A 71463-nucleotide genomic window follows, 5' to 3' on the forward strand; every position below is an offset into this window, starting at 1 on the left:
CAATAAAAGGAAGGAAGAAAGAAGAAAACTGTGCTGCCTATAAGTTGACAGAAATGCATGCTGATAACTGCCACTCCCTGTACAAATGGATTTGCAAGAAGAGTGCAGTCCTTCTGGGTACCTAAGATATTGTAAAGTGCAAGTGAATAGGGTCTTTGAAGGGTCTTTGATGGTTTACACCACTTTACAGAGGATAGGATATCTGATGTAAAATGAAGGGGAAATTGTTGACCTGAATTGTGATGAATCAATGCGTTGTGATTCTATTTGTGATTAAAGTCCAGGAAGATTTCAGGCTCGTGTCTCTCTTCTTTTCAGGGTGAAGGTATAAAATCTATGCGTCTTTGTGCAAGCTGATGCACTGCCCCTTAGAGCTATTAAATAAGCAGTTTACTAATTTTAAGTAGCTTATAGAGTCGAAGAGTTGTGTAAACCACAAGTAAAATAAGGTGGGTTTTTTTACCAGCCTGACAGCTAGATCATACAGCAGGCAATAAGTTGCTGTTGCTACTTACTTCAGGTGAACAGGTGATAATTAGTGCTATGCACTTAAATGAGCCTGCAAATCTCACCACTGGAGGTCCAGTATGGGAAGACATAGTTCTACACAAGAGAAAGTCAAGATCTAGTATTTTTTTTTAAAAAAATCAATTTCATGTACGTCATTCAGTGTTACACAATTTGTCACTTAAAAAACCCATAAATACCTCTTCAATTTAAATGTGAGATTTAGTTGCCTGATATGATGTCTTCATTCTATTAGCATGCTAGAAATGGCAAAATCATATCTATGGGACTACAGGGCTATAATTCTTCCTTTTCTTAGTCCACTTCACAGACACTTTTTACAAGTCAAAAGTGGATGTTGCAACCCTTCTACATCTCAAGGCTACTGATCAGGATGAGGCAACAGATCTCAGAGATGTTTGCTCTTTTCTGTCTGATCTTACCTCGAGATAACTTGTACAGGTCTGAGAGTAATATGCAGTTCTCCATTGTTATGTACAACTATGACATAATTAACATTTGATTTTTATAGCTAAGAGAAACCAGTATAATGATTAAAATGATGACTCCATGATGTAAAGATGAGTTTCAAACTCTTCTGGTTGAGGAAGATCACTCTGAAAGGCACTTCCACTGCATTTTGGGCTGTGGTAGTACTGTGGTTCACTCGGTGATTTGATTGGTATACAGCAACCGCTCCCTTCGTGGCTTCAAGTGTAAGAGTGAGGTGGTCTAGCATTTCTGGCAATTGTTTGAAAATTGTTGAAAATTGATTGGCAATTCCTAAAGACATTGACCCTAACATGTCATACAATTGCAATGACTCCTGTGAGCTGAGTGTTGCTTCTGTAGGTATGATGCAATTAAAAGCACATCCTTCAGCAGATGTTGCTTTACTTACACTTCGACTACCAGATAAATTTTACACAATGAGATAATTAACAATAACTTGTGGGCACTTGATGAACACACAGTTGCAATGGTATTTCACATTTCTAACATTATCTGGGCAGCTCCTTGATAACAAAAGGTCTTTTTCATAAAATTGGTACATGGTTGTATGTCATACTTGTATGTAGTTTTTATATCTCTGTAATTGAGGAAATTCTGGTTTCCACTATGATCTGTTTCCTATCAAGCCCAGAAGCACCCACTTTTACATAGCTGTTTTATACCTCTGCCATCATATATAACACTACACAAACATGAAGTCTTCCCAGTCCCAATGTTGCAAATGTACACATAATAGCATACAGTCTTCTAAAATAAAATTTACCATTGTAACTCTTTCTATATTTAATTGATTAAGCTTTGCTTTTTGTAGCACTTACAGTACTATGTTTTAGAAATACACAACATCGCATCTATGTGTATTTATGTTGTATATAAAAACATCATATATCACTATCATTAGTATATATATCATCATTAGTATATATATCATTATCACTATTATTAATGGGAGGCATGTGAATCGTCATTGAAGGAAATGAGGTTTCCCTTGCTTGGAGATGGGAACACCTTACAATTGGTTGCATTTTGCCCCATGAATGTGATGATCTTGATTTTAACTTCAGCCATGGGAAATGATTGAAAAAACACATCATTTTATCTTTTCCATTTCATATATACCTATAAAACAATAAAAAGAAAACAAAACCAGCTAAACCAAATCGATGCAACTTATAAGCAGTGACACCCTTAGGATTGAAATGGATTATTTGTTCTTCTGTACTACTCTTTTTTATTTTTCCTTGCTTTTCCATGTGCAAGGTCCATACAACTACTAACACCCTGCTTCATGCTTTCCCTCCTTCTCCAGTTCCACTGCTGCAGCCTACTGTTAGCAAATGTTACAGACTGGACTAATTCCAGTGTGTTATTATCCTCTTTTCTCATTTCTCATAATTCTCCTTGCTTGCTGGATCCCTTTTGCTAATTCTATCGAAGCAATAGTTGATCTCACTGCCCAGTCTGATTCACTGTTTGTTGCTCAAGCTAGATACTTATATGTCAATCATGGTGCTTTTCTTTAGTTTAACCACCCCTTCAATGCAAGTATCATCACTTAGGGGCCTTATCATCTCCATTGTTATACTAACCTGTTGAGTCTAATGTGATAATGTGATAGTGATTTGTTCTGTTCTGTTGACCATATCTCTGGCCCTTTATGTTTTTACAATGGCTTCAACAACTAAAGGTTCTCTCAGTTTTTCATCTGGTTCTTTATTGTGGACCTCTTTTTTGCAATGGGGCAGATGGTAGTGGATAACCATACTCTTCCAGACTCTTCCTAGAGCAACTGTTATAATTCATTTTCTTGGATGGATCTCAGTGTTGTCTAAGTTCCCCTTAAGACCCCTTTCCTGCTTTACAGCTGTGTTTAATGTCCTGGGGCTAGGCCATACGCCACAACTGTTCAAATGCAACCTGGTCATAATCTGGGGCTTGTCTGTCTCTATTGTTTAGAAGACTATGGGCAGAGGCTGACAACTTTTTCCATGCCAAATACATTTCTACTGTTACATTTGACTAGTACTAATATATATATTATACAATGTAATATATCCACTTATAATAATCATTTGCTATTGCAAAGATTGAATCTATATCAGTTATTTCATCAGAAGCTGTAGCAGATGCTTGAGAGGAATTCTCTTGATTGGTCATAGTTAAACCAGTATTAGCACCTAACTTTAGAAGCCATGTAATACACAAGCTTTTTGTTTAAAGGATCTGCTTTTGGGGCCATGGCTCTTAATTATTCTGGGATCTGATAAGTAGTAGTCATTATTTCTTTCCTAACAACTCAGGCTGACTCTGGTTATGTATTTCTCATTCTTTCCCTTCTGTTCGTCCATCTTCTGTTTTTACAGTAACTCATGCAGCGATGGGTGATACAGCACCTCAGCATCAGAAGCATGTGGACTTTTAGCCTTATACTTGTCTGTGGAAGGCTCACTATCTCAATCAAACCATTATTCGCTATCTCTAAGTCAGAGGGAGGGGAGAGGGTGCTTTGGAAAGAGCTGTGTCCATGCCTTTGCACATAATGTTGCTCTACAGCTTCAATCCCCTCTAGAGTTTTACTTTCTCAGTGTTTTAACTCAGCAAGCTCCTCTTTCAGCTTTTAATTTCTCGCCTTTTCTTTTGAAGTCTGAATTTCCTGATCTAGCCTATGTGTCACTGACCACATTGCCCATATGCTGTCTCACTTGTTCTCTTTACAGGAAAGTTTTGGTGTTAGCACTTTACAGTTTGCAAACTTCAATCAGTATCTGTGTTATGAAAATTGGGCTCTGAGTGCTCAAGCAATCCCTTTCCCCAGTTCCAACAGTTCTTACAAAATGGAGATGGAGTAAAAACAAGAAGCTTTCCAGGACCACAGGAACACGTTAGCTGCATTCCAGGTCTTCTGTGATCACTGGAAGCTTCCATCCACAGAAAGCTTTTTACAGAGAAGCTGCTAGCAGCCTTTGTTACACTCAGAATCTTATTACAGTCCAAAAGGAAATGCACACCTTATATACAAAGTCAAGAAGTCATTCTTCAGCTAGCTAAAGTTATAACAGTCTAATCAGAACATAACAAACAAATTATTAGTCCAGTTACAATCATACTGCACAGTCCAAATTATCACAAAAAGCATCACTAATAATACATTAAAATTGCTGACATACACGTCCTAGTAGAGTTTTGTTCATCATTGCAATGCCCCACGAGTCCTATGTCCATGGTACCTGTCTTTCACAAGACGAATAGGGAGAGGGCGTGTGTGGAGTCATCGACTGGTGTCCAACAAGTTGTTTCTCAGGAAGGGCATGTTGTTGACAGAGATAAGTTTTTTTCCTCCTCAGTCTTGGGTCGAGCTGGAGTTATATTTTCTTTGGTTGCTAACACAGTTTGCTTAGTTGCTCTGTTTTCACTAGTTCCCAACTAAAGTTTGACTACCTTTGACTGTTTTAGTTAAAGATACACCATAGCCTCTGTAGCCTCAGCCTATGGGGTTAATATTTGTATTAAATAACAGCATAGGTCAGCTACACCTTTACTGCGTGTGGTTTTCACAGAGATAACTAAAACCAAGTTATGCAATAGTTCCCTGGCTGCTAGACAACTCCTATCACAGCTAAAACAAGCTGAAATTGGCTCAGGCCAAGACAAGTGCAGACAAATCCTGCATGGACGGATCAAAGCCTGTCACTATCCCTAGTAATGTGAAATCGTATTTACTGGGCTACGGGGCCGCCTTCTGGTTCTTTTCCATGTTCTCTCACAGCCTTTCTGAAGAACAGTGACTAGGCCTTTCCTGTGGATGTAACCTGAATATTGTATGGGTATCAATAGAAAGTGGTTCATTCAAAGACACGTGGAGAATTGTAACCTGAATGCTTGCTCTTGATATTTCTACATCATGTATCTCAACTTCTTGAATGCCATTCAACTTTTTCTTGTTGTGAAATACAAATTCATCTGTGTTTGTAAGTGTAGTGGCAACTGGCTGATATACTTGCAAAGTGAAAAATTAATTGTATCAGGACATCCACCCAATCCTGGGGAGCTCGTCAGCTTCTTTGCTTTTACTGCTGTGCTAATTTTGCTGGAGCCCAGCAGGCACACAGATGTACAATGAAACACGCTGAATAAATGTGCTGTAGCAAGAAGGAAATATTATGTTCTTGTAGATAACCAAATATTACTGTTAAAGGTGCAAAATAAATAAGGTAAATAACAGATAACTGAAAGATTATCAACTCAGGATATGATTTGTTCCTATTATAGACTTTTGATCACATAATGTACACAGCATTTCCAACAGAACTGCAAGCAGTTTGGCAGTGCCTAGTAAACCAGAAGAATACCAAACAGCTTTTCCATACACGTGGGGTAATTGAGATCCCTCTGACCACTAGATTTTTATGTTGAAACCACAAAGGCAGGATAAGGAGTCCTGATTCTTCAGGACTTTAGCACTGTGAGCTGTCTCTGTGAAACAGCATGTGCTTTCTCCCCAGCCACCAATTTCTAGCTCTAGCAGCCATGCAGTCAGCCTCCTAGTTCACAGTAAACTGTTAGTCTCTCAGCTTGTGAGGTTTGTCCCCCTGCAAAGTTCTACACAGTGTTTTTGTGGGGAGATAACTTTGCGTAGAAAACTAACCAAGATCCAGGCTTTATTGCTGAAACTTCCCCAGGGGCTGAGTTCAGTCTCTGCTCCCTGTCCTGTGCCAGCCCAGTGGTACACTGTCATTCTGCTGACTTTGGCTCCCTGTGACTGCGAGCTGGGCCACTACCTCATACTGGATGTGGTAAGGTCATGTATTATATTCCTCTTCTTCAAGGCATTTTGATCACCATTTATATTGTGGGGTTTAAGGTGTTTCCTTCTGTTACACAAAAATATATTTACTCAAACGTTGTACAGCATATTATGAAAAATGTAAAAGGCACGGTCTTCTTAATGGATTCCTAGCTAGTCCCTATAAAAATTCTATAAAGACAGAAGCACAGTGTCCAGTTCCCACAGAATCACTCAAGTGAAAGCTGAAAACAAATCCCTTAGCGTCATGTAAGCTGGTCCCAGGATGAACAAGCACTGGTGTCCTACAGAGCTGTAACTGAAAGAATTAGCTTTTGAATGTTGAAATCACATGCTCAAGAAAAATTCATTCATGGTTGTGTTTCTGGCTCCTGGGGAAAAATGTAAGGATGTCACATACTTGTAGTTGTAAAGAAATAACGCTAGAGAGCACTGGAAGTTTTGTGGTAGGAAGTACTCATTTTACCCTCATTTCTTCCCTAAATTGGTCTGAAAAACACATAGTAAATAAGGGCTGGAGACCCCTAAAAGGTAGCTCCCGGTCTGATGTTGGCCATATGCCTCTGTGCTCCTTTCAACTACCAGAAAAAAAAAATAATTACAGAATCATAAAACCATCAAAGTAATCGGGGAAGAAATGACCCCTGGAAGTCTCTAGTCCAACCCCCTGCTCAGAGTAGGACTAACTTCAAAATTAGGCAACGTCACTCAGGGCAGCTCTCTTGTCCCTGTGGGTTTTAGCCAAGGACAGCGTTCACATAACCTCTCTGGGCACCTGTTCCAGTGCTGCCCCACTCTCATGAAGGAAGAAATTTTTCCTTCTGCAGCACTGCACCTTGTGCTCATTGTCTATTTTGCACATCTGAGAAGAGTCTGGCTCCAACTTGTGTATGCCCCCCTCCCCATTAAGTGGTGGGTGGTAGCAAACTAGACCGTCTTCTCTTCAATCATCCCTCTCCAGGCTATCTGGAGCCTGATTCTGGCACCCTCTCGCCACCTTAGTGGCTCTCCACTGGGTTTGCACCAGACTGTCAGCATCACTCTTGAAATAATATGCTGAAAAGGAGACGTGGTACTCCAGCTGTGGCTTCATGACTGTGTTGAACAAAGTGAAATAAGCACTTGATAGCTATACTCTTTTTTGTCAGTGCAGCCCTTCCTTATACATTTAGCTTTCCTTGTCATAGGGGCACCCTGCTTATTCATTGCTCAGCATGTTTTACTGCATGGAATATGGTGTTTGTTTTCTGTGTTCAGGTATCTATCACAGGCTTTTTCTGTGTTCTGGTATTTGTTCTAGGCTTAATCCTAATATTTGTTAAACTTGTATATATGTGTTATATATGCATATATACTTCTATACTCTTTCTAAGAGATTTTTAAACACTAATCACCTATTTCCTGGTTTGCTGGTGCAGAACTATCCCTATCACGGTGAGATCTCAGTCAGATCTCATCTCAGTTCCAGATCTCTGCCCTAAGGATTGCAGCATGTCCAGAGATACTTGAAGAGGGGGGAAACACTCACCTGTCCTATCTTTGCATTTGTATTGTAAGCTGATTCTGTCTTTGTAGCTGATAGAGAGAGGGGCAGTTCCAGGGGGCTCCTTATCTCAGACACAAAGTTAGAATGTGGTAAATCTCCTGGGCTGCTGAGCTGCTTTCACTTAACTGCAGGAGGCATTAACACAGTTACTCTAAGCAAGGCTTAACTCAGATCTCTAGACCTGGGTGAGCTGCTCCCATACAGTTGTGCTCATTGCTGCAGTCTGGGGAAGATTAGCATATATACCACTGACATGGTACTTATATTGTGATTTAACAATGCTGTTACTGTTTATAGATACATTTGCCCCTATCGTCTGTGGATAACAGGAATATTAACTTAAATGTAGCTCAGTGGCAAATCTAAAATGTTTGTAAAGCTTCTCAATGCATAATAATCCCAATTATTTGGATTGAAAGAATTGTAAGCTGTGTGTGATCTAGCCACCTTTTGTCCATTCAATCCACACAACTATTATAGATAATCATGATTTTACAACAGCTTTGCTTCCAATTTCATAAGCAGAAAGAAAATTATTGCCAAAATGCACTGTGACAGTAAATAAATACGTTAATGGCCAAAGAATGTCTAACTCTGCATGTGAGTACATTTACAGAAAGAGTTCTGGAATACACGGGAAGAAGAAAACTGATGTATCTGGATTCACATCTTACAGTTTGTAAAGCAATGACCTGCAAATACATGATGCATCAATAATCAGCCTGGCCTACTGAAAAGGGCCCTGTGCTGAGGGACAGGAGCGCTGAGCAGTTTTCCAGCCTCTGCCACTGGCCTGCTGAGTGAGTTCAGGCAAGTCCTTTTATTTTTGTGCTTCCAACTGCATCCTGGGAATGGTGACATGCCCTTCTTGGCGAAGTGCTCTCAGATCCAAAGGTTAAAATGCTACCCAAAAGATAATACTTTATTATACATGAGGGTAAGGGACAGGAGCTCTACCAGACCTGAAGGAAGGCAGGCTATGTCTGTATGGCAGAACAGAACACTCCATGGACGGCCTAAACAAACAGGCTTCAACCTGCAAGTCCACAAGTTGCAGTGCTGCACTGTGCTGTAGGGACTGTGTTAGAACGTATTTGCATCGAACCAGGACGTGTTTGCTCAGCCACAGCACTGTGGTCACACTGGGGTGATCTGCAACTGTACCAGCACCTCTGTTATATCTCACCTTGCAGAGACACCCTCTGTTGTCCAAAGCACTAGATGCTGTTGTGTAGATGTATGATGTGCAGATACATCACTTTTTCCCTGCCAGTCATTCTCCAAGTCACAGATACAGGGTTCCAGAAGACCAGAACATACCTTATAACATCACCAAGAACATGCTACCTGTGGAAGAGGTCCCAGCAGGCTCACTGCTTCGGTTCTTTGAAGGAAAACTAACTCACTATGCAAGGAGAAAAGGCAATATGACAGTGTGCTGGAAGGGGTGTTCACTGGCTCTTTCCTGCCATCACCAAGCTGCTCTGGAGACCGAGCATGTTCTCCCCCTACATATTCACCCCACCACTGCTTAGCATTGAAGAATGCATCAAAGGGAACACATGACACTCAGAATTCTAACAATCTGCACAGCAACGTCTTTGGGAATTAACCTGAAGTTCAAAAGACTTGACATGCCCCCAAAAAACCCAAAACTCTGCATAGAGAAGAAACCCATCTCACAGGCTTCTTCCCACCTACTCCAAGTCCCATCTGCTGCCAGCATGGAAATATTCAGCTTGCAATCCTCAGCCATTGCTGGTTCACTGACCTCTTTTTTTTTTTTTTTTTCCATATCTTGGTAAATTCAAGGGTTTGCTGTGTTTAGATTACATCTTTTTTGCTGCTTGTGGGATAACAATGCACAGACTTTCATTTACGGCAGGAAGCGCCTTTGGTTGTAGCCCTGGCTCTGATCATGTCTTCAGGGTACTGCTCTTGCACCTCGTTCTACATACAGGCTCTGCTGTGACACAGGGTTTAGAATCAAAACCCAAACTGGAGATTCACTCAGTTTAGCTTGGAAGTCTCTGTGATGCAGCTCAGCTTTTGGGAAGTGGAAAGGTCCATTTTGTTGTCAGAGCAGCAGGTCAAGTTCTCCAAAATGTGCACCACGAGGCAGCTGGAGCCCTGGGCTGAGCTGCCTGTTCTGTGGCAGAAGGTGCTGAATTCTGCTTTGCAGCCCACGTCACTGTTTTCGGTCTACTCTTGCCTTCGCACGCAATGAAGGACACACTGTCACACCCACAGAAGTTGTCTCATCTGCAGTCGTTATCACATTTGCTCTGTGCATGACTGGAACCGGTAACTGTGCTAACACCAGAACATTACTAAGTGACGTTACTCAGGCGTGACAGTTAGAAGTGGAGTCTATGTGCAATCAGGAGCTCATGTCAAGATGGGGAAGAACGTGAGCTCGCGTTCATTTGCCTACCTCAACAGAGTCACTGAAGCTCCAGACTGCCAAACTCTAAATGATGTGTGGAGGAATTCTAGACAACAACCCCACCATCTTTCCTTGCAGATGCTGCAAGAAAGTCTGAGCCACCAGATATCTCCATGGTCTGGCAAACAGTCTGAAAACTCAAGGCTAAAAAATCACTCGCCCTGTACCTGACGTGTGGCTGACGGATACACAACAAGCCCTACTGTGTTACTGGCCTCACCAGCGTTCATGTACTGTGAACTAAGCATATTAATCAGGGGACTGGGAGGAAAGAAGAGGGTGAGGCAAGGCTCTGCTTGACAAATCCAAAATATATAAGGTGATGGTGGATCCTGGGAGAAGTTAGGCCACATGGATGCCCAACCCAGATCAAAGTTTGTGAAGAAGCGTTTTGATATTTGGGTGTTTTGCGTTATTTTTTGGTTTGGTTTGTGTTTTTTTTTTTTTTTTCCCCAGGAGTAACAAACCAAAAAACCTGTGATATCTGAATGTGAAAAGATGACAGTGGGGGAATGACTAGGCTGAACCAGGCTCTGCTTCTGAAGCATTTATTCTGCAAAATATACCAGCAGACAGCAGCACGTTGTCACAAGCAAAAGGTGTGTTCAGATTCTGGAGATTTCATATGATAAAAGTGTAGCTGTGAAACTGTCTAAATAAACCAGAAGAACTCTGATTAGCGGAATTTACAAGAAATACCAATAATTTATTTTAAGACACACGGCATGTAGTGAAAGAGGCTTGCTTTATAAAATTTAATGTTAGCCTGTTAGCTTGTCTGCAGTATTCTGCTAGACAACATACAGGAACAGGGTTAAGGAGAAGCCAGAGGCAGTCTCTTCTCAAAAGGGCACAGCAAAAGGACAAGAAGCAATGGGTACAAGCTGCAGCCCGGAGATTGTGACCAGGCAGAAGGAAAAAATTTCTTCCTTCATGAGAGTGGTGCAGCACTGTAACAGGTACCCAGGAAGGCCATGGAGCTCTGTCCATGAAGATATCTAAAACCTGCCCTGAGCAACCAGATCTAGATGTGGAATCAGCCCTGCTTTGAGCAAGAGTTGGAGTAGAGGCCTCCACAGGTCCCTTCCTCCCCAGATGACTCCATGATGCTGTGATATGCAGGCTGGCAGTGCTGCTGAGCCCTGAGGACCTGACTTGTTGATCTGAGTGGAGCTGCCATCCCCAGACACGTGGACAGGAAAGAGGGGGATTTCCATTGTCTTTGTGAGCAGTGGGTTATTTTGCTAACAAATATCTCTTGGTTCTACAGTAGCCTTTTTCTCCAAGGATTTTTTCTTCTGAAAGTGGTATTGGGACTGAGAGATCAGTGGATCAGACTTGGTGAGCCATATCTGGGTATTCATAAATAAAGCTAGAATCTAAAATGAAAGCAAAGAAAATAATGAAAATACTTACAGAGCTAAAATTATTAACACCAAAGAAAATACTTATCAGATAAAAATTCTGTAGCAGTGCAATATCCATTTTAAATGTAAGAAAAAAAATCGGTTTTCCAGTAGGATAGAAGAAATTCAAGAAAAATGCCTTGCAAAGGCTTCTACTCGCCTATTCTTTCTAGAAATTAAAATTCATCTTCCTTTTCATTATCAGTTCTAACAGTGAGCCCAGCATGTAGACTTCAAATCCAAAAAAAGAACTGCTTTGCTCTGGAAGAAAACTGCATGCATTTGTCATTTTTTTCAGGCAAGTGAGAATCTTCTAGATCACAAAGGGTGTAATTGCCTGGTCTGCACTGCACAATTACTGAGATTGCTCTTGTGTCTGAAAATGTGTTTTTCCGAGGAGAGGAGAGGAGAGGAGAGGAGAGGAGAGGAGAGGAGAGGAGAGGAGAGGAGAGGAGAGGAGAGGAGAGGAGAGGAGAGGAGAGGAGAGGAGAGGAGAGGAGAGGAGAGGAGAGGAGAGGAGAGGAGAGGAGAGGAGAGGAGAGGAGAGGAGATGTTCCCTTAAAATAGAAACACTTTTTTTCCACTAGCTCAAAAAGAGCCATGCTTACACCGACTATACACGATTATATCTTGATGGTTTTGAATCATTTAGGAGGGAGTGATGTGAGAATAGACTGCTTAGGTGTATATGTAGTGATGGAAAGAGAGACTGAGAGTTTAAGCAACCTGTTTGGCCTTCTAGTTCTCCTTTAGGGACCATAGTTCAAAAAAAACCCAAATAAGGAAAGTGGGTTTTGGTTTGGGGTTGGTTGGTTTGTTTTTTTGTTTTTTTCCATTTCAGAGCCTAGATATCCTTCTCTAAAGGATGGTGAAAAGTTCAGGGGGAAGCAATGGAAACTGATTCAATCAGAGGACAAAAGTTTTGTTTCATGTTAGGACAAGTCATAGGGTTGGTATGTAGGTTGCCATGAAAACCTTATCAGTATCCAGTTAACAGTATCCACATCTGCATACTGATCATTTTGTGGCTGATGATAGAGCAACAATGATTTAGATATGTTGTATATAAATTGTACCTGAGCGGCACTTCTGAGTAATCTGTTCCATGACTATCAAAGGTTCATTTTTTTTCCCTAAACCTTTTTGTGTCTGCACTTAACACTGTTACCAACGTTGAGAGTAGGAAGGGAAAAGATCAGTAATATAAGATCACAAAACCAAACTTTTTCTCATTTTAATCTAGAGTCCCTTTGAGTGTAACAGAAAAGGTGAATGGGATATATCACAGAATAGAAACATTATTTTCAATTGATCCGTGTAGGTTTGTAGACCCTATCTGTGTCAAACTCTAAAGGAATTTTCTAAGTGGGAATAAAGCACAAAGCCAATAGTGTAGCTCTTAACAGAAAATGTCAGGACTCTGAACGCACAAGACTTTGTGGTTGTATGTTCTGAAATTTATTTTTAGGTTTTAGAAGGGCTTTAAGTTTCAATTCAAATCTGTGGGACTTTTTTTTTTTTTGTTTTTTTCCCCAAATAGAAGACAAAAACACTGTCATCAAAATATCCTGCAACAAACACGCGGGTCATGAACAAGGAGTTAAAGGCAGTTCAGGCTTTCTGCCAGTGGAGTTGTTGGGTCAAGCAGGGGATAGCTCAAGCAACTTAGGAACAGCAGCTCTGGTCCTCGAAACTGCTGTCATAGTATTGAAACATTCTTTTAAAAGACATTGTTCATATTACTCTTAATTTTATTTTGAGTTAAATTAATATAATCTAAATTCAGTTGTTAAACCATTATGGTACTTGGTGGATGGAGCAGGTTAGAATTTGAGTTACATTTTTATAGCTCTAACTGTGGTGCAGTTACATTAGCCCCAAAACATCTTATACTGATATATATCTTGTTTATCTTCTTTTTAGGTGAATAGGCTATGTAAGATCATGCACACAAACACAACACATCCACAACACAAACCGTACTGCTTTAGCTATTCTTGTGAGAACCAGCAAAGCTTTTGTACATGAGTAAGTCCATTTTTGGGTATTCATTAGAAACTTTGCTCTGTCTTGGCCAAAATTTTTTTTTTTATATTAATTAAAAAGTGTTTTAATCTTAATTCTCTCCTGTATTCTGAAGGGCAAGAGATCACACAACAAGAGACAGAATGGAGGCAGAAAATAGGCTTTGAAGCTGTATTGAAAGAAGTAACTTCCTTCCTTTAATCTGTTTCTCAGCCTTCTTCAGAGCCATAGCACGGCGTATGTATACTTTTGGAGGCAGGCAAAGCTAATACAGGATGCAACCCACTGTATTAAGCTGGCTCTTTCCATAACTCAGAGGGACTTGCTCATCAATGGCAGGTGATATCACATACGCGGACGTGGCAATGCTACCGAGGGAGAGACCACACGTTCCTTCTCGGACATCAGTTCCAGGTAAAACATCTGATCAGCTGTTGGGCATACACTGTTTTCTCTTGTGTGGTCTCTCTCTCTCTCTCTCATTCTTAAAATTGTCACTGGATAATACAAGAAGAATGCTATAAAATGCTGCATGCAGAAGTCACAGGAAGGGTGAAAAGTTGCAAATGGTGGAAGACGTCCTCAAGAGACACAAATCAGCAAAGCTACTCCTAGGTCAGTATTATTACAGAGTAGTGTCTCAGTTCTGGCCCCTTGTTTTGAGTAACAGAATGAGAAACAAAAATTGTTCATTTTTGAATAATGAGTGTAATCTTTTTTTTTTTTTTTTATATTAACAACACAATCAAAAACCTGTTAGAATAGGGTCCACCAAAATTCCGCCTAGTCCAAAAATCAGATCAATGATTTTATGATATCTTTATGGAAAAGGAGTAGTAAATTAACTAGTTGCAGTCAAAAGTGCAGTCATGGTCACTGAAGGAAGTACTGAATGACTCCTAAAACCCTTTTGCTCTTCCTATTTAATTTTCCAGTAGTGATTTTCCCAGAACCACATTATCAATGTGTGATCACTTCATATATTTGTAACGAAAGACAAAGGATTAAGTCAATATTTAAGGTAAGGAGATGATTTAAACCAAATTTTTTTAAGAAATAGAATTTCCACTACTTGGAAAAAATGTAATTCATTCATGAAAGCATTTTGTCAAAATTCTGGATCACAGCTAGTATGAATAACCACTTCTCACTATGAACAAATAGGAAATGCTTGTGGTCAGAGTAAGATGATATTTTCATGCTTTCAAGGTTTATTAGTAATTAATATATTTAATTATTTGTCTAAACAACATTGTATAATGAGCATTTTTAGATGTTCTACTTACAATGTAGATTAATAGTGATGGTGGTGCTCTGAATGCATGTACTTAAATGATGGAAAAATGGTGGGGTTTTTATATTTTTACAAGACCTGTATCTAAAAAATAAAAATGAGTTCACTTTATTATATATCTAACAGAAAATACTACCTTAGACTGTATATTCATGCACCCACGGATGTTTGTACTACTGTAACCTGTACAACACAAAGCATGGAGGGTTTGCCTAGAATTTTGCATAGTTTCTCAGGTGATACAATTTATTTGCAAGGGGAGACAGACATCAAATCTTGATTTGAAAACATCCTAAAATGTCCCTTGATCGTGCTGTCTAAAGGAAAAGCTTGAATTTGAATAGGCCAGGCTTTGATTTCCAGTGAAAGTTCTCATTAACATCTAGATGGTTCTTTTAATCCTTTGTCAAATAGATTTTAGCACTCAATATTTTCTCACATGAAGTTAATGGCCACAGTAATCAAGTAATTTCTCAGTGTCCTTTTGCCTTTAAATATTTCACTCTACCTTTCTGAAGAACTCTATTTTTTTGGGTGTTTTTCTGTTCATTCTCCAGTCTTTCCATCTCCTTTAAGAAATATGGGCACCAGAGACGTCCCCAGTATTACTACAAGTCTCAGTTATGCTGTCTCAGTTATACAGAGACAAAAATCTCTTCACTAATCTTTCCTTCACTGTTTATAACTCCCAGTATCTCCTTCTCCCACCCTTATATATGGTTCTACTCAAACACATTTTGTTTGACTGGGCTTGAATTTACAGGGCTGTCATTATGGCTCTCTTTATCTATTGTTTTCTCAACCTTTCTGTTATTTTCAGATTTTACTAGCAATTATTTTTCTACTTACTTTGACACAAGTAGAAAAAGCACCAAATAGTATTAAGCAATATTGGACCTCGTATCAGTATAGAACATGCTAGGAATATCTCCAATGACAAATATCTCCAAAATGACAATTATTTCTCTGTCTTCATCATTAACATGGGTTTTCCTGCTATTAAAATAGACAAGAACTTGAGCCATATTATCATGCTTTAAAAATTCAAATGAACAATTTCAGTTGCTTGTTCCTTCTGTGAAATTTTAATGCTTTGACCAAAATTCACACATACTCATCCGGCTGGTGAGTCTTCTTTTATTACAAGAAATTCTTCAAAAAGAAGAGACACTTTTACCATAGGAATAATGGGAGAAAATGTAAATTTTCCAGGGAATTAGTTCTGTAATTTTTAAAAACTTGGTAGGAAATTCAGGAAAAATGTGACGGGCATGTTGAGCAATGTTCACAAAACAGACTTAAGCTCAGTGTATGTATAGCAATGATTAGTGTTAAGGTTCCCCACTGCATAGTGGACCCTTGCTGAGATGCCCTGCATTTCTTTGCAGCTGATGGAGAAGGATCTGGGATCCTAGCACGGTGAGCTAGGAACTGCCCAAAGCAGCTAATAGGATAGAGCAGCGATGCAAGGTGCTGCCAGGGCAGCTGTTTCTGGGAGTTAGATCCTTCCCTGCAAGCTAGAAGGAGCTCTCTCCTACAGGGACTGGGCTCAAGGCTGCTTCAGGCAGGACGGATTCCACATGCCAAACACGCTTACAGCATATCCCACTCTACATGCAGAGGTTTCAATGCTTCCTCCTGTTTGGAGCAGGAATTCGAAGCTGATTCTCAAAGCGAGGGTCTCAGCTCCAAGGTGACAGGACTCTGGCAAGCATCACAAGCTCTCCTTTTGGCACTATCCTGACTCTGTGACACATTGAAATGTCTGCTGGAGGATGGCTAGTACCCACACCCCTCCCTTTGCCAGGTTTTATGCCAGTCTTGCTCTTGGCCAGGGATGTCTGACTATCTTGCAGAAAAAGAAGCAGCTTCAGGATGGGCATGAGGAAAGTACTGCATGGTTAAAACTCTCACCGCGGAGGAGGGAGAGCTGGGTTTAGTCACCACTGCAAATTCAGCAGATGAAGGCTCCGAGTGCTAGATTCCCAGACTTTAGGCAAGACTTCACATCACTAGGCTATGGGAAAGTGGAACATGCCCACCTCCTCCTGGCCGCATTTTGTGCAAGTTTCAGACCATTAGATGCAATTTACTGGAGCAGATATTAAAAAACACTAGTGGGGGGCATAGCTAATTTGCCCTGCTAAAGTACAGCTGCTGTCAAGATCTGGTGCATGTGAAAGGTAAACATGCAGGGATCTGAACTTCTGCCAAGGTTCTCTAGTAGCTGAGTAGGTGTTTTAAACATGTAAAATTTGGATTTGAGAATGAAAGTCCCTTTCACAGATCCAGTGCCCGCATCTTTTTTTAGCTCTTCCTCATCAGTGAGAAAGAGGTTTGGTCAAATTATGCAGTTTCTTGGAGTTCTCCCAAATACTGTTTTTATCTCAAAGTCTGTTCAATGTATTTTATGAGGATAAAGAAAAAGATATAAAAATCACTCGTGGCACAGTTGCAAAGAATGTATAAGTTTGCAGTCTAATGATAAGGAAAGCTTATTCAAAACTGTTGTGATAAACTTGATAATTGGATAAACTCTGTTAAATAATGTTTAACACAAAGTAGCAATAAAAACAGGTCTGCAGCTGTAAGTTTGGGAAGCTGCACCCAGAAAAGTGACTGAAATGGATTTATTGTGGTCCTGTTCCAACAGGAGACTCCATGCCAGGTTGTTACACAATCAGATGGACTTCAGCTGTCAGTCAGGTGCTCTGAATCACAAGGACAGGGTGATTCTTGTATGCGCTAGCAGAGCACCCTGAGGAGCAGTTAGTAGGTGATACTATCTGTGCACATTCTTTGGTGGGCTGGCAGGTGCTATTGCAGTGCATATACTTCAAAACAGATGTTCAAAAGTAGGAAGGTGTTCCAAAAATACAAGCAAGGGTAAATACAGCCTGGAAATCCATTTTCTAATGAAAGACTCGGACAGTTTTTGCTTCCTAGTCTACTCAAGAATAATTTGAGAGTCACCTGATTGTGGTTCACAAATGATTACATACAAGATCTTTAGCAGAAAAACAAACCAAGAAGAGTGTAACTCCATCATCAAACTAGCCCACAAGTAGTTGTAGGCTGCTATTAGTTCTCCCCTTAGCTCCTTGTTCTCCTGATGCTCTGGAGTGAATGACCCGCCACAAGAACTCCCTATCTGCACACTCATCAATTAGAAGCTTCCAGTAAATAGAGATGACTTTCTGCACTCGACAATTTGCATATAGAAATGAAGTGAAATTTCAGTTTTAGTAAGTGACAGAGATCTCCACCTAGTACCAGGGCTCCTTGTTGCTAAACCAGGTAATGGTGCGTAAGCATCGGCAAAAGTAAGGTTATGTGCTATTTTAAAACCACTTGCTGACTTCTGAGGACTTCACATTCAAATGATCATGAGTCAATACACACTGTAATAGAAGTAATCCTTTTTTTTTTTTTAATATTCAGTTTGCACGGATAGCATGTTTTTTCACACAGAGTGGAGATATTTTTTAAAGGAGTGGATCTTTATTTGAGAGAAAAAACATTTAGTCATAGTAGCAGATTTTCCAAACTACGTATTTTAGAAGAAGTGTCTCCATTTATAAGGCTAGTGCATTTAAAAATTTAAAAGTCCTGGCTGTTCTTCTTTGAAAAATATTTACATTCTAAGAAGAAAATTTTTTATGAGCTTTCTTTTTGAGAACAGTTACTTATCTATACAGTTAAATATAATTTACAATTTTTCTGTAGTTCATTGAACTAATAAACTGTAATAAAGCAAATAGCAAAATGTCAGGTTCTCTAAAACATAAAACATCTTACCTGTAAGAATAAACCTTATTTACCAATCAGGTCCTTAGTATTTTTCTTACTGCAAAACCTCTCCACACTTGAGCAACCCTCATATCAAATGCTACCTCATTTTAGCCTAATGAGACTCTTCTTCTGCCAAGTTTTTCCCTGATCAGTGAGATTTTATACAACACAAATTTCTACTTCTTTTTAAAAGCCCCAGTGATCACAAACTAGGGCTGTAGCACAGAAGCTTATTCTTAATGCAGATTGATAAAATATCATGATTTATGGAAAGATCAGTCTCCTAAAGGTCCAGATATCTTCCCTAAAACTAGCCAGGAGCTCTACAAAATACACAGCTAAAACAAAATTGAAAATGTGTTCAGAAAGAATCCATGTGCATCTAACTCACACCATGCTATTTTAGTGTTTGTTTGGTTTTGTTTTGGCAGCGTGCATCTGGAAAGGGATGTCTTCAGCCATCAGGTCCATCCCTCTGCTATTAGAGGTATCACGTCATATCCTGGCATAAACACATAATATGCTGGCGTAAACATTCACAAGTCAGGAGTGCCCCCCCCCAAATCACCTTGCTGCAGAAGCATTTCTCTGAGTGGCAGCTTTCCCTTTGGGGTGTCCCTGCTGCACGAAGCAGTCATGGCTCTGGTGCCCCTTAAAGCCCTGTGATACCTCCTGAGATGGCTTAGCAACAAATGGGATGTTTGCTATGGATAGTACCCAGGTCTTACCCATCCTTCAGTCTGTCTGTCTGCCTCCTGGTCCAGCCACACAGGACTGAAGTAGTTCAAGCAAAGATTATGGAGGAGGTTTTTAGTTACTTCCTGACAGCAGCAGGAAATGATAAATCATCATATTGCCTCTTGTTTCTTAAAAAAAAAAAGCAAAAAAGCTCAACTAGCAGCTCTGGAAACACATGCCCCTTTTTATACAGACTCCATCTTCCATGTAATTCTTTACTGTTTCTCCACTCAATGGCTTGCACAACCTCAAATGTCAGCATTTCGTTACTCCTTACAGGAAACATGATCACATACGCTGAGCTGCGCATGAAGCCGAAACCCAAAGGGACCAGCAGATCAGAGACTTCCGCTTCTGGTAGTGTGCTATTTTATTTGGTTGTTGGTAACTAATTATAGATTTAGTCTTTCCCATTACCCAACAGTAGGACCTGTTATCAAGAGTCTCTACGTACAATCTCTCAATAAAGAACTGATTTATCATTTCACACATTTTTTTTTTCACTGGGTTATCCAATTGTACAATTTCCTTGTAAAAATGGTATTGAAAGAGATTTTAAAAATAATTTGAAAAAAATGCCTTTGTGCCCTACATTGAAAATTTGGCAAAGGAAAGTAAAATTTCACATTTTTTTAGGAACCCTCCTGTAAGTGTCTCTGCAGGAACAGTCACAGGCACACATTTGGTCTTGGAAATAGCATAATACCCACAGAACTCTGTGAGCTGAAAGGGAACACCAAAAATACAGCTTATGCAGCTGGAAAATGGGGTGGTTGCTCATCTCACACAGGCAAGGCCAGGAAAACAGCAGTTATGAAAGTGCAACTCTGTGGCTTGTGGAAATGGCACCTTGACACCAAATTTCCTCGGGTCCTGCCTCTTCCTGAGTGTTTCACTTTCACGAGTTGAAGAGTGCCAAACAGCTGGAGAGATGCTTGGTCAGATGTACTTCACTGTGCTATGGTGTCAATATAGGATTGTTTGCCTTTTCTGTGCATTCAGGTAAGTTAGCTTTCAGGCACGACAGGCACGTTAACACAGGAGAGAGTGACCAGAGGGGAGGAACGTACCACAGACCATCCCTGATACTTCCCCTGAATTGCTCTGCAGGGTCTTGAAAGGTGTGGGTGGGTAGGTGGGATGAGGCAACGCTTGAAAATATTAACTCAAAGGAGAAAGAGAGAATTCTTAATGGAATGACTGGTTGAAAATCACTTGCGCTATCTGACAAAACGATCTTTCGATTTCACTTCCAGGTATGCAAAATAGATGCAAATTTTTAATAAGTAAAATGTCCCCGCATACTTCAAACAGACTGATTTTAGGCAGATGCATTCTCTGTTGTTTCCACGTAAGAAACTGGCATACATAAAGGCAGTGTTAATTTTAATAGTGCAAAAACCTTAAGCTGCTCTTCCTCCTGCCTCCCTCCAGGCCGCCAACACGGGTGCTCAGCCTGGTTCTACATGACACTGGTCCTGGGAGTCCTTGTGCTCATCCTGCTAGGCGTCATAGCCATACTAGCCAAGCAACGTGAGTAGATCCTACCATCTGCTTCATCTTTTCATTGCAGACATGATTAAGCCTCACAAGCAGAGTCATGCCTAAAGAAAAATTCCCTTAGTGTAGCATTAAAGGTGTCAAGTTATACTACAGGAAAATAAGTGTAACAGTCCAAAGGGAACATTTGCTACCTGTCATTTAACATATATAGTGCAGATGAAGGGGAGTTGTTGCAGTCTACCTTGTCATCAGTGATGCTGAAAGGCTGTAGAGGTAGATTTCAGATTATTATGACAATCAAAACATATGGCCTTCCTGACTTACAAGTTAAAAGTTGCATCCATGATGCTACTTTGAGATCATTTCATTTAATTACTGTGTTGGTTTGAACAAATAAAAATCAGACTTCAGATCATTTCATTTAATCAGACTTCCCTGGTACTAGTAATATCATAATCCATGGCATGCTCCAGTTATACAAGAACTGTTACAGCGAAGATATTAATTTCCTAAGAGAAAAGCCTTGAAAAACTTCAGAAAAAACATATACCTCCCAATCCTCCCTAAAATCTCACCAAAATATTGTGTATCCTTTATATATCCAACTATCAAAAATAAAAAACTTATTTTCTTTTCCTGTACTGTCCATATTATTCAGCAGCTACAACCTTTGCCAGTTTTACTCACTGAGTATGCTCATAACTGAGTGTATGTAAGCCCCAATGTATACACACATGTACATCCCCTCACATTCACACATCATGGGATACAAAGGATACATTTTCTTGACTCTTTTTTTTTTTTTTTTTTTGTTCAAGTTTTGAAGGGCAGAGCAGGAAAATCTGAAAGTTTGTCCCTGTATGATCTAAATAGCACTGGCAATCACATTTCTTCAGAGAAGACCGTCTCAGCGGGGGTCCTGAAATGGCTCATGGAGGAACTGTGTGAAGATGGACAAGGTGAGGCAAGTTAGTCCTTTCACAGCATAGAGGATGTGTTGCGTGCACAGTTTTGTTGTCTCTGTTCCCGTTTCTATGACACCCTGTAGTTTATGGGAACTCACTGGTACTACCCAGGGAGCATGGAGTTTCTTCATAGAAGTGATTACAGGATCTAAACTAACATTTTGATCACAATAGTTTTGCTACTCTTTAGGTATAAATAGTTTCTGGTACTTTACATTTCCTTCTGCCAGGAGCTGCTGTCAGAAATTGCATCTATTGTAGATCCTCCCCTTGTCCTGGAGAACACTTTCCAGACAATAATTGTTCACAAAAAGTGTGAGGGGATTTAGCTTTCCTATCCTGTTGCATGGATGAGGCAGGGGAAGACCTTCCTGGTCTTTTTACTGTGGATCTATTATTTGTTGGCAAACACTAATGCTTTTCTAAGGACTTATTGTAACGATGTTACTTTAAAACATTAGAGGAAGCCAAGACAGAAAATGTGGGGGATGTTCCTCCCAGATGCTCTGCGTGAAATGGGAAGCGGACCTGGGAAAAGCAGTGTTCCCCTTATTTAACACAGTTCCTTCTCCAGCTCCGTGGACATGGTTTGGATATCACTGAAGTGCCTGTGCTTTCCAGTCACATCATGTGTCAAATCCACGTGCTCCACATCACGTCACATCGCACGGTGTCTCCTCACAAAGGCTGCATGTGGGAGGATGAAAAGTGTCTTTGCAGCCCTCCAGGTCCTCCTGGAACTCTCTGCAGGGCAGACCCACGGGGAGGTGGACATCCCCGTGATGTGCAGTGGGAGTGCAGAGTGCAGAGCACCACGGCAAGGGAGTGGGAGGCTGAGGAGTGGCACACTCAGCAAACACATGTCTGGGAGTGGGGACTGGCCACTTTTGGGCCAGCCAGGCACATGAACATAAAACGCTACAAGGCAGCTGGAACAAGTCACGGTACGAGCTAACGGTTCCCTCTCTCCACCCACAGGAACAATATGTGAGTTGTGTCCTCCTGGGTGGCAGCTACACAGGGGGAGATGTTACTACTTTTCCGAGGAGGCTGTAAGCTGGGATGACAGCCAGAGAAACTGTCTGGCCAGGAAATCCCAGCTTCTTGTCATTGAAGATGAAATTGAGATGGTGAGTCTTGCAGCAGCCCTAAAATTGTGTGACAGGCATCTGCCTTAGCCAAACATTGCTGACCATGGCCCAGATGTCAGGTGTACCTGCAGACAAGCCAGACCCATCAATTGCAGAGCATCCTACTCCACAGACAAGAGCTTGTTTCAAGAGTGTCAACAGGGTAGAGCTGAAGAGGAGAAGCGTAAGAGATGCAGGTGTGGAAGCCAGAGTAGTTTTGACCGGGAGGAGGAAATGCTGGGGCCTTCCCACCGACTACCATTACTTGGGTCTGGGAAGGGAGGTCTGATTCAGCCACTAAATGGAAATTCAAACAGACAAACCTCCTTCTCATTTCCTTTGGGAAAACGAATAGCAAGGTATCATCAAATGGCTCTTCTGAGAAACTCATCATTCCCTGAGGAATGGGTCTTTTACCTTAAAGACCAGGCTTTGCAACCTGGCTTATTAGGGTGAGGAGTATCACTCAGGTTTTTTTCTTGACAGCTGTCAGGCAGCTAGTCAGACTGAGCACCAGCCTGAACTGAAACTCTGTGGCTGGTCACACGTGTATGGGCTGTTGCAACAGGCTCCTTTGCCCTGGCTGGATCCCTGCCCTTGTTCTCCATGTGAGGGACTACCTGAAAAGCCGTGCATGAGACAGGACAGTGACCTGAGCACAGCAGGAAGCTCTGCTGTTCAGTAACATGCTTCTACTTGTTCCACAGGAGTTTATAGACAATAAAGAGAAAGATACTAAATATATCTGGATTGGGTTGAAGATTCAAGACATGAAGAAACAATGGAGTTCAGTGGAAGATCCCAGAGTAAAAAAAAACAGGTGATGATTTGTGGGGGGAGGGTGTCTTCAGGAATAGCAAAGGTATGGTGCTCTTCATGGAAATACAATTCTGAATCCAAGCTAATTTCCCAAAGCACAGGTCTAGTCCTCAGGCACCTATTCAGGGTCTACTTCATGGCCAGCTCCAGGTTAACTGGTTCCTGCTGGGCACCTTTGGAAACAGTTTTGTTTTTGGCCTGTAAGACCAACCACAGTCACAGTTCATGTATGTACTAATGCAGAGGGACATTAATATACACTTCTCCCACTAAAATCAGTCAACAAACTCTCACTTTACACACCATGTGTTGACTGCCTCTGTTGAATGTGACACGCGTCACATAGCATGGATGCTGGGATCTGTGCAACTGAAGGGTCCTTCCCCTCCCTCCTACCATTACAGTTCAGCATCATGGCTGCACGTGGAGGTTTTCTCATCCTTCTTACACTAATGTTCCTGAGCATCCATCCCTCAACAGCCAGCATTCTCTCCTGTGGGTGCCCATCCCACCTATGTGTGGCTGTTGAAGAACAGTGGGTTATCGAAGGGGCATCACCCAACCCCACCACTCAGGATATTATCAATATTTTTATCCAGAACTGAATTTAAAGCTGACAACTCATTGAATTCCTTTTGTTCTCTCACCAGGGTAACTATAAATAGAATTGAGACTGACAAGAATTGTGCTGTCTACAGAAGAAAAAACATGATCCAAGCAGATAACTGCCAGACTTTAAAGAAGTGGATCTGTAAGAAGAACGCAACTTTGTTGGTGCTCTGAGCCAAATTGTCAGACAACAGGCAGAGCTTTTTGTCAGGAGACCCATTTTACTGACAAAACAACATGTGATGTAAATAATTTTATGAGACTTGCACAGAAATTTGCATTTCACTGTTCTGCGCTCCCCAAGACTTTGATGCAAGCAGGGAACTTGGAAAATGCCAAGTGTCGGTGTGAAGGTCACGCAACAGGACTGCAAGTCAGCACGTGTGGATTTGGGGCTGCTGAGCCTTCCCACTGACAGATGTTGGCAGCAGCTGCCTCTAGGAAAGGGCAGGAGAGAAGACATGCTCTTGTGAGGATGAGCACTGTGCATGTGAACTGCGTGATGTGCAGGCAAGATGCCATCTGTGGTGGCTGAAGAGTGTGTTGGGGCCCACTGCTGTCACACATATCCCTCAGGCAGCCGCTGCTGAGCTGAGGCACCTTTTATTTGGGTTTCAATATTTTAGTGTTTCATGAAGTTTTTGGGTTTTTGTCCTTACAGTCTAATTGTGACTTGCAGAAGCTACTTGAGGTCTGGGAAAAATGCATTTATTAGACAGTGTCTTATACTTATTCAGAGCTGGTCTGCACAGCTACTGGGTATACAGATCACCAGACCAAGCACGAAGCGGCTCATAACACTTGTGGTTAATAAGCTGTTGGCTCCCATCTTCTTCTGATGCTGAACCTTGGGATCTGAAAGAAAGCTTGTAACTAGGGACCATAAGACAACATTGCAGTGCAAGGAAATGAAGATGGTAGCCTGCCTTTCCACCTATATTTTGTTCCTTTATGTTGCAAATTCTTTAACATGGAACCATAGTTACTGCCTGGAAGGTAGGATGATGAGGTACTAAGGCTAAAGGCTGTTGAAATTAATGCCTGTGGGTGGACTCAGTAAATACGTTACTTGGGCATTCAAGTGTTATGGATACACACCATTTCTGGATCAAAAATGCTAAGAGCAGTCTGACTTAGTGCCTTTCTTAGATTCATATATTTGAAAAAAAATGAACAAATGTCATGAATTGATTTTTAAGAAATCAGGCACGTCATTTGTTTCAGCTTTTAAAAACACCTTAGTCTAATAAAGGTAATAATTCCTCTAGATCTGTAGCTAGCATGTGTCTTTGAAGTCAGAGTGACCAAATGCAAGGCAAATGTTTGCACCATTGCTGAGATATTTCTGGCGACATCTGTTGCAACAGTGAGGAGTTAAGTAATGTGCAAACACGGAAATTAAAAAAATAACATAGGGGACAATGGAAGCATAGATGTAATAATAATTTTGCAAATCGTGTACCTCCTCTTGGGTATTGCCAGGGCCCTGAGTGCTCTAATAGGTCTTAAGGGTCCTCATCAGCCTCTCCTCCTGAGACTCGCGAGGTCTTCAGCCTCTACCTGAGTTCTGTCAAAGATGTACCTGCCTCCAGTCCCGTCCCATCCAGTTGGACAACTCAACTGGTAACTGAACCAACTTTTTCTTTGAATAAAGTATCAAACACTTCTGATGCGAAAGCTAATACTCAGAAAGCTCCAAAGCTAGTCCCCTTTCTAAACTGTGAATCTCTAGTCTCATATTCTCAGACTGTGATGCAAAGCAGCTGAGGCACTCTCATATTTACATACTGCTGACTTGCAAAGGTGTAAAATCTTCTTACAGACAGGGTTGCTTAAGCAAATTTTCATTTTACCCACCATAATTCAATTTCAGGCAGGATCTCTTCAGATGCCCCTGAAGTTAACTCTACTATGTTTTGCTTTCCACAGTAAGAAGCTCAATTCTTACCTCATTTCATAGAATTATGCAATAATTTATAGCAGAAGGGACCTCAAGGCCCTTTTGGGGCCAGTCAGGGGTAGATTCTAAGTTCCCAGAGTTTTACTCTAATTTTATGTACTTTTACACTAGCCATGTGGGGTTAGCTGTGTTTGGAGAAAAACCAAAACAAAACCTAACATTCAAATCCAAGGCGCTACTCTAACAAAAAACTGAAGTCCTTATTAGCAATGAGAGAGAGAAACAAGTCTGACATGGCTTTTGAAATGTAGAACCTTTAGCTCATCTTTGCTATGACACACATAATTAAAGGCAGCTGCAGTCTCCCAGGTACTCTGTTCCATACCTGCACTAGATCTCTAGTGCCCCTGTGGAGGGCTGTGGTTAGCAACTACTGATGAGTAGTCTAGCAACTTGAGATGAGTAACCAGCAGATATTCTTGCACAGGAGCTCTTGGTGTAAGGTACCATGGCTTTAGCACGCACACGACTGCAGCTGTGGAACAAAATGCTCATGGGCAATATGGCAACACCAACAGACTGACACCCCTCCATCTAGAGACACTGATGGGTAACACCTCACTTAATTATGGACAGACAGAGATGCCAGGAAGGTAGTACGTGCGTAAAAGTGAGAGTTGAAAAGGCGTAGAGATCTTCAGTGGAAAAAGACACCAAGCACATGATGCACTCTGCTGCGTTCCACAGGCACAGCACAATGGCACTTCAGAAGGACTTTGGGTCTACAGATTAAAAGCTGAACCATACCTTCAGTGTGGCTGACTTCCTTTCAGACGAAAAAACAACTCAGACTTACCCTACAGAATGCAGCATCAGCAGCTAAAGACTCATTTGAAAAACTGCAGTTATTCTCATGTTAAAAGAACAACAAAAAAATCCCCCAAACTCCGTGCAGCACACTTGTGGGGAGGAGAATTGGTTTGTTTATTCTAGAGAAGCAATGGCAAGGAAAGAGTCTGAAATGAGTAAGATATATCTATCTGTATATTATAGATCTATCTATCTCTATATATTATAGATACCTCTATCTATAATATATAGATTTATATATAAATAGATTTAATTTTATAGATACCTATATATCTATAATATATAGATTTTTTTTTTCTCCCATTGGGAAAATTTAACTTCAGGGTACTTAAAGCATACCCTTCTCCATGCATTGGAGACGACTGCTGAATTGGTTTTTATCGCAGACGTTTCTCAAGCCGTGCTGAATTTAACAAGAAAAACTTGGAACTACTGAGCTGGTTTCTCTCAAATTGGTTGTGGTTTTAACAACATTTGTGAAACATCTAGTGTTTTAGCATTCTTGCTATTACTAATGTAATTAAACATGTTTTTGTGGGGTCTTACATTTTAAACAGTTACTAAATCTTGAGTAATTCCACTGATTTAAAAAAAAAAAAAGAAAAAAATGGCCATTGAAGTGAGTACTTCTTAAAGTACTTCATTAAGCCCCGCTCTGAGTAAAGCATTTGCAGTCTGACCCTTCATTTCGTAGCATGACAAACTGGATAATAAAGAAAATGCTAAGAGTCTGACTTAAGAGTCAGATTACAAAAGAGCTTTCATTATAACCTAATGTGCTCACAGTTTCTCGAAAACCTCCTTTAAGAACCAAATTTCCCATTTTTGTACTCTATCCATAGATGATGGAAAAAACCCATAAGAAGAACATTATTTTGTAGTTAAAGGAAACATCCTGGTAAATCATCTCATTAAGGAAAGCTAAGATACAACATGGTACGTGAATACTCCTTATCCCTTACAATTTCTAGCAAATTTGTGAAATGTACTTTTAGTATGCCCCTAATGCAAATACTTGGACAACTGTGTAAAACTCCATGTTTCCCTCCAAAGTTCTGTACCATGTGTGTTTCACTAAGCGCATTTCAGCATTTCCACAGAGGTACTTCAGCATTTCAGTTAAATGCTTTTGTTAAAATGAAACGTGAAAATGTGCCAAAAGTGTTAGAAAGTGAAATGCACTCTCTTTTTGGGTCAAATGTCTCGTGTCATGTCAACCCCAACATTATGATTAAAGATCTTTTCATATTCAAAACTTGAAAATTTCATTTTGCTTCAGTCGGGTGATTTTTTTTTTTCCCCAAATGGTGCCCAAGATGAAAAATACTTTTAATGGCACAACATTAAGACACAAACCACTGTAATTCAGAGGTTCTGTAAAGATATTTATTATCTTTTCAGGACTATTGCACATACCATATCCTTCAGAGCTAGTTAATTTAAAAACATTGCAGAATACAACCCCCTCCAACTAGTTACATATAAATTAACACAGATTATTAGGCTATTCATACTGTAGAGTTCTGTTACTGTGCCTATAAAGAATACAAGCAATTAAAAAAAGTGTAGTTCAGCAAAATTAGTGATCATATATAAATAAACATTTGAAACTCACAACTTATTAACAATATCCATACTGCATGGTCCTGTTACAGTAAAGTCCTATTGTCACAGAAAATAATGAAGGCATAAAGAAGAAGCTGAACAAAACTAGACAGCAATTAAATTTGCCTAAAAATTTAAGGCTGAAGCTACAGTGCACTCTAGCGACTACTCCAAAAATGGCTCCACTTGCTCCTCCAAGAAGTCTCCTGAAGTCTATAGGCCTCTCAATAGCACACAGGTCACAAAACAACAATTTTCCAGACTTTAGTCTGAGCGGGGAAGTTTTTTACCCTGCTACACTGGCAAATTTCCCGTTCTTCCTTCTCTAGAAACCCGACAGGAATAGTCCTTCCAGGAAAATAAGCTGCTTTGCTTCCTCTGGGTCAAATGGCACTTTTAATCTTCAGGTTACCTGCTAGACGTGAGTGGACAGAGTTCAGTGGCAATAAGCCCTAATTCTGTTCAGGCTCATAGCAATCCAACAGCACTGGGTGTTGCTGCTGAAAATGATACGCACACAGAAGAAAACAGTGATTGTCCATCCAGATATGTACCACTTGCTCGGAAGCCCCACGCTCCGACAAGCACGGGACATGAGGAAGCCATGAAAAAACATCCTTTGCTGTTAATTCTCTTATTCTCTACCCATGATTTTGCCTGTTTGCACTGAGGACTATTTCTAACTTTATAACACTAATGACTTCAGCTTCATTATTACCTTTTCAATTCAGACTTTTTCCCCATCAGTGCAGGTGCTCAGGTAAATAAATACTCTCATCTATTCTGACTTTTTTTTTTTTGCTAAGGTAAGTGCTGTGGGAAGGAGAACTTCAGGTGCAGTGCAGCTAATAAATCCCTATGATAATACTGTCAGGGGAATTTAACAAGACTAATGTAAAATAACATTAACAAAACATTGAAAACAATGTAGTCACACAAGATGCACCCCATCAAATCGGGACAGTAAAATCTGCAATGCTGTCTAAAACAACAACTTCTGCATAACCCTAACCCTGTGTCTGCGAGGCACTGGCAGACCTTCAGGCAGACACACTTCACAACCCGTCCTTGCACACAGAGTTTGGCTAAGGGAAAAGAAGAACAAATATCTCCAAGTGCATACCAAAAAGGAAAAGAAAGAGCAGCTGCTTAGCATCCTACAAGAGAAGAGTTAATGGAAGAAATACTGATGGCACAACAAAAAGAAACATCAGGCTCAGCAGTAGCTAGAAAAACGGGGCAAGGAAATGACTTATCAGGATGCTGAAAGCAAGTCTTTTAAATGGTATCTTTAAAAAACAGAAGCTTCCTCCAGGGGTGGAGAATTCTGGCTACCAGAAAAGTCATTCACCTCCAGACAGGAGCTGAGACGCGGTCCCAGAGTATAGACACAACCTGTGTGGATGTCATGTTAGAGCACTAAGTGTCAGGGGCGGTGGCTTCGCCTCCCTTTATCATGCTAAGCTAATATTCAAGCTACAGACCCACTTCCTGGTTAAATAACATCCAGAGACCGAGACTCCTTTTGACTCAAGATAGGCACAGTTTCCAGAGCCTTTTACTTCAATCCTGTAAGGGAGAATGAAAGACACAATTACTTCGACACCCACAATCAAAAAACGCAACAGAGCAAAGGGAACTACAGGGATCACAGGTTCTCTTTGTACAAAGCCTGATTTACCACAGGCAGGGCATTGCAGGAGGATGATAGCTTGTGCTTTGAAGAGAACACCACAAAGATTGTCTTTTTTCACCGGGACCTGGCCCCCAGAATACAAAATCTAGGACTTGCAGTACTCCTGCATCTTGCCTAGTGGTTGTTTAATGCGAAATACACCCTTAGAGCAGAGACTGGAATTCACATTTACCCTTCTCAAGGATGCTGTGCTATCAAGACTGGCTCCACCTTTGACTTCCACATCCTTCTACACAGCTAAAACGTTCCAGAAGCAGCTGTGGAACAAATGCCTCTCTCATTTCCCTCTTCCTCAGAACCGAACACAGCACTACGGTTAAGGGGGTGGTGGGAAACAGGAAGCGAACCTCTGTTTCCACACCGTAGGTGTCCCTACGCAAGAGGTAAGGGTCTCCTTCACCAGCTCCGTTTTCAAATAGTATTACAGTGTCCTGTGAATAGGCCAACCAAACTAGTACGGTCTCTGGAAAAACCAAGGGACAAATCCCCACCAGTGTTAACACCACTCTAATAGCAACTGAGCTTAGACATCAAGATGTTTGCCCTTCTAAAGACAGGAGGGGCAGTCTGAAGCAAGCACAAAGGCAGAAGTCTAAGAACATGAAGAACTTCATCACTGAAAATGAAAGCATCCGTGGATGTTTGTATCACAGGCAGGGGATAAGCAAGAGTGGGAAGGACTTCAATTTTCAACTTGAGATGCCTACGTGCTGCTCACATCTTACATTAAATGTGTAAGGTCTTTATCAGACCAAGCCCTCAGGTCTTGGGGATGAACTGAATATAGTCATGCACCACTAGTAATGTCACAAATTTAAGAGTATTTAAATTTTCCACTTTTTAAAGTTAATTTCAGACTTGTGGAATCTCAATCCTTACTACTGTCACTGGTAATTCTACCAACTCCTGCTGGCAGCTGCCCCAGGACGAGAAGCAGCAGTCTCTGAGATCAGACAGCCACTGGTGGGAGGAACAAACTGCCCCACACCTGACACAGGGATACAACAAAGGGCCATGACCACAGAGCCGCTCATGCAACATAAATTCACAGCTTCACCTTTCTCTCCAGCAGCCTTTTTTGTAGGCACATTCTATAAGAAGTATGGAAACATCTCTTAGAAGCCTCCCAAATATCTTTGCTATAAACCTCATGCAGGTCGCATGGAGGTTTGCACTTTTACAAAATACATTCTATAATGAGGAATGTGTTATCGCAATCTTCCATTCCTCTTCCCGTTGCTTTTGGTGGTCTCTTGGTTAACCTTTCACTTTACTATACTCCTTGCTACCATGAGCTCCCGTCTCATGTTGCTTCTGAACCCAGCATTATAAATTAATCTCCTAACTTTCATCCGTCACAGTTTTAACAATGCTACTATGTGAAATCTTTATTGTATTCCATGCTCTCTCCAGACATCCCTTCAACATCATTACAGATACTTCTTTCACGACACTGTCTTTATCTGTGTTAGTTATCCTTTCTTACTCCCCTATAGTCTAGTATCACCAGCAAAAACCCTCAACATCAACTTACAGTTCATTGTCTAGTGGTTTCCCATTTACCCAGAAGAAGTCTTCGTTTCTTTTATAGAGTCCAATCCACGGGTCTTGCTTTGTTATCTTCACCATAAAACTCTGTAGGAATAAATCCATATGAGAAAAGAAGTTTTGCATGTTCAGTCCAGATATTAAAATACAAAGCCTTTGATTCAGGGCTAGAAACCAAAACAATGACCTTGCTTTTCTTCCAGAAGAAACAATATTAAAAATGAAATCTACAGAGTATTGCAGCATCTGGATCTTGTGTGATTCACATAACTGAAGGAGAACTTACAACTCGAACAGAAATCAAATGGATTAATTTTGAGATAGGATCCCTACTACAGATACTGTAGTGACAGAGATGTCAACTGTGAGAATACTACTACTGTGAGTATACTACTAAATGTTAAGAACTGCTATGGAACTGCAAATGCATCATTTTACTGTCTCTCCACAAGAAAGCCTTTGATAAACACCTTTGCAGGTAATGCATTACTTCATCACTGATATGTCTTCATCATACTGAGTTTTTATTACAAGCTAGCAAGGATTTGTGGAAGACATTTTAGAGATTAGTTAAGGATGACCCTTGCCCCAGCATGTGTGACAGAACTGACATCTGCATCCAGTACACCCACTGGCTTGCATCAGAAATAGCATGACCAGCAGGGACAGGGAAGTGATCTTGCCCCTGTACTCGGCACTGGTGAGGCCACACCTCAATTCCTGTGTTCAGTTTTGGGCCCCTCACTACAAAAACGACATTGAATGACTCGAGCGTGTCCAGAGAAGGGCAACGAAGCTGGTGCAGGGTCTGGAGCACATGTCGTACGAGGAGCGGCTGAGGGAACTGGGGTTGTTTAGTCTGGAGAAGAGGAGGCTGAGGGGAGACCTCATCACCCTCTACAGCTACCTGAAAGGAGGGTGCAGAGAGCTGGGGATGAGTCTCTTTAATCAAGTAACAAGCAATAAGACAAGAGGTAATGGCCTCAAGTTGCGCCAGGGAAGGTTTAATCTAGATATTAGGAAGTATTTACAGAAGGGGTTGTTAGGCGTTGGAATGGGCTGCCCGGGGAGGTGGTGGAGTCCCCATCCCTGGAGGTGTTCAAGAATAGGGTCGACATAGCGCTGAGAGATATGGTGGAGTTGGAAACTGTCAGTGCTAGGTTAATGGTTGGACTAGATGATCTTCAAGGTCCTTTCCAACCTAGATGATTCTGTGATTATACTGGTGTCTGTGATAGAGGTGATGGATCTAGAGAGAGGCCATTTTAAAATATCAAGGTGTCTGCTATCAAGGTCTTTAACAGATACAGAAGAATATATTCTCTTAGGTCTTTGTGCTAGGTGGAATCTTTCCTAATATTTTAGTATAATTCAGGAAACCATGCTTCAAGCTGTGGTTAGGGTAACTATCTCCAAACTCCAAAGGTCAAGACCAACATAACTACCAACTTAGTTGTCATTAACCTATCCTGCTAAGAGCGAACAGTTGGCTAATTAAAGATAAATAAGATGCAACAGTGTTTACCCTGATAGTTGCCCCAATGTGAGTACTTATAGCTGTGACCAGCACCAGATTTAACTCAGATAAGCCTGGGGCATTTTCTAAAACATCAACTGCTAAAACTGATGTTTGCACAGAGAGGAAGGACGCAGCTTGCTGCAAGCTGTGACTTGTCACGGTCTTTGCATCAGCTTTCAAGCCGCTCAGCTTAAGAGGCTGGAAGAACACACTGGTTCATTGTGCAGCTCCCTAGAACTGAGATAGGGTGAAACCAGGACCCCGCTTTTGTTACCTTACCAGTTCCTGATGATTTTCGATCACTAGGAGGGAAGCATTGTGCAAAGAACAGAAGCTCTGACTGGAGTTCCAGCTGGCTTCACTCTCCGAGAGGTAGTAGCATTTCCTCTGGAAATACAGCCAATCTGATGGACAGAGTTCCAGGGAAGGACAGACAGGAAAATCTTTGGTTGAAGAACGGTTTACTGTGAAAAGACAAAAAACAATCTTCCTGTTTCTTCTGAAACAAAGAAATTGACTCAACAGTAAAGGTTTTTTACTGTTAAGCAGGTATTCTTTATTAGCAGCGCTGGGGTCACCCTGGGGATTCTCCACCATAAGGGTTCCCAAGAATTAGCAAGGGACATCAGTTTATATACACATGAATCATATATATTCATTAGATTTCCTAGAAAGGGGTGTCTTATGATAATGAGTTCCCAGAATTCATTTACATAGTCTGAGCACACGTAGTGAAAATAGGGTGAGGGTCTCTGGTGGTCAAGGGAAGAAGTAAGCAGTCTTCTTCACAGTGTTCGCTAGTTGACCTTCTTTCCAGAGCATGCGCTGTGAAAGTAAAGTCCAGGTGCCTCCTTCCTAAATCAGCAGAATCATCCTCCCTATAACAGGGTCTCTGTGTCTCTTTGTTCAAGCCCCCCCTTATCTTAGTTTTCCCATACTAGGAGTTGCCCAAGTGTCCACTGAAGGCCTTGAGTCTGCAATCGGTGATTTCCATAGGGAGCCTAACGAGCGTTTCAATCTCACCTAAACAGACAAAGAGACCTAAGGAAACAGTTGAGGACTCAGGAGTCCTTGAGAAACAAATGAAGCAAAACACAAGCAAAGCTTTGAAACAAACGAAGCAAAGCACAAGCAAAGCTTTCATACATCACATCACATCACAGTTTAGTCTTAATAATTGTCAGAAACGCATTTGTTTGAGCCTTTTCATTCCCTTTCACTTCCAACTGGAAAAGATTTTTGGAGCTTTTTAGCTTGCTTTCTGACTGCATCATCTAAATCATCAAAGTCTAACCGTAGCGTTATTTTGACACAGCACTTAGGGACACGGTGTAGTTGGGATCTGTCAGTGCTAGGTTAACAGTTGGACTAGATGATCTTCAAGGTCCTTTCCAACCTTGGTGATTCTGTGATTACTTCTGCTCAGCAGAAACAGCTATTGTAAACTAATTATATACTCTGGCTCCTGCACCCTTATGGTTGCTGACCTACCTTTAAAGTGACGATCAGGGGCAGGTTGAAGAAGTAGCTGAGAAGGTGATAATAATGTATCTTCCAAGGACTATTCTACAACTTAAGTATTTCTGACAGCTATAGTTTTTGCAAGTGTTTCTTCCTTGCAGCTGAATTACTATCTTTGTTTATTATAGTGTCATTTTTTGAAGGACTACAGATTGGTTGCAAAGAGCAATCTTCCATTTGTTATTTGTTTTCCTGAACTTGGATTAAGACCAACAGTGAGGTTACAAATTTAGCACACTAAGACTAAACTGAGCACTCCCTAATCTCACTGCAACTAGTAATTTCTCTAGCACTTGACCACAATTTTAAACAATATGTCATGAGACATCTATTTAGCCTTGAGATAAGGGAAGTTCTGAATAAATCTTTTGAAGTTTTGCGGGACTTCTGACAGCCTAAAACTGATGATTTCTAAGGCTAATTATGTTTTCTTTTTAAATGGTTTACACACTTACCAAGCTGAATACACAAAATCAAAATGACAGCGGCAGCAAGGACTCCAGCAACACCTCGCCATAACCAGATATTTGAGAATAGACCTGAAAAAATAAATGTCAGGAATTTAAAAAAAAACCACAAACCCATAACCAGCTGACAGGGGAGTAGAGCCTGGGACCCGGGAAGCTGTTCCCAAAAAAAGTCACTCTCTGTGGAGAGCAGGCTGGGAGCAGAGTGAAGACTAGGAAGTTTAGCTTGTCATCACAAAGCTACTTAGCTAACAAAAACTTGGAATTACTCTGAATTTTAATTATATCATCCAGAACTTAAACTTAATAGCGAGGTAGTTCCCAACGCTCCGAAGTGATTGAAAAAGAAAGAAATGAGCGTGGAACAAATGAGGGTGGACGGTAACTCTGAGGTTGACCTGATGCCTAAGGATGGCATGGGTAAGAGAAATAAGTCATCAGCTTCAGAGCCCAAAACTTCTCCCACCTCCCCTCCAGGAGCCAGCAGCAGGCTGGGTTTGGAGGTGGGAAGGACCCACCGACTCGCGTGTCTTGTGTCCCACTCCGCGGGCAGCAGCAGGGGACGAGGTGCCCCCCCAAAAGGCTGCAAAGGGAGGGTCCCCTCTCTGCTGCCCGCACGGGGTCTGTCCCCGCAGCCTCCCACCCCTGCGAGGAGCCACGGCACACGGGTGGGGGTTACCCAGCCTCCACGCACAAGGTGAGCCCGATTCCCACGCCGGAGCCCACACGCTGCCCGGCACCCCCGGGCATTTCTCGCGTGGCTCCTGCCGCCCGGAGCCTGGCGCCGCCCGCCTCCCCACCAGCCCCGCGGCTGCCCCGGGTGGCCGGCGGGACCTCCACCGGCTCGGGCGGGCCCCCGCAGACGTGCCCCGGCCAGGGGGGCGGTTTCCAGCGGCTCCCGGGCCGCCGCTCCCGGGCCGGGCCGAGCCGGGCGGAGCGGGCAGCCCCCCCCGACGGCGCGCCCGCTGCCGGCCCCTCTCTCCGGCTGCGGCCACGGGAGCTCCCGCGGCGTCAGCGTGTCTGTCCCGTCCCCCCTCCAAGTCCCCTCTCCCTTTGCCCCTTCACCTTTGCGGGACCCCGTCCCCCGCTCCGGGGAGCCGCTGCGCCCGCCGCCCCCTCGGCGCCCCATGGGTGCGGAGCGGCCGCCCCGCCGGGTGGGGAAATCACGGGGCCGGAACTACCGGAGCCACCGGCCCCGGAGCGGCGGAGGGTGGGGGGAACAGGGGACGGGCGGGGGCCGGCGGCCGGGATCCGCTTCCCAAGGCCCCGGCGCTCGGGGACGGTGCCGGGGGGCTGAGGGAGCCGCCCCCCGCCCCAGCTGCATGATGACGGTGGGTGGGCTCGGTGCCAGAAAAAAGAAACGGGAAATGGTTTAAGAAGAACTTGGCGTCGAGCAGAACTGGCTGTGTGTGGTTCGCTGCCGTCAGCAGGTTTTGGGACTCCGGAGGGACCTAATAGAGGCAGAAGGCTCTTGCTGCCTTTGTAGCTACATGTTGGCCACTTAAAACTTGATCTCTGTGGAAAAACCTGGCCGGGGATTTGCCTCACCCAGGCAAGCGAAAAGCTTGCTGATCCTGACTTGGCCGGCTGTGGGGATGGAGATGTCGCAAAAGTTGTAGCATTGCTTGTAAGACGGGGCTGGACATATCAGGGGGGTTGGCACATCGTACAGATGCTTCATCTGGTGTGTTATGTGCAATAACTGGTTTACTTACAACAGATCTTGGCTGTGTTGCACGTTCAGATAGCCAGAGGAACAGGGCTTCAAGTCCGTGTGGGCTCTGCGTGAGACTGATGAGGAATTTGGTGACGGTTTATTCAAAGCAGGCATCTGTCTGTACCTGAGGAGACAACCTTAAATAGAAAACCGTGAGAATGGAGGGTTACACTTCATGCTTTCATTGCAGTCTCCAATTACTTTGATTGTCACAGATTTTGAGCAGTAGTCAGTTGCTGAAAATTATCTCCAGGTGTTTACAGGTAATAAAGAGCCATATAAACATACTTCCATAAATATAAATTGACTTCCAGTTGATTTTAGCCTTTGTCTGCAGCAGATGCTCATTTAAGCAAGGGACTTGGGGGGGTGGCTGGACAGGCCAGCATGCCCAGGATGACACTTGGGAAGAAACAGGAAGGCAAAAGGGTGGAGAAGAATCCAAAAAGATACGTGTGAACATGGCTTAAAGCATGGTGGCTTCAGGGAAGTTAGGGAACTGAAGATTCCTAGGAGAGGGAGAATGGGACAGGGAAGAGGTGGTGGGTCTGGAGAGCACAAGCTGTGGACACTTCAAGAGGTTTTGTGAGACCAGGATCCAGAGGGGCAGAAAATGAGAGTGGGGTGTGGAATTAGGGCAGAAGGGAGGTTCATTACCTGCTTCATATAGAACAGATTTTGTGTACAAGGAGATAGTGGAATACGAATGTATGCACAGCTGTTATTCTAAGAACAGGTTCTTCAGCATTTATTCACTGTGAAGAAGTAGCTCGCTCTCTTGTCATTCAGGCCTGCCTGTCACTGAGGTCAAAACTAACTTACTGTGGCTTATAACCGCATTCACAGAACTCTTTTCACACTTACCCGCTAATTCAGAAGATACAGACCATTCTCCAGACTGACAAAAAAACCTGAGAACCTGTAACATACTCAGCTGTGAATCAGCTGATGCTCCAAAACTACTGTAGTTACTAACCCCAGATGCTTATAACTGAGACACTCAACCTTTGCTTTCCCTGATCGGTTTGGCTAAGGCACCTCCAGACCGAAGAGCCTGCTGCTGTTAGTGAGGATGTGCGATTTGGCAGGCTCCCACCACCTCAGCTTAACACTTCAGTGAGGGAGGGCTGCTGCTGAACTACCAGCAGACTAGTCGAGCATTTGCACCGAGTGTTGGAGGAGGAGAGCTCATCACAGAATCACAGAATCATCTAGGTTGGAAGGGACCTTGAAGATCATCTAGTCCAACCGTTAACCTAGCACTGACAGTTCCTAACTCCACCATATCCCTCAGCGCTATGTCGACCCTACTCTTAAACCCCTCCAGGGATGGGGACTCCGCCACCTCCCTGGGCAGAATCATACCCGAGCAGAATGCAGCATGCAGACGGAATGCAACAGGGACACTTGTCTGACCCACGCTCAGCTGCTGGCTCTCCTTTCTCGTGCCTTACCAGCTTGAGGCATATAGGCCTCTGCGAAGGTAAATCTGCAGATTTCTCTGCACAGGTAACCCCCACGGACATCACTGCAGGCTGTTGGGGTGCTGAGGATGGGTGGTCAGAAAAGGGAAATGTTTATTTTTGCAGGAAAAAAATGTCTCTGGTAAGGCACTGCAAGGGCCATATATTTATTTTCTTATGTGCTTATTTGGTTTCATAGAATGTTCCCATATTTTATAAAATGAAGACTGAAAAAAGAAGATAGAAATTTCTTAAATCAAAAAGGCAAAAGACAAAAATACCCTCCAAACTCAAATCACTGGAAAATTAAAGTATTGACATGATGTAGGGAGAAAATGCAAAATTCTAAGTAAAAAGCATGGCATTTTTCAAAATAAATTGTTTTCTCTTGGAAAAATTTGGCCCCTACAATACTAGGAGTCTCATGGGACTGACTCAGAAAGTTGGATCCTGTGATGCCACCTCCTCTCTGCTGCCACCAATAACCTTTGATTACCTTTTATCACCCATAACGTGCTACCTCCAACTGTTCGGAAGAATCGCGTTCAAGTCGTGCAAGGAGAAATCGCTGCATGTCCAAAATTTCGAGGCAGGGTATACACGTAGGAAACATCTGCACTGTGGTCACAGCAGCGTAGTGCAGAGACACCCGGGTTTGACTGCTGCTGAACAGCTCCCACGCTAGTAGCAATCTTTTTGTGATGGCACAGACTCGGGTGGACTAATTTACCCTGCTCTTGGTTGACTTTGTCAGTTCATCGCTATCTCCCTCCCCAGTCAGTGGGTTCAAAATCTTCAGTCAGACCTTGAGGCATTTGTACCCCAAACAAGACACTGACTTTGGGTATTTTGGAGTGCTTTGGAAACTCTCGTGAAGTCGACATATATCAGACAAGTGCTAGTTTCTTAATGTCCCACTGAACTGGGCCAATCCATTTATTTGGAAAAGGAGCTGAATTAATGTTGTGCTTCTTTTTACATTTTTTAAAGCTAGTAACCCTCCACTGATCCATTGATAACTACCTCTCATGCAGCAAAACCCACAGCTTATTTGTAATCTTTTGACTGTACTCCCCCAAAGCCTCCTGATCTCAGAATGCCTCTGTACCATAGGAATCCTGCCAGTAAATAAGGAGGAAGGTACTAAAAGGTTTGCTTTTTGCTTACTATTCCTGAAGTTTATTTTTCATTGGTCCTGTGTTCAGCTGAACAAAAATACATTTCTTTCTTAATAGTTATAAAATTTTTACTATTCTAGTGCCTATTACTTTTTGAGGTGATATATTTTCAGGATGATATTGAGAGATTCCTGCAGTTCCCAAAGTGAAATCATTAGACTGGAAAGAGAAATGCATTTGCTTATCTTTATTATTTATTTTCTTATATGCTTATTTGGTTTCATGGAAAGTTCCCATATTTTATAAAATGAAGACTGAAAAAGAGTTTTGTTTGTTTGCAACAAACAATTCTGATGTAGAATATGAAACTAGTCAGATGACTAAAAATAATACAGGAAATATCCACGTTTTTCACAATAAAATGAAAGAAAAAGGTGAAGGATGAATGTAACAGAAACAATGTTGAGCCGCTTACGGGACATCATGTGTGCTTAGCAGTTCTGAACATTAAATAAGTTAGTCTCCTTTAGAAGGTATTTAACAGAGGTATTAGCAGATTGTATTTACTGCAGAAGTTAAGTTAGTATTTGGGGAGCACTAATCATTTTATGAAGTGCCTGGTTGAGAATGCTGCATGTTAGACACTGGGTCTTTTACACCAAAAAAGCTCATTCTGCTGCAGAAGTCTTGCAAAACATTATTTCACAGAATCACAGAATCATCTAGGTTGGAATGGACCTTGAAGATCATCTAGTCCAACCATTAACCTAGCACTGACAGTTCCCAACTACACCATATCCCTCAGCGCTATGTCGACCCTACTCTTAAACCCCTCCAGGGATGGGGACTCCACCACCTCCCTGGGCAGCCCATTCCAACACCTAACAACCCCTTCTGGAAAGAAATACTTCCTAATATCCAGTCTAAACCTTCCCTGGCGCAACTTGAGGCCATTCCCTCTTGTCCTATCGCTTGTTACTTGGTTAAAGAGGCTCATCCCCAGCTCTCTGCACCCTCCTTTCAGGCAGTTGTAGAGGGCGATGAGGTCTCCCCTCAGCCTCCTCTTCTCCAGACTAAACAACCCCAGTTCCCTCAGCCGCTCCTCCTACGACATGTGCTCCAGACCCTGCACCAGCTTCGTTGCCCTTCTCTGGACACGCTCGAGTCATTCAATGTCGTTTTTGTAGTGAGGGGCCCAAAACTGAACCCAGGAATCGAGGTGCGGCCTCACCAGTGCTGAGTACAGGGGCAAGATCCCTTCCCTGTCCCTGCTGGCCACGCTATTTCTGATACAGGCCAGGATGCCATTGGCCTTCTTGGCCACCTGGGCACACTGCTGGCTCCTGTTCAGCTGGCTGTCAATCAACACCCCCAGGTCCCTCTCTGACTGGCAGCTCTCCAGCCACTCCTCCCCAAGCCTGTAGCGCTGCTGGGGGTTGTTGTGGCCAAAGTGCAGCACCTGGCATTTGGCCTTATTTTGGAATGTTTTGGAATAGAAGGCATAAGGGAAAGGAATGCAGCTGCATTATCAGCTGTGTTTGTATTTTTTCTGAGGCTAGTATTCACTAGGATTGTTACTTACTTGTTTATAGCACTTGCGCATTGTTACTGTGTAGTAGGAGATATAGACCCCATCTTCAAGAACTGACAGCCTTAACACTGAAAATGACCTAGGGGAGGATAGAAGTAAGTAGGGACGGTTGGAGTATGGACAAGAAAGCATCACAGCATTATAATGACATAAAAACAATTAACACTAGTAAGCTGAATAAACCAGATAAAAATATAAAAATTAGCGTGACAGGGAGATTAGGATGGAAGCCTCAGATGATATAAAGCAACTTATTTGGCTTTATCTACAGAACCTGATGGCCTGGCCACCAGTAACTATTAGTAGTTGTACTTCCTGTAAATGGTATCTTCCAGGAAATTGCTGAACTTTATAGATAATATATGATTCACCATAGAGCAAACATCATGTTTAACACCTTGAAAAGTCACTCACCATTTGAAGCCTTTGCAGCCATGAATCAAAGAATGTTCCGAAAAAGTCCAAACGTAGATTTTGCCAGCTGAGCTTGGTGTCATCATGTCCCTTGCATGGGTAGGAGGCATCAGAAGTTTCTCCCCAAAATGTCTGCAGGCTGTGCATCTGCACCAGGAAGCTCTTAGAACTGAAATGAGACCATGCAGCTGTATCATCAGCCAGAGACCTACTGATAGGTCCATTCTCAACCAAAGAGGAGAAGAAAGAAGCACACGCAGCGATCACCTGTCACTTCTGAAGTGGTGAGTCATCCTGACATGGGCTTGACAGAGCTCGACTCAGTTTCCTGTTGAGCATCCTGTGCAGTTGTCTCATGGCTGCAGCTGGTGGAGCTGAGCACCTTCCATCAAAGGCATGAATAACATTTGAATGGCTCAAAAAGGTTTCTTTTCCTAATCTGTATCAGTTTAACAGCTTTTCCTCCCAGCATTGCCTGCTGTAGTGCTGAAGGTACCGTAGCAAGAACTACTGTCCTCCCTGGTGGACCAAAGCAAGGGAAGGATGTATGAGAATTGCAGTAAGAGACCTGCATGGGGTGATGGGTCTGCAGAGACATCAGACCATCTCATGGTATGATGAGTATGTGCTAAAAAGGAAACCAATATGCCACTGATTTATATCAGCGTGGTAGTATTGTCAGCGCTGTCCTCCACCATATTCTTTATGCGTTCTGTAAGCCTGCTTGCTGTTCAGACAGCACATCTACATTGGCAGTACATTATCACTAAACTGTCCTGTCAGTGAAGCCCTTTTCTCACATTGATACAGTTATCATTTAGAACCATATAAAAATTTTTCCATGGACAATCGTGCATTAACTTCCTTTTTTTTTGACATAAAATTTCACTTGTCATTGTAATGTCGATTCACACGTCTTGTGTAGGCATCTGCATTTCTTCACTGTGTGTTGAAGTCCTTGATCACCTAAATAATCACCTAAATTTTGCTGTCAGTACTCTCTTCTTCCACCCCAGATATTATTAAATTAGTATTAATATTAAATACTTTAGCAACATAACCAAATTAGGTCTGATGATGGATTAGGCATATTATGGAACTGAAAGTAATCCTTATTACATAAATATTCAAAATCAGAGTGAGACGGGGAAAAATAATCAGTGTGCATGGCATATATGGGTACTACTTGACCTATTTCTGTTTAAAATAGTTGTGTTCAATGAGAGTGGCTGATGAGGTAGGGAAAAAATGCTGCTGGTCGTTTGGAAACCAGGAGTAGCTATAAAACTAGAATATCTGTTTCTTTCACACTGAGGTTCTAGGCAAGATTCTGTATGGTGAATGCTTATAGCAACAGGTATCTCTGCCAGGAAGAGCTCGGAGTCTAAATAGAAAAGGTCGGCATGAGGCCAAATAGAGAAATTATTGTTATCCACATTTTACAGGTGAGAATCAATGTGCAGAGCGCTACAGTCCTCAAGGCTACACAGGAAGTCCATAGGCAGTAGAAAGAAAGGAGAAGACACAGTCTTGTGTGTCATCCTTCCTGTCACGAGATAAATTTCAATAAACAGATGCCTGAATAAAAAGGAAACTGTAGAACAAGCTGCTCAAAGTCGATCTGTTATTAAAGGACTGCAATCTCACGGTCTGCAAGTCATTTGAATACTTTTTCCTTTCTTAATATAAAAATGCAGTTTAATGATATTTAAAGTTCTTGGCTTGAGATGTTAAACAAACACTTCCTTAATTTTAATTTCCTGTCCTTAATTAAATTCCCGTCCTTTATTTTTTTCAGTATTCTAAAGCAATCCAAGAGACTATGTGAGACAACAAGTAAGAAGTGGAACTAAATGACAACAAATTGTTCTTCCATCTCTTTCTGACCTACCAACTTAGACTCACAGAGAATGAGGTGGAAAGCAAGCTGTACCAGAATATGGATGATTTCTTTAAATGTGGCACTCCTCAGATGCATAGGAACATCGGTGCAGTGCAGTCTGAAGGACTGTTCTCCAGCGAGCCTGGAGTGAACACCAGCCCTTTCTCTATCTCCTCTGCAGCCAACTGCACCCTGTCCATCTTTATAGTCTGTAGAAGAAAAGCTGCTGAGACAACTACTACCCTGTGAGGTCTATGGGAGGAATGAGAAATGTTTGCCAGTCAACTGCCTAGTGCAAAATGGTATCTCTTCATTGTAAGGACAGAGTAATACCTTCTTTTTTGTTTCCTGCTTTCTTAACTAAAAAATAAAAAATAAATGGAGGGGGAAGGGATCAAGAAGGGCAAGGCACAGGGCAGTGTGGAGCATGTGCTTGGAGGGGACTCCACTTTGTCCTTCTTTCTTTCAGTGTCAGTGTTTGTGGGGTGTGCCGTGGGGTATGATGAAAAGGGGCAGCAGCTCCCCAATCCACAGGTGACACGTGGGCCACGGTGACGGCGTGTAGTGGTGGCCCATGACTCTTGCTTGTGGGGTGGCGGGGAGATCACTGTGACGGTGCAGATGGGGATGGAGGCATGGGTTGCGGCACTAACAAGCAGTTCCTGTGGTTGTAGTGAGGTTGTGGTGGTGACGGTAGCTCTCCTGCTTCTGCTTCTGCTCATGCAGGGAGGGTGGTAGGTACTGGGGAAGGAGCTCTCTAGGAGCAGGAGGGCATGGTCCTGCTACTGTAGCACTCGGATGAATTGCCACGTACTGAATTGCAGAAAGCGTGGGGGTCCTGTCCCTCCTCATTTCCTGGCCACTTTCTCTACTGTTTATTTCCATCCATAGGGGTGGTTTTTCCATCCATAACATAAATAAATGCTGCCTCCTGCCTCAAAAATGGGGTAGGAGCAAGACAAAAAAGAGAACATGGAGAGAAACCAATTGCAGAAGAAGAAGGATACAAACAAAGTGAAGGCAAGGACCAGAGGGTTAAAAATGAGGCACTAGAGGAGAACACCAAGCAGAGCACTCCTCACTACACCTTTTGATCCTTGAAAGCACCCTAAGAGCCAGCAGACATTGTTCACTGATGCTCCCCCAGAGACATAATAGGGTGAGAGAACAGAAACTGACCCCACTTTTGTCACGATCCCACAACAACCATTCTCCTGATAGAAGGCCAACTTGTTCAGAACAGGAGGAGCTTAGAGCCATATTCATTTCTGCACAGATTGCCAAGTACCAACGGTAACGAATGCTGCCATTTTGTGCCAGGGACCGGAAGGGACAAGCCAGCTCCTAGCACAAGCCACCCATGTCTTCATCACCTGCAGAGCTGCTCAGCATACTCTTCTTAAGTGCTGATGTTCTCAACTACATTTGTTCCAAACAGCACTTGGTGCTAGCTTCTTCTCTGAAGACCCACAAGACTTAGAGAGTTTTCCTCTTTTCTAACACCTTGCCATTTCACTGCAGCACTCTGCTCCAAACTAAGCTATCATCAGCCTTGAAAAGCCTCCCTGAAGCAGCAGAAGGCTGTGCCAGAAGATGTTGTATTCTGGACAATGGTCACAGGAAGGGTGATCTGCAATGTAGAGATGTGGCTCTTGCCCCCCTACCTGCTACATGAGGCATTTGAGTGCCAGCAATCCCCAGCATGGAGGGAGTTGCTGACACATCCCATCCCAAATGAGCATAACCCAGCTTTAAAACTAGAGCAAAAGCCTCCGTGCATAAAGCTGCAAAGAAAAGACTCTCACCGTTGACAGTAAATACCAATACCGCACAATTTACAAAATATTTTGAAATGCAGTGCCCGTGCCTTTTTTCCCCTGGCAAACCCTGAACTATGCTGCTACAATTTTGGGGGTCATTTCTGTATTCTGAGGCATTCTGACACAGTATTTCTTAATGAGGACTGACCCTATAATATATTTCCAGTACCAAACAACTGTGCAATTGCCGCTGTAAATGTCACTTTCCAATTACATCAGGGCTTATACATGCGGAAAAATGTTCCTTTCTGCCACTGTGAAGACACAGCTTCAAAGAGATTTCGAGAAGCTGGTATTCAGAGCTGGGCCATGAAGAGAGCTACACACTCTATTCTAGCCGTATGCACTGCATTGTTCATGGAGTATAGTTGTTGCTGTAATTGGTTGCTGCCGTACAATTAATTGTTGCTGTACTATTGATTGATGTTATACTATTGAATGCTGATAGTAATTTGTAATAGCTTGAGATAAATATATATATTTGCTTTCTTAACCATAGGTAGAGGTGGGTTTTTTTGTGGTAGTTTACTTGCTAGTGATGACTTGTGTGGTATTTGTGGTAATCTCGAATAAGGCAGAGACATTTAGAGGATAAAAGCCTCCATGTCCTTTTGTGTTAGGGACTCCTGCAAACACATGGTTGTGATCTGCACACACCTGCAGTCTGGGTAACCCTTTGGGTTGGGACAAGGGGTCAGCTCACAGATATGTCAGAAGTTACTGAAACTATAAAAAAAAGTCCATGGTACCTCAACCTGTGGTACCTGCAGGATAAATATGATGTTATAATGACTGTGATCTGACCCGACTGAGGGTATCTGCCTAGAGGTCTGACTACTCTGCAGAGGGACTGTTCTTAACTGGGGCAGCAGAGCTTTGCCTGCTTTACCGGGGACACCACACACAGGTGGTGCCCCCACGGGGGTCGACCGTGCTGCACACTGGTGGGGTTCGCTCTTGCTTCTAGTAATTTCTCTCTCAACCCATCATGGATGGGGAAGAAGACTGGTCCCCACCTCTGCTGTTTGCAGCCCCAGATCCTACACCTCCCCTCTCGCCTTGTAGCATGGGAAGTGTTTGGGAAATGGGACTGGCTGGCCATGCAGAGAGCCTGGAGCAGCAGGCAGCATGTGCAGGGTTGCAGCTGCCTGCATGCAAGGGAGGACCTGCTGCCGTAATCCTCAGTCAGGGGGGGACGTGGCGGGCGGAGGGATCAGGGTTGACTTTGGTCTACCTTAGCTTTGTTGTTGAGGAAACCACCAAACCCATTCAAACCAAAAATGTGCAAAACCACACTGAATGGTGCCAAGTAGTTTATGGTAAGGTGTTCACACTATGGGTCATGGCCTTGACAGGAGAAAACAGGAAGAAAACCAAGAGAAGCAAAAGAATGAGCTAAGTGCAATGACCTAGGTAAAGAGCTTATGATTTAACTGATTATCTGTGCTTCTTTCACTGGAGTAACTAATCTGGATCATTTTTACAGATCGTTAGGGTGAGGCTTTGCATGCATCCTTTATACCGAGCAGCTCTGTAACTGACCCATAGGCTTGAAGTGTGTATCATCATACTCCATTCCTGTCTGCATTACTTGTGGCAAAAAGCTTATGACATTTGCTTTGTGCTTCTGATCTGCTCCTGTGCTTGTTCTGAGTGCCATGGAGGGCCAATGCTAAGGACTTATGTTTGCACCTGTGCAGTATACCTGAAATGACTCCTGACTTCTGCATACATAGTCCACAAGCATTAAGACAGCTGTCGGTGATATCAGATGAAAGAATAAGGACACCATTCTTAAAACTTAGATGTTGTATTAAACTCCCCTTTCAAAGATACGACAGAAATTGTCGAGTTTGCCCTTCAAGTAAGGAACTGGGGAAAAAAGAAAATGGGAAACAGAGGGTGGTGTATCATAAACCTGTTTCCATCTTCCTTTGTTTTCCAGAAATGTCTTCTGTTACTGTATGAAAATGTTGGGAAGGCAGGCTTTCCTACCCAAGCTTGACAAATGTTTAAAAGTGTCTCCTTCCCTAGGACAAGAGGAAATATTTTGAAACAGGAGGACAAAGAAAGCAGTGTATGAATGGGGAATAAGGAAGGATCCCATCTGATGGACAAAAAGATAATATTCACTCTGAGAAGTAGGCAAAGTAGTGAGGGCAGAAACTACAAGTGGAAGACTACAGTGACACTGCAAGTGGAAGAGAGAGAACTGTGTATAATAAAAAAATCCCCAAACCCTAGATCGAGGCTCTTCTCTTAGAAGCTGTCTCAGTAGCTACAGGAAGAGAAGTGTGAAGTGTGACTGTTCAGAAATGCAGGTACCGTGGTGTCAAAGGGTCAGCCAAGAATTTGACCTCACTTTGGAGAAATGACAGCAAAACCTGGCCTGTGGTTACAGTCTAAGCAGATCAAATAGGTGCAAGCAAAGTTAGCAGCCACTTGGTGGCAACTTTGGGGGAATTTTGCAGTTTTCAGGAAGGGTGAACTAAGTGAAGTAAAAGTGCAGAAGGCTCTGAGTTGCTGCGAGTCCTTTCCTTGGATTGTTGAATAGCTGTTTGCAGAGCCTGCAGGCTGCCTGGCTGCTCTCTGCAGTTCTTCTCCTGGGCAAAAGAGGGAAGGAGAAACTACCCTGCTGCCTCAAACTGGGGCAATTTCTTCTGTGCAGCACAGGGTCTCAAGGATCTCAAGGATGAAATAGGAGGGGAATACCTCTGTCCTCCACAGTTTGTGCCTGTGACACCAAAAAGTTAATCTGAAGTCAGGCAGAAGAGCAAGTACCAGGAAAAGTGAAAGGCCATCCGCTGTTTTCATTTTGTCTGGTTGTAGCAAAGGATTTGTGCCAGGTTCTGAAATCCTTTCCCTGAACTGGCCCATCCAAGGGCAGACCGTTGTTCGTTAGAGTGTTTTAAAACTAGCAGTAGTTGCATGTTTTCTTGAATTATGAAAAAATATATGGAGAGCTCCTTTTGTATTCTTTTTTTTTTTTTTTTTTTTTTTTTGCCTGGGTTTGCATTTTGATTGGAAAAATTAAAAAAAGCCTTAGCATGTAATAGGTGTATACTTTGACATGTATGAGTATTAGACGTGTATTAGAGTATGTCTCAGTTGTAGTGCTTTAGGATAGCTTAGAAACAAGTAGTGATTTTAGGGAATGTGATGCCACCTCCACAGCTCCTGCCCATCAGCGAGAGCTGTGCATCCATAAGTAGTTTAGTACAGTCCCAGTGGCTTCTCACTGTTGGGTGTCTGCTCTTGGAGAAGTTTCTGTCTTATCTTCAGAGTGGCTGTAATGTACTACTCTGTTTCTTCAGCGTAAGAGGACACAACCTTGTAGGCCTTCCGTGGCTTTCAGGGTTCTCCGTAGTTTGCTCGCTGCTGGCACCAGCGGGTGCAGTGTGCATTGCTCTAGAGAGCCAGCTCTGCTGCGCCCAGGTGGCCAAGAAAGCCAACGGCATCCTGGCTTGTATTAGAAATAGTGTGACCAGCAGAAGTAGGATGTGATAGTCCCCCTGTACTCTGCACTGGTGAGGCCACACCTGGAGTATTGTGTCCAGTTTTGGGCACCTCAATACGAGAGAGATCTCGAGGTGCTGGAGCGAGTGCAGAGGAGGGCAACGAGGCTGGGGAAGGGCCTGGAGAATAAATCCTGTGAGGAGCCATTGAAGGAGCTGGGACTGTTTAGTGTGAGGAGGAGAAGGCTGAGGGGAGACCTCATCACTCTCTACACCTACCTGAAAGGACATTGTAGGGAGGTTGGTGCTGGTCTCTTCTCACAGGTAATTAGTGACAGAACAAGAGGGAATGGCTTGAAACTCCAACAGGGGAGGTTCACACTGGACATTAGGAAAAAATTTTTCATAGAAAGAGTGGTCAGAGAGTGGAATAGGCTGCCCAGGGAGGGGGTGGAGTCCCCATCCCTGGATGTGTTTAAGGGTCATTTAGATGAGATGTTGGGGGATGTGGTGTAGGGGAGAACTTTGTAGAGTAGGGCTGATGGTTGGACTCGATGATCCCAAGGGTCTTTTCCAACCTGAATGATTCTGTGATTCTGTGATTCTGTAATACAGATTTTCTGAGCACAAGGTGATACCACTAATAAAACATGTTGACTCCAGTATATAGGAGCATGTTGACTCCAGAATGTAGCCAGCATAGCCTGATGCAGTTACTGACCAATTTATTTTTTCTCTTGCAGCTCCAAATAAGGCCCCCAACCATTTTATTTTTTTATTTTTGCCCAGTGGACCCATTCAAAGCAGTGACACATAACAATGCACCCATCATTCCCGTTCTGGTGTGACTTTCAGATGTTGCTTCAGCTGCAGCTGTGCAAAGTGTGGCATCAGCAAGCCTGTTGCTACTGTTTTGAACGGCCTGAGTGCTAGTTTGCTGGGTGGTTGATTTCAGTGGGACTGGTCCAGCGATCAAGGTGCTTGAGAGTTCTTTGACTGGAGGAACTTGAAATGCTTTTTAAAGCACTTTATAAAGCCTGAGCTTTATAAACCAGGAAGGCATCAAATATTTGTCTTCTTGCCAAGTGCCCTCCCCTTCTGTCTCTCTCATTCTGAGGCTAAGGCTCCTCCTTCCTGGCAGGGAAGTCGAGGTCACTGAAATCAGCAGCTGCTGGGGCTCGTGTCTCGCCTCTTCCCAGGTGAGTGAGTGCTTTCTTCCTCCTTCCTGCTCTCCTTCACACAGCGGCGATGGTGCCCCACTCCCAAGGCGATGCCCCGCTCCCTGCACCCGAGGGCCGTGGTGGGAGATGTAGGGAAAACAAAGATGGCTGTTGCTCGGGCTCCTGGTCTCTCGGCTGGTGCTGGCAGCTCTGGTTAGTTTTGGTTTCAGGTCCTTGTTTGAGCTCAGCAGAGGGGAATTCCTTTCTGAGGTGGAGGAGGAGGGCGGGAAGAAGAGGAGGGTCTCGCATGCAATCAGCTGGTGAAGGGGGGAATGAGGAGGCTGGAGACTTCGAAGAACACCCTGCGCTGCTCATACAGTTCTCGGCAAGTTGCCGTGAGACTTGTTCAGGTGCTGGGCTTGCCAGCACCGAGTGAGATGAGAATATTTGGCAGTAGAAGGTCACATTTTGGCACCCCTTATTTCTTTTTGCTATCATAAAGCAAAGTTGCTTGAAATTTTGCATGCTAGATGTTTTCAGAAAAGTAATGTTTTCTAAGACTAATGGGGCCTTGGATGACACAGGGAGCGATATAGAGCTGCAGTGCCTGAGCCTTACTACACCTTGTTGGCCATGGGGAGCAGGCATCTTGCACCTTGGGTTTTGGAAAGGTCATTGTATTCTCTCCACAGCTTCTCCAGTGTGGATGGATGGACCACTTCAGAGAGACTTTCACACCAAGAACAAAAACCTCCACAGTGATTACACCTAGGTCTTATAAAGGGCTCCAAGGCAATCTGTTTGCTTCCCCCTTATCTTGCTTAGCTAAGCTGAAGTGAGGGACAGACCATCTGAGAAGGTTCAGGACACTTTCTGGTGGTCTGTGGAGAGCTGTCTGAAGAGGGCTGATGCACTTATTATAGTAGCTCGTCTTCTTGCTTCTCCATGTTGATATCCAAAGCAGTGAACTATATTCTGTGCATTCCTAATATTAAATCTCAGGTAGATAATATTGATGCTTATCACTAAGGAGCTTTGCTGTTGCAAATGCTTGAATGGAGTATATAGTTACTTATAATTACTATTGTAATTTAATTAAAATTCTAGCTAGATGAAAAAAATTTCTCCCCTGAAACAATTCCACTAGGTTAAATTGAAAGTATGAATCAGTGCTCAACAATGTGATTGAAGTTTCCAACATTGAGTCGAAGCCAGGGACTAAGTCAGATGCTTGATACCCCAACTCCCAGACTCAGAGTCTGTCACCATTATCAGTGTGTCTGTGAATTCAAAACCACAAGTGTATAGTGTAGCCTGAGAAGAGAAGCCTGGACAAGCAAGATGGTATGCCTTTGGTAGGCAGAACAGTTTGCAAAATTATGCCCTTTATTTCTATCTGTTTTTACGGAGAATGATTTCATCATTTGTGCTTTTGTGGTTTGCTTTTGCAGCAAAGAATGATGGATTTTGAAGAGGAAATTAAACCCATTTTAGATACTTGTATTAGTGAGACCAGTTCTGCATTATCTGCAAGAGCAGGAATAACAGATCTTCAAGGACCACAGGTGCTTCCTGATCTACCTGCACTGGCAGCCCATGAGACTCACCACATCTTTGTCAGTTACAGTAACATGAATTCAGCCTGGGCGAGGAACCTTATCCAGAGCCTAGAAGCCATGATTCCTAATCTGAAGGTCTGTTATCATGAGAGGGACTTTATACCAGGTAAAACAATTATTGAAAACATGGTTGAGGCCATTCAAGGAAGCCAGAAAATTGTCTTAGTCCTCAGCCCTGACTTTGTCCAGAGCAGGTGGTGCCTTCTGGAAGCCAATCTGTCTATCTTCCAAGACTGTTTAGAAAGGAAGCCAGTGATCCCCATCATGTTGGTGCCCTGTTTTGTGCCGCTGCATCTTACCCATTTGACTTATATTGACACCAGTGACATCCACTTTTTGGATAAAGTTATCAAGGTCATTTGCACTCCCAACCACGAGATGAAGAATGCTACCATGGTTCCTTATAGCCCTCCATCTCTTTACAATGGGAAATCTCTCCTAGCCCTACCTGCAGTGGATGATCAGGTTATTTCAAAATGGAGAGGAGGCACATTCAGTGAGGCACTGCCTGACCAGGTGAAAATAGTCTGTGAAGATACTGAGGTCTACAGAAAGGCCTTGCAGATGATTAATGAGGTATCATCTAGGGTATCATCACCTTGTTTTTTAGTCAGTATCTTTGAGATATCAGCTTGCCTGTTAGGAATCTTCTATTTGATGGTTGCCATCTTCTTATTTTCTTCATTAGGCCAGGACTCTGGTGACTCCTATGAAGCTTTCTTTGGCTGTATTATGGTCTTCGCAAGTTTGTCTACCTTTTCTGCTTTTGTTAATTGTGCCTACAATAACAAAATCAGATCAGCTGATGAGAAACTTCTGGAGATGTCCCAGGTTGCTGGTGAGGCCAACTCATTGCTAACAAAGTATTCCCTGCTGGTTGGCTGTGATTCCCGAGTGAAGCTCCAGTTCGTTTACATCTCCCTGGCAGGGTGCAGAAGGCACTTCTCAGAGACTTTTGGAGAGGGAAAACCCTCTGCCGAAGAGATGTTCCAGCGAGCCTTGCACTATTTCTCCTCTGATTATGCCTGTTGTGTAGCCAAGAGGCACTTCCAGTTCTCCTACTCGGGGACCACACTGGGGCACTGGGATAAAGGGCCCTGTTTTTGCCAGTTTGTTTCCCACTGTGTGGAGAAAGGGTCCTGGCACTGGAATAGTGATTATCGTCCAGATAAAAGAGGATTGGGAGGAATTTAGATGCTGGAGAGTTTATACTCTGTGCAGTTGGCAAGATAGATACAGAGTGGACATTCTTAGTCTCAGCAGTCCTTTTTCCCTTGACAAAAAGAGCTCTGGGTAACAGGAAGAAAAGGGATTCTCTTCTATTTTCACTTGACCCTCAAGGAATTTCAAGACTATAGTGTCTGTAGCCCAAATGTTTATGGTGGAAATATCAAAGGGAAAAAAGTCCTTTCTTCATTTACTGTGGGACATACATTTATACAGCCCTGAGGAGCTGCTCACAAGACAAAGGTTAGGGGAAAAAGTGTAAAATACAAAGTGGTTGAAAGTGCAGACATTCAAGCACACAACAGAGGGCTTGATAAAGGCTAAGAGAAAATGTCCACTAGAGAACTTTATTTACCCTCCATTCTAGGCTTATTTGCAGTGGAGTTAAAAAGAGGAGGTTAGGTGATTACTGTCTCTTGAGCACAGCATGTTCTTTACTACACCCCCTTTCACTAATCTTCACTGTAGGTTGTACAAAACAGGTGGGACAAGTGCTCACCTCCAAGTCTAGTCTTGACAATGTCCATAAGGAATTGCCTTGCTGTATATGAGTGCGGGGTAGGAAAGAAAAAAAGAAGAGTACTAATGAAAAGGGCAGCAGTGGGCAGAGCTGAGCAGCAGTGGAATCACTGGAGACCGGTGTGAATTCTGGAAGTTCATCCCTTCTGGTCAGTGTCTTTAGATGGATGCCATCGGTGATGCACCCCTTTCTTTCTGGCCTAGAGAGCTCCAGTGAGAACATCTGGGGAACAGCAGTGGTCTGTCTGAAGGATGAATCCCTGACTTGTCTTTTTCAGGGGGAACATTTTTAGTCCACACGGAACATTTTACAAGACTGATTTCTGGCTACATCAAGATGTTCCTTCTCTCTTCTGCACCTCAGTGACTCTCTAAACTGCAGTGGGTCATTGGTTATTTTCAGATGGTGGTTTCTGGGTATATAGAGTTACAAGAAGAGGGAAGGGGTGTTATGCAAGGGGCCTGACTTACTGTGGCAGGGAAAGAAACCTGGGACAGTTGCACTGACATACTGCTGCCACTGGGCACCACAGGTTGTGTGATTTCCCAGACCAAAATTGCTGGGTCCCAGATGTTCAATCATGTTGTTGCCACTCCTGCTGCTGGCCTGCCCAGCCCAGAAATAATACTGAGACATCTGTCTGGATAGATCTTAGCTGGAGACCTAACTGAGGTATCAGGCATATGAGGCACTTTTGTGGACAGGTGATGGATCAGGTACCAGTACCTTGTACTTACACTGCACTATTTACTTTTCTACTCTGACTGTACTTTTTTGGCTTGTTCATTTTATAGGCAACCCTTTTTAGCAATGGCTATTTAGTCAATTTTATAGTTATTCTGTCTTCAATGACTTGAGTTTCATGTACAAGAAATGCAGATACTTTAAAGTTCTTTTTATTAAATCATACCAAGATATGGAAGCTTTCAGGTTTCCCAGTTGATTGTGAACCTGCGTCAGCTGCCAGAGATCCCACCAAAGTTGCCCATGTTGATCATGGCATTGAAGATCAGGGGGCCTGTTGTGTCCCCAAAGAACTGGATTGTCAAGGTGTTTTGCCAATTGATGGGGTCAACATAAAGGGCACAGACACCAAGTTAAAAAAGATAAGCTTATTTTACTTTAGTTTAAAGCAGCAGAAAGAATAAGCAAGGTAATGTACCTGATAAAGAATAAGTAAGGTAATGCACCTGATCATTACTACATAGAGTTAGCTATAGTGATTAAGAAAGATACATCACCAATTGCCCTAATACTTTACCGTCATCCAGATCCGTGCTTCAGCTGGGGAGCCCCGTCACAGCGAAGGATCAGAGAACCGGCAATGGGGAACTCCTAGGCAGTGCGTCCACTCGTAGGTGAGGTCTCCATCTTTGCTGTGAGAGGGTTCCTACTGTTATACAGTTTAACAAATAAATCATATAAAAAAAGGGCACGAAAACTTCTGGTAGATTGGCTTCACTTCACTCGGGAGCACCCTGGCTCTGGCCAGGATCCCAGGTGCATCCGAGGAGTTCCTGTCTTCTAGGAAACCACTGGCTTAGGGTCCAAAAATATATATTCTTTATCTGTAGTTTTCAGAGGATATTACCGTGGTCATATTTCATGCTGAAATGATGCTGGTTGAGAGGTTGACTCAGAAGTCAAGTCCTAGGTTCACTCAGAAGTCAACTCTGGTTCGAGGCCTATGGTTCAACCTTTGGTTCAAGGCCTATGGTTCAGGTCTTTTTATGTCACAAGGATCAGAACTGAACAGATGACTTCTCCATTTTTTCTGTTAAATGCATGTGAATAAAAATGGCAATGATCGAATGATTTGAACAGTCAGAATTACAATCACTTTCAACTTCATTTATTGTGGGTTTGTTTCCATTCATCTTCTGATATCACAAAGACTTCCAAGAAGACTGGGAGAATGACTCCATTTCTGATGAAAAAGTAAAACACAGTATTTGCACAGTGTTTATATATAATGGAAACCTATCCAACTGCATAAATACTTAAAAAAAAAAAAAAAAAAGGCAACATTTCTTCTCCGTTTCCCTCTTCCTTTTTTTTAACCTGTGAATCATCCTTCATTAACAACTTAATGATAAAAGCTGTTTAAAAGCCAATTGCTTTTACTCAGAAAGATTTCCATAGAGCATGGTGGAAAGGGCTGGAGTGAATCAGAAGGAAGAAATGAAAAAGGAAGGGAAGAGAGGCTTGATACCCTTAGCATACTCTGTTGCCCCTGTTTTTATACAGCCAGATCAGTGTACTTTGAGATAAACTACTGCAATACATGAGTTACTGTGTAGCCTCTGAGTTCTTCAGGGTCTCATGGCCTGAAACCCTTGAGGAAAAGGTACTACATAATTGAGCCCATGAACTGGAAAGAACTCCTATTTCAGTCCAAGCTCTAGGAGAAACATGAAGAAGGCACTGCCCAGCCTCAGAAATTTTCTGGTGGAAGAGAAAAAAATAGAAGAAACTATGTTGTTGAACAGAGCAAAAATAGAACCTTCAAAGTAGCTGAAAAATCATGAAAGCTCTAATAATTATTATAGGTAAATTTCTTAGGCTGTCCTCTGCTGTGGCTTATTGGAGAAGAGCAGGAATTTATGATCTGTCTGCACAAAATTCTTTGAATAAGTATAGTTGGTTTTTACCTATGTTTCTACTCGATATGATTTTATTTTTTTTTCTAAAGTCCTGAATTCCTCTAGATTTTAGCGATTTTTTTTCAATGAAGAATACTGAATAACAATGACCATTAACTTTAGAAGTCTTAACTTTGATGTGTCTGTCAGTTTTAAAAAGACATGTGAGCAGCCCTGAAAAATGTTTATTTTCACATAAGGCACACCAAGTTGGTGGCCACAAAGGGTTCAGTGTGACTGGACGTGCTATAGCTGCTGAGAGATTTGCTGAAGTGCTGGCACCATTCACTAGCATGCCGATATGTCATGTGGAGAAGAGCTTATTTGTAGATTGCTTGTAAGGCATTTGAAACATGCTAGATCAGTAGGCAAAAGCAATTTGAATGGGTATATGGTGTTTTCTTGGCTGATCGCTATGCTCACAGAGCTGGTACAAGACTCTTTTTTTCTTATCTACTCTACTGACATACCTATATGTTTTTTTCAGTAGTTATTTATTGTTTAGCTCCTGTAATATCTGATATTGCATATACAACATAAAATGGAGACTCAAAGCACCCTGTGCTATCCTGGCTAGGCACAAATAAATACAACGTAGTTGGGTTTAGAAAACATATCCAAACATGCATGGGGCAAAATGTCTTCCATATCTATGTTTCTGGTGTACTGCAAAGAGGAGCCGAGCGCTGCCTTCATACTAAATGCAGTGTGTATATATATATATATATATATATATATGCTCTTCTTGTCTGTAAACTTCTACATTACTGAGTCACTATACCATTCATTTAAGGAGTTACGGAAATGTGTGAAGAAATCAATTCATTATTATATACTGACATCCATCCTTTTGTTTTTGAAATTATTTCAGAGGGCACCTCATTTAAAAGCCACAGCAGTGTGACTCCTTACCCTCCCAATCTCCTTAAGTATCTACAATACAAGCAAATAAATTGAATTAGTTGGCACTTACATTCTGCAATCATGATCATGATCAAAAGTGTAACTTTACGTCCAGTTTCCATGTTAAAGTTCTGTTCTCCTATTACAGATCTTATGTTGACATGATAATCTTCTTTTTCCTTTGTCACCTTGATGTGACAGCCCCTTTTCAGTGAGGGAGAGTTTCAAAAAGCCAGACATACTGTCAAGGTACATCCCATTTACTGCGTGACCTTGGTCCTCCACTGAACTTCACTCAGGGCAGTTGTTGTGGACTTTTAGCTGGTAAGGGGGTCTGTTGCCAAAGAAATGTCACCAGAAGAGGGGGCAATGCAATTGCAGAGGGAAGTATTTGTTGCAAAGCGGTGTTAATTTTGGCTGAGGAGATTTTCATTCTGTCTTGCATAATGTAGTTTCACAGCTGGGGCTTCCTCTTTCTCTGTGAGATGAGACTGTGTGGGGGCAGAGGGATGTGAAAGGAAACTGCCTGCTTATTTCTGTGGCAGGATGAAAACCAAGAAATGGTTGGAATTTATGTGCTAGGCTAGACTAGAAATTGTCTTTGAAGTACAGAGAATAACTGTGATGGCTGACTATCCCTCCACAGGAGCTGGGGAGCAATGATTTACTGACAGCTGCGAGTAGTCCAGAGGTACCTCTTCTCTAACCCCTGAGATGAGGTGAGGTCCTGCACAGAAACCCACATGGCAGGGAAGCAGTGTCTGTGCACAGGCACCATGCACAAACCAGGCCAAGGGTTTGTGCTAGTGTCAGCAGTTGGAGTTCATAAAATGAATTTGATGGATTGTCCAGTGTGGGCACAGATGAGGTGGCCTGATGACATCCTAGTGACACGTGGTTGGGACAGTCCTGGGGGGAATATGATGAACACGGTGCATCACCTGCCTTGGGAAGAGCAATAGCTCTTCCCAAGCTCACCATGACACTGCGGGCACTCACTATCTTCTCTAATATCTGAATTTTTTTATAGATATTATTAACACTCTCCTAGGTATCAGTGACCAGACTTATGTTCAGTTCCAAGATACACACTTCCCAGGGACCTTTAACTTCACAGATGAGAAGGACAGGACAGGCAATGAGGAACTGGAGAGCTTCAGGTGCTTGCTATGAAATTCTGTTGTCCTTTGCTTCCTTGGTAATAGCCAGCTGTTGAAGCAGTCTGTCTGAACTAACAAGCATGTTCTCAGCTGGAATTGCTGCCATGAACCTGCTAAGACAAGCATTATGTGCTTAGCATGGTGGAAATGACTTTCAGGTGGTTGGCAACTTACCCTGTAACTCATGCCTCTGTCCAAAACAGCATGCTGATCCTTAAAAAGCAAGATGTTTAGCAACATAGCACCCCAGAAAGAATTGCATCAGGCAATGGGACCCATTTCCAAAACAGTCCCGTAGTCACTGGAGCCAAGGAACATGGCATTCATTGGGTGTATCACATCCTCCGTCACCCACCAGCCTCCGGAAAGATTGAACAACACAGTGAACTGCTAAAGACTGTGCTGAGAATGATGAGCGCTGGGATGTGGAAACATTGGCATGTAAATTTAGCAGAAGCCACTGGGCTGGTTAGCACCAGGGGTTCTGCTAATTGACCTGGCCCTTCACAGACAAAGGCCCTACACACTGTAGGAGAAGCTAAGGTTACCATACTACATGTAAGGGAACTGCCTGGGAAAGAGTGGGGGTTGTTCCTCCCTTGGAAACAGGTAAATCCATTTTTGGGATTGCTTTCACTCAAGGATGTAGGTGCACTTGAGGGGTAATGTGGGAGGATGGGGAAAACTGGCGTGTACCTCAGGGAGATTTATCCTTAGGGGAAAATAAGTCATGATTTGAGTTGTATATTATAAGAAGTATTATAGCAGGAACCACCTGAACCAACAGAGGATAACAGCCTCACAAGAAACAGGGCATGTGCGGTGATAACCCTGCCCAGACTGGTTTTAGCACACAATAATCCATGACAACATGCCACCTCTTCTGTCCTGAGTGACCACCAAAACAGATGGAGCCCAAGTCATGGACTAAATTAACTGAACAGACTTGAATGGATATTGGAATCAACATTTGATGGGGATGGCCTGTAGACTTAAGGGAATGACATCTGTGTATATGTCAAAGGGTGGGGTGAGTGTGATGAGTGGATATGAGCATGATGAAAATTATATGGAATAGGAGGTGGAGACTGTACTGGGCACGGCTGGGATGGAGTTAACTTTCTTCATAGCAGCCTGTATGGTGCGGTATTTTGGATTTGTGGCTAAAACAGTGTTGATAACACACTAATATTTGTCTGTTGCTGAATAGTGTTTGCACAGCATCAAGGCTTTCTCTTTTTCCTACTCTGTTCCCTGCCTCCATCTACCATGAGTGGGCAAGAAGGTGGGAGGAGACACAGCCAGCGCAGGTGACCCAAATTGACCAAAGGTTTTTTTCATACCGTATCTTACTCATCAATAAAAGAAGGAGGCATGGAGGGGATTGGCTTTCAAGGTGGCTGTTGCTCAGAGGCTGACTGGGAATCACTTTGCTTATGGGAGGTGGTGAGTGGCTGCTTTTGCACCACTTGCCTTTTTCCTCTTACCTTCAGCTATAAAACTGGCTTCGTCTCAAGCCATGAGTTTTCTTGCTTTTGCTTTTCTTATTCTCTCCCCTTTCTTGCTGCTCTGGAATTTCACTGGGACTGTCCTGTAGGAGCTGTCTGCTACTGAAATTGGTACTTTTTTCAGTGACATCATCTCACGTCAGTATTTTCAGAGGGCAGTACTGGAAAATATACTGCTACATCAACAAGTCCAATGGATAAAGGGCAGACAGTGCATTTGTTGATGCCATCTAAAAATGTTTTTTAAATAGTCTAGATTCCCACTCCTCATCCTTTCCATATACATTTCTTGATACTGATTTATTTTTTGTTAACATAACTGATGTAGAATTATCATTGTCTCACAGACACTATGTTTACCTCTCAGTTGCACAACTTGAATTTTGCGGTGTAACAGAAGGAAATGAGACTGAGGATTTCAAGGTATCATATAGGTGTTTGTGGTGCAAATAAAAGGAATTAAACTTAATGCATTAAGATATAATGAAAGATACAGTACAATAAAATGATCTAAAAGAAAAATGGTACACTAATCTTATATGATATTACCTTTATGCTGTAGTCAAAAGCAAATTGTATATTTCAAGCAGGAATCCTGAACTATTGTGCATCAGCTACAGTAATGACTTTAGTCCATAAAGTAGAGATCTCTCTCTCAAGACGAAATGCAGTGAGAATCCTGAGTGTGATATCTGTGTGGTAAAGCTATTTGGCTTATCAAAAATCTCTACTCTGCCACTGAAAATAGCTGGAGTGGTGATGGATACATCTGAAGATGGTTTTAGAGCAGATTTTAAAAATAGCCTTGGATACAGCTTCCGTTGCTGCTCTTGAAGCTTCATCTGCATTTTCTCATTTCTGATGCTCTCCATCAACAGTATCTCAACTTACATCCTCATACAAAGTGGTTTGTGTCAGGATGAATTTCATAAGAGCTGGGACAGGAAGAAACTGTTAGAGAAACAGTCATGCATTGCACTTCTCATATCGTTGAGCTCAACTACACAAATCTTCATTGTCTGTGATAGATAATGATAGAAATTTGGAATCTGTACATTTCACTGCAAGATCAGTGTATTTTCATCTGCCAAGTCCAATCCATTTCCAAGGAACTTGCTAAACCATTAGTGATGCTATCCATGTTCTTAATAATTTGTAGGAACACGCTGGTCTATAGGCACCTGTCCCTGTGGCTAGTTTTCAGATCTGGCATTATCTCCTATCCCAGACTCCTGTCCAATATGGAAGTTGAGTATACTTTTGTAATCTAACAAGGTGGGACAGGACAAGACAGATCATTCCCAGCATCTAGTTCAATTACAGCACAGCTGAAATTGGTGCTTTCAGACTTTCAGTCTGAAATAAGAAAGAAAGAAAAAATGAAAATCAGAATCTTCATCCTTATTGTCTTGTGTCTGGGCTGGTTTTGAGAATGTCATTGAAAATACATGATACTGCTTCTACTAGTCATGCTTTATGTTGTATAATGAATGTTAAATCCTCCTGAGACTTGCAACTTTGTCATCCTTTTCACACACGCACATGCTCAAGGTCCACAGCCTTCTCCGAAACACATAGAAACACAGTCAATTATTTGAGTAGCTGATTTCTAAGAGATGTTTCTCATTTCCTCTGGTCATTTGCCAGGGACAGGTTTATTTCCAACTCACAAGCTTATTCTGGGGTTTTTTGCTTACTCCCCCTCCTTGCCCCTCAGTGGTATTCTGTTTATCTAAGCAAGCTGTGAGAAAGTAGCATGTCAAGGTATCTTCCATTCATATGCTAGAAGAGGATTTATTATCACATTATTATGCCAATATTACCCATCTGTTAATTTATCTATCAATCAACATGCCCATTGCTTTCTTAGCCAGTGCATCTCTAATGTGTCTTGATACCTTACACATCTAGAAGATAATACCAGCAAGAGTTTCCATGATGAGACCTTTGGACTCGTTGGCTGAAAACTGATCATATCTGTTATTTCCTATAACGAAGGAAAAGAGTGCTTCTCTCTTTTCCAAAGTAGAAATTTGCACCATCCAACAATCTCTTTCCCTTGATATAACCAGATATGTAGTTAGAATGCAGATGATAACACACACACAGAGGGTGGAGGGTCCTCCACCAATGGTCCAGGTAACAGGTGTGTCATTCTTTGGCCAATGATGCAACCACAGAATCACATCCATTTCTTTTCCCTCCATCAGTTGTTTCTTGTCTTGCGTTTTGGTTGCGGAGAAAGCATCTTTTAATCATATATTTGCATCTGCTAAACTAGACCCTGATCTGTGGCTGTGACCTCAGCACTTCACGCTGTGTTCAAGGAAAGCATTGCACTGTAAAAGGGGTTGGACAAAGCAGAATATAAGAAGGACAGTGTCATGGTTTTATTCCATCTGGCAGCCAAACACCAGGCAGCTGCTCGCTCACCCTCCCCCAGCCCCAGGGAATGGGAGAGAGAATCAGAGGGATAAGGGTAAGGAGACTCGTAGGTTGAGATAAAAACAATTTAATAATTGAAACAAAATAACATTAAAATAGTAATGATAATAATAATAGTAATAATAGAAGATACAAACAGGTAATGCACAGTGTGATTGCTCACCACCCACTGACCGATACCCAGCCCATTCCCGGGTAGTGATCCCAGAGAAGAGAGAATCCTGAAGCCACAATCCCAGAAGTGATAGTGAGCTTCCCGGTCAACCCTTATCTGTATACTGAGCATAATGTTATATGATATGGAATATTCCATTGGCCAATTGTTTTGGCTCTGCTCTATCCCAGCTTCTTGTGTACCTGCGCACTGGCAGGACATGGAAGGTTGAAGAGTCCTTGATTCCTTAGCAACAACTAAACCCATCAGTACATTATTAACATTCTTCTCATGTCAAATCCCATCCTGAATCCAAAATGCAGCACTATTCTAGCTACTAAGAAGGAAAAAAAATTAAAAGCTCTATCCCAGCTGAAACCAGGACAGACAGAGATAAGAATAGCAGCAAAACCTTTCTGGATATTGTCTTGCTTGCAGGCTGCTTTAAAACTCAGTGCTGTTGAGTTGTTGTACTTTCTTTTGCTCAGATTTAGCCTGAAACGCTTGCGTTCTCCCACAAAAAGCTAAGTATGATCTGGTGACTAGCATGTGCCAAGGATTATTCTGGTTACATAGTTTTCATGCAGCCAAACTGCTCTTGACGGAAAGCTTCGCTGCAGAGAAGTGAGTTGTGTCAGATCAAATGTCATCTGAGTCAGAAAAGGATGGTGGCCCATTTCACTTCCTAGAATAGACATTATGTTAATAATCCTTCCCCCGTCCACTTGCAGATGTTTTTCCAAAGAGAGGAAACACTGATTATTTTTTTTATCAGCAGAAAGATTTGCAGAAGTTTAAGCATGAAAGGAAAAAAAAAAAAAAGTCAAGCAGCAGAGAATTGTCTGCACTGTATTGTCACAGGGCATAAGAACATACGAGTACAAGGGCTGGAATTCAGGTAGATGCTGAAGTTATTATATCCTGTAAGTGTGAAATACACATAAATAGGTGAAGACTATAAAATATTTTAAATAATTTCCTCTGAGCTATTACAACTAGGCCTTGGCTTTTCCCATAGAGAAGCACTGTTTTACTATGAATGGATGAACTGCTGGAGTTCTGGTGGAGCTTGGCACAGTCTGTTGCCCAAGGGCTGGGTATTATTTCCAATCACAATTATCCGTATAATTCTTCTTGTGAAGTTGTACATTTCAGAGCCGAATCCAAAGCCCCAGGTCTCAAGCTGCTTGAAGACACAGCCAAAAGTTCACCTGATCATCAAATATTTCAGTTAAATTTTCTAAAAATTAGGTTTGGAAATTAGGGAACATAGACTTCAGAGCAAATTTAAAAAAAAAAAAAAAGTCTTATATCCTAAAAAGAATACATGGTTTCTGAACAGGCTTTATTTTTAACTCTGGACTGGTTTTCAAGGTAATCCTGACATATCTTAACCTGAATAAAATTTTCATCTTAAAATTAAAGTTTAATTATTTGTTCCTCACTTTTATTTTTATATATGATCTTATTATATGAGTTTTATATATGAGTTTATTATATGAGTTTATTCCTCACTTCATGTCAGATTTGTACATCACCTTAACTTTTCTCCCTCCTTTCTAACCGATTCTGATACACTTATGGACAATAAGTGCATTCCTCCATATGTGTCATTTCACTAAGCTAGTCCATGCAGACTTTCTTAATCATCTCTTGTAAGATCCATCCTTTCCATATTCTGGCTCTGCTAGTTATTATTCTTCGTACTTGTTACAGTTGTTGTTCATGTTCAGCATGGGTGGCTTGAACTCTTCATGTTACTACAGATAAGGATGTTTTTTCCTGTAGCATGGTGGTAACATGTCTCATCTCTACTGGAAATATCCAGTACATTCTAGGACTGCACTACTTTTTTATTCACAGCCATGCTACGCTGGCAGTTCCCTGTGCTTAGCACGGACTGAAGTGCACAGGTCTCTTGTCATTTCTAACTGCTAAACTCCCAGTTTAATTCTTGTTATTAGTCTGTACCACTGCACTTTCTGCTGTTACATTTCATTCCGTTTCTTTTGCTACATTCCCCTCAGGTCATGTAGTTCTTACTGTATTAGGCTTGGATCTTCACCTGTTTTGACATAGTCTTCCAGTCTTGCATTATTAAGACACAACCTTATGTCACTTTAGGCATTACTAACAGATGTCTGCGTTTTGCAACAAGGCCACTACTGACTGTATTATATATGACATCTGTTTTTCCAAAAAGCTTGTTAATAATTTCATATGTGGAACCCTAATTAAATGTTTTAATAAAAGCCTGATTTCAGATGAGTCAGTCATTTCCTCAGAGAAAGCTGACCTTGTGAACATATTCACATTGGGTTTTCTCCCATTGACCTCTGTGATTTGTATTACCTTTTCCTTCAAAATTTGCTTGAAAACTGCCTATATTATTGAGGTGAGTCTAGCAGTCTATATTTTGTCTAGATATAAGGAACAGGCAACATCTCAGAGATGGTATTTGGGAAGCGTTATCTGGTCCCTTGTCCATAGAAGTCAGTGAACCCCCGGAAGCTCTGCGCCAGAACAAATTTAATCCGACAGCAAGTGGAAGATGCTGTCCCTTCATCAAGGCTGGATCTATGCTTTACTGGCCCTTTGAAGAAAACTGGGTGCTTTTGAGCCAACAAAGGAAACGGGAATGATCAGATGCCGCAGAGTTATGGTATTTAGCACAGCTTTAACACCAGCTGGCAGAGACTTGTGACCCAGAAGGGTTCTCTGGGATCACAGATGTCTACACATTACTTGTGTCTCATACCAAACATTGCTAAATGACATTAATTATACCTAGTTTTCCCGTAATTAATAATTTCAAACTTATAAAAATAAATTGAGTAACAAACAGGCCTATTCATGCGCCAAACCTGCTTCCCACATCTGAGGGAAATGGAGGCTAGTCTCACGCAGTGAAGCTGCATTGAAAATATCTTCTTGGTCTCTTAAGATCCTTTGCTTTATTAGATATAACAAGTGGCTTTTGCAGATCTTATTCTATAAGGGTAATGGTGTCACTGGCATTTTTCTAAATTTAATTTGCATCATTTAGTCAGAATCTGGCCTTGAGCAAATGTCCTCCTGAACTGGTGAAGAGGCTTCCATAGGAAAAGTCTGGCATAGCTTCATCTCAGCCACAGACACCAAATCTAACTTCCTCACTCATTCCATGCTCAAGCTCTACAGACCTCTTTTTTTTAGCTCTCCTTCTGCCTTTCTGAAGTATTTGAAGCTTTTTCACACAAATTTCGTGTTGTTGGGGATCCTTTGCAAGATGCAGTTTCTACTTCTTTAGGTCCAATGACAGCGCAGAAATAGTCAGAAAAGTCTCTTCTTATAGTAAACCTGAACAGGGAGAGAAAGGCAGATTTAGTTGCATTCCTGACCTAGCTGGATGCAAGGCAGTCAGCATCACTTCCATGAAAGACAGAGTGGCACCTGGCCTTGCTGCTAAGCTATATTATTGTCAGTAGGATTAGAAGCTGCCTTATTGGAGCCTCCCTCCCATTCCTTAATTTTCTTCCCCAGACCTCAACAGAAGTGTATACGCTATGCTTTCCTATCCAGAGACCTTCCCCCTCTTTGGTAGCCTCCATTCAATGGTGTTGACATCACAGTCTCTCTTGTACCTGCCTAGTATATCCTTTCTTTCCCTGTTGAACTCCATCTAGCCAGATTCCTCCTTCCCTGCCAGAACTACAGCTGTGTCCTCTCTTGCCCTCCTGATGTGACATGCCTGTGTTCCCATGTGATTTACAAGCTCCATTTGACTTCTCACAGGCATGTGCTGAAGCACCTGAATCTCACGGTTGCTACAAATTGCAGTCTCTGATCTTGCTTGTACTTCCTGTTGGTGGCTCTGGCTTCCAGATGTTGCATCACAGTGACTTGCTGGAATAAGCTTACATGTCTGTGCTATGTGCCACGTTGTTAATCCACTTCCACTTCTTCTCGTTCTCAGAGTAGGTGAGACCAAGTAAGTAGTAATGACCTTTTGATTGTGAAATAAGATATTGCTAGAAAGGAAAAAAAACCAATGGTAATACATTAAAATTACATTTTCTTCACCAGAGTTACACAGAAAGCTTAGTGCTAAACAGCCAAGAGAACAGTGTGCGTCCAGCCACACCATCTTTTTCCACAGCTTCAGAGGCTGAATTTTTCCAATTTTATTTAATTTCATCTCTCTTCCTGAGGCTTCTTAGGAACAGACTAGAATAACACACTTGTGATACCATTAAAAATATACATCGTAGTTAGCCAGGTGTGACTTGATACCTGGAGACACTTTTCTATTCTGGTTGTGATGGGAAAGCCTTTTCAGTTTTTGTCAAAGCAATGGCTCTCACACATAAGTGTCTGTTTGACTTGCTTGGTCTTGGTTTGTGTGCTAAATCTCTTTAAAACACAAGCCAGCTAGGCGGAGAGTTTGCTTATTTGCATGGGAGCATGCTCGGGGAGAGAAGCTTCCAGACGCAAGACTTCAAGCAATGAGATGCATCTTACTGTGAAGGTGATTGCTACCATACAGAGGGGTTTGGTGTATACAGCTAGCAGTAGATTATAGACCCCCAAAGACATCTAACATGAGAAGACACAAGCGTAACCCATCCATCCTTTGGCATACAGGTCAAGAAATTCTAGAAGCAGCCCCATGAATTCAGATCTCACCAGTGTTTTTTTGTTGTCAATGATCACCAGGTCTGACTTCATGTCAATACATTCTTTACGGGAGGCGTTCCAGTCTTTTTCTTCCTTTCTTTGAGAAAAGAAGTAGCATTTTTCCCCATATTTTTGCCAGCCTTGGGGGCAGCCTGCAGGAGGTAAGAACAGGTGTGGAAAAATCCATGTTCACACTAATGAAAGGATCCCATTACAGAAGAAAGGCAAGAAAGTAAGTTACAGCCAGAAAATTACCTGTGTGATCCTGATTGTAATTTTCACCAGACCACCGTGGATCCCTGCTAATAGCTAATACCACCCCAGGAGTCCCTAGGCATGAGTCAGAGAATTAGGATCACAGATAACATTATCCAGCCTTTTAAATCTTTGCTCAGGAGATAAAGACAAATGGTGAGGGTAAAAAGCAGCTTTCAGTTTTCAGATGTCTTCTTTGCCTGCTGCAAATTACGGCAATAGTGATGCTACTGAAAGAAAGAACATTTCTCTCCATTGCCAGGCAGGGTAGCAGGAGGAACAGAGGTGGGACCTGGAAAGGGTGATACGATTCAGGGAGACAGGGACTGTGTGATGTAGTTTTGTTGGTTATCCAGCAGCTCCTAAATGACAAAAGGGAATTGCACTTCATTAAAATGCTAAGAATGGAGGGGTATTTGAAAAGCAGTACACGCACATTGATCCATCATGCTTACTACAATGCTGTGATACCAAAGGGATTGTTATATTCATGCCCATTCCCCTAGCCATGGGCTCCTCTGTACTAGCATGAGAGAGTAATCAGTTCTTCCTCTGAAACAGTAACGCAGTGCTGACCAAACACTGCTTACAAAGAAGATGAAAATGTGAAATGTCTCTGGCGTTGAGAGCTCATCCTATGAGTGTCCAGGATAAGGCTGTTTATTCCTGAGGTGTCAGAGTTTTTGCTTGGTTGTTTTTTTTCTGAACAAAAATCTATACACATACCCCCCACACCCCCACCCCAGCCTTAAAAGGCAATCTAACGGCTTCTGGAAACTGTCTTTTGAATGACAGAGGATTACCTACCTAGTGCCTCTTCATAGGTGGTGGAGAATGGTTCTGAGCCAGATGGGCTGCTTGCAGTTGGATAGTCTGGAAATAACAATACAATTTCTGCTTTTAATGACTGACTGTTTTGCCATACACCATCAGAGCTCTTCCGGACCTCTTTGACACCTACCATCACCCCACACAGAATGCCTACTCCTCACTGTTTTGCTTCTCCATTGGAAAAAACCAAACCTGTAGTACCATATTGAGGAGCAGATTTCTAAAGAGCCTAACTCAGGAATTTAACAAAAAAATGCGCTGCACAATTTCAGAATAGCGGTAAATATGGTGTACAGTATACTCATAACTATAGCAATAACAAATAAGAGCCATCTTTGAGAGATCAGTGCTCAATCCAATCTGTTCTTGGTTAGGCATGCTTGAAGCTGTGGTCACTGTCTGCTCCTACCCCAAACATCTGGGCTGAGATATTGAGGCAGAGCTCACCTGTGCCCCAGCTGGAAGTTGGTCTAATGGTGTTGCTCCCCAGACCAAAATGAGACAACAGTGTTCATTTTAGGTTTTAAAGCAGATACCCAAGCTGGAATAGCATTGATTTTCCTCTTTCTTCTGACACAGTGGTTGTGAGGAATTTGTGCTCCACAGGAGGCTTCTTACCCCCAAGAAAAAGGGACTGTGGAAAGAGGCTTGCAAATTTATTTTTATTATCTGATGACTAGCTAGACAGCCTGAATTTATCACAGAGAAAAAAGGAAAAAAAGAGCTTTGAGAGGGTGAAGAAAGTAGCTGAGGCCTCAGATGAACTAAACTTATGTTTAGTTTACTAGAGAAGCTCATGTGATTTTTATGTATTTTTCATGTCTTCTCAGGGCTTTGGTTTTATCAGTTTAGAAACTCCCTCAAGAATATAGATCCTGTTGAAAGTATGGAGTTCAGGGATCACTCACAGTCAACAGGCTAAAGGAGGATTATGTTGTTCCACATGACTCTGTGTAGCAGTAAGAAAGTCTTGATAGTCTCTCAGCTTCTCTGCTTAGGAAACCTCAGCTTTGGAGACACAATTGCCCATTTCATGAATGGGTATTATTATTTCAACTGACTGAGAGTTACTAAATTGTCTATAGCAAATTTTAAGGAGGCATTTTTGAGGTTATTTGAAGTTAAACAATGAAGGGATGAATAATAACAGTAAAGAAACATTAAACTAAAAATTGTAGGCGTAGAATTCTTATAGTTGAAACCAAAATTGATAAATTCCTTTTAAAAAAGAATAGGAAATGAGGAAAAGATTGAATTAAAGAAAGTTCTAAGAAACTTGTGCCAGAATGACATGGAGCATGAAAGAACTGACATCTCTGCAGACTTCATACTAGAGACAAATGATAAAAGAAACAGAATATTAAAGGAAGAACTTTGTTTACAAGCAGTAAGCTCAAAAATAAGATGAGGGAAAAGAAGTGGAGTGGCAGTTAGATTCAGTGACACGTAATCTCTTCTGGATATTGAAAATTGGTAGTGAAAGGATGGATTACTAGCCCAAAGCATTCAAACTGCAACTATCAACAAGGAAGGTGGCCAACCTGAGCTCTTACTTTATTGGGGTAGAACCACTTCCCTAGTACCTCTGCATCCTTACAGAGGCAAGACTCTATAGTGCAGTAGGACTGATACCTTGGAAGGGGGTTCAGCCCACCAGAATGCAGTCATAACTATGCTGACAAGAAGTAACTATTGGGTTTGAGAGGTGAGCATGTCTGTTACAGAGAATCCTTTTTTGCCTTGTACCCACCCCTGGCAAAAATACATTATTTTATCATAAATGTGGCATCTCTTCTTCCAATATATTTTCTGTAGCCAAACTTTACTGACAAAAATCCTGAGGAGCATCTGTGCCCTATTGAATATCTTATTTCAATAAGATACTTAGTTTTCAGAGAATGCTGCAGAAGTTAATTATTTCCTCAAGAAACAAAGAATACTAGGAAGGTGAAGGTAGCACACTTTTGCCTGTTGTGAGAAACAACCTGACCAGCCTTTAACACGTGGGGATTTTTTCTACCAACTCCATCTCAGAGAGTTCTTCATAGCCAAAATGAAACAACTTTTAGCCCTATGACGATCATAAAGAGAATATAGAATTTTTTTGTCTGGCAGCTCCAAATACTCCTAATGGCTGAAATATCCCCCCAACTACTACATTAGATGATTCAGTAGAATACTCAATATTGAAATAATTAACAAATATACGCTTGTCTTATACAACATATCACTTCTCCCTACATATCTTGTTTCAATTTTATCTATAAACCATCAAGATTTCAGAAACTCTACTGCCAAAAATGTCCAGAAGGATTTCAAGGACTACCAGAGACTCCAAACTGAGCAGTGACATAAGTGAATCTCAGTTTTAGTACAAAGGATTAATCAGCTTCTTCTGTAAGCCTAGAGTCAGACAGTGAGTGCCGAAAGGAAATAGGTTTGAAATAACAGTATTATTTTGGGAGAGGATTATATTTCCTTTCCCAGAAAAAGAGTCATTGGACCAAGTTCATCTGTTCTGTAATTTTGCTTAGGGTTCCCAGCATCTGAAGGGACATAGAATTTTCTATACTGTCCTCTCTTTCTTTATAACATTAACTCTAATATATATAGCATTTTAAATAATACTTTACAGAGTCTGAGTGCCTTTTTTTTTTTTTTTTTTTTCTACTGGGATTGTAATGAGTTGGCATCTCCTGGTGAAAAACAGTTATCAAACTACTGTTTTACAAATCTCTGAAGTATAAATTGTAAAAGCCGCACTTCAAAAACACACTGCCTAGGAAGTCCTACTAATCTACATTTCTTTCCTGATGGCAAGCAAGAACTAGACTTCTGGAGTTGGGAGAAAAAAGTTTCACTGTAGCACCTAAAACCAAATGCTGGCTATGTATAATACTGTTCTTACATTTACAATTCAAAGATCAAAGTTGATCAATAAAAGTCTAATTTCGTGGAGACCAAATTGTATGATTTGCCCTGTTCCTTTTAGGGATTAACTTCCAATATATTGGTGTAGGGGAAGTTGAGTCTTACATATCACTATAAAAAAACCCCAAAACAACCCACAAAGAAAGGTGTATGTCCAAACATTTGAAAACAAAGGTTCTTAAAGCTCTGGTATATAGAATTACATCCAAACCTGTAGACAGAGATACACATGATAAAGTATGCATTATATTTTATAGTACATTAAAACAGTTCATCTTGGTGGAAATAATGAAGTTAAAGCTGAGGACTGAAGCTGAAGGAGCAACCACGTGTTTGGAAGAGGAAGAAACAGAATTCACTTTTCAGGAACGTTTCATTTTAGAAGATGAAGAAGCTGGGTTTTGCATATAGCCTGAGCCTGTGGGTGGAAGCTTGAAGTACTGCTTGTAAAGATACCCTGAAGTCCTTAGTATATAATAGTACCAAATACTGGGACTAAAACTACCTACCATTAATTTAAAGCATTTATTTCTGTGAAAAATTAGAAATTAATGCATACTGGTATGCCTTACAAAAATGAACACCACCCTACTGATTCTCCTACTGGATGGAAATCAATTTACGACACATAAATGGTGGGTCAATATTTTCACCTGGAATATTGTCACCTTTAACTCTGAAATCTGCCTGAGAGATTCAGACAGCAGCATTACTGAAAATGGTTCAAAGGCACAAATCTTAACAAAGCGACAATGTGTTATTTTCTAAT

The 71463-nt window shown here is 42.1% G+C and overlaps 4 protein-coding genes across 8 annotated transcripts in view; 2 read left to right on the forward strand and 2 right to left on the reverse strand.

Moving 5' to 3' along the window:
- The first annotated feature begins 13579 nt into the window (after positions 1–13579).
- Positions 13580–24271, forward strand: LOC141943841 (killer cell lectin-like receptor subfamily F member 1). The gene is made up of 7 exons (XM_074869505.1): positions 13580–13661; positions 19351–19428; positions 20506–20604; positions 21393–21533; positions 22518–22669; positions 23377–23489; positions 24139–24271. The coding sequence occupies exons 1-7, from the start codon at positions 13580–13582 to the stop codon at positions 24269–24271; spliced, it is 798 nt and encodes a 265-aa protein (XP_074725606.1).
- A 3968-nt stretch (positions 24272–28239) lies between these two features.
- LOC141943842 (C-type lectin domain family 2 member L-like) lies at positions 28240–36441 on the reverse strand. The gene is made up of 5 exons (XM_074869506.1): positions 36289–36441; positions 35212–35295; positions 33515–33699; positions 31703–31803; positions 28240–30041 (listed from the first exon to the last, which is right to left on the reverse strand). The coding sequence occupies exons 1-5, from the start codon at positions 36350–36352 to the stop codon at positions 29927–29929; spliced, it is 549 nt and encodes a 182-aa protein (XP_074725607.1). The 5' UTR covers positions 36353–36441; the 3' UTR covers positions 28240–29926.
- Positions 36442–49820: 13379 nt separating this feature from the next.
- Positions 49821–54126, forward strand: LOC141943844 (uncharacterized). Its single transcript, XM_074869507.1, has 2 exons — positions 49821–49882; positions 51295–54126. Exon 2 carries the CDS (start codon positions 51301–51303, stop codon positions 52654–52656), a length of 1356 nt encoding a protein of 451 aa, XP_074725608.1. The 5' UTR covers positions 49821–49882; positions 51295–51300; the 3' UTR covers positions 52657–54126.
- A 7792-nt stretch (positions 54127–61918) lies between these two features.
- LOC141944818 (C-type lectin domain family 5 member A-like) overlaps positions 61919–71463 on the reverse strand; it is a 16833-nt gene continuing 7288 nt past the window's right edge. For 3 of the 5 annotated variants that reach the window (XM_074872019.1, XM_074872021.1, XM_074872016.1), the window contains 5 exons: positions 67740–67805; positions 66933–67007; positions 66687–66829; positions 65922–66031; positions 61919–65360 (listed from right to left, as the gene is read on the reverse strand). In XM_074872019.1, coding sequence (XP_074728120.1) covers positions 65213–65360; positions 65922–66031; positions 66687–66829; positions 66933–67007; positions 67740–67805 — 542 coding nt within the window. In that variant the 3' untranslated portion in view covers positions 61919–65212. The remainder of the gene's footprint in view (positions 65361–65921; positions 66032–66686; positions 66830–66932; positions 67008–67739; positions 67806–71463) is intronic. The other 2 variants (XM_074872018.1, XM_074872020.1) reach the window with 2 other exon arrangements.

This window comes from Strix uralensis, chromosome 5 (assembly GCF_047716275.1).
Source record: "Strix uralensis isolate ZFMK-TIS-50842 chromosome 5, bStrUra1, whole genome shotgun sequence".
NCBI classification, from domain to species: domain Eukaryota; kingdom Metazoa; phylum Chordata; class Aves; order Strigiformes; family Strigidae; genus Strix; species Strix uralensis.

Excerpts from the sequence above, each read along its gene's own strand:
- LOC141943842 (XM_074869506.1), bottom strand. The coding sequence starts at position 36,352 with ATGGGGCGCCGAGGGGGCGGCGGGCGCAGCGGCTCCCCGGAGCGGGGG. Across the intron at positions 33,700-35,211 it reads GATTTTGTGTATTCAGCTTG|TAAACCGTTCTTCAACCAAA; the intron begins GTAAGTGTGTAA and ends GTCTTTTCACAG. Across the intron at positions 31,804-33,514 it reads TCGAAAATCATCAGGAACTG|AGTTTTATGGTGAAGATAAC; the intron begins GTAAGGTAACAA and ends TTATTCCTACAG.
- LOC141943841 (XM_074869505.1), top strand. The coding sequence starts at position 13,580 with ATGGCAGGTGATATCACATACGCGGACGTGGCAATGCTACCGAGGGAG. Across the intron at positions 22,670-23,376 it reads TTGAAGATGAAATTGAGATG|GAGTTTATAGACAATAAAGA; the intron begins GTGAGTCTTGCA and ends CTTGTTCCACAG. Across the intron at positions 23,490-24,138 it reads CCCAGAGTAAAAAAAAACAG|GGTAACTATAAATAGAATTG; the intron begins GTGATGATTTGT and ends TTCTCTCACCAG.
- LOC141943844 (XM_074869507.1), top strand. The coding sequence starts at position 51,301 with ATGATGGATTTTGAAGAGGAAATTAAACCCATTTTAGATACTTGTATT.